Raw genomic sequence first — 67,722 nt, 5'->3', positions numbered from 1 at the left:
CTGTACCCATTGTTATGCAAATATCCCTTCTAAAATTATGGCCTCCCATGTTAGGTACACCATCATGACAACGAACATAACGGAGACGTTCAACAATATCCTAAAGGGTGTACATGGTCTCCTGTTGTGTGCTATCATTGAGCTCACATTCTATAGAACAACGGACTACTTTCGAGACCGTGGTATAGCTACTATGGAGTGCAGCACGCGGTTCGTACCTAAGGTGGAGGAAATTATATCTAGAAGGAGGAATAAGGCACACTTTCATCGGGATAGGATCTACGACCTGGCCACAATGAATTCGAGGTCATGTGCCGCCGTAGGTATGCTTTAGGATATAGCGCGGGGGACACCGTGCAGCAATGTCAAATTGGGCCTCACGAGGTGAAGTGCACACGTAATAAGCCAAAACTGCACCATATCCCGTGCTCTTATGTCTTCACCGCTTACAGAGACATGGGTGGCAACGATAGATCATAGTACGTATCACCGTACTTCACGATTGATGCATTAAGGAGCACATGGCTTTCAAAGATGCATTCCTTCAACATCGAAATCAACTACAAAGCAACCGGGAGGCCTAAGTGGGTACCTTATCCCCGACCACGACGCACGGATCTGGAAGGCCTAGAGCCACGAGGCTGCAAGGTGACATGGATACGGCAGATGCTATTGATGGCCTACGCAAATGCAAAATTTGCAAACAATCTAGCCATGACAGGAGAACTTGCCTGACCCGACAGGAAACTATCAGGCTACGATCGAACTGTATTGTATTAGAGTTGTTGCAATTTAGTTTGTTTTATGAAGTTGGTCGCAGACATGGTTTGTATTCTAAATTGTCATTCACCTATTAGTTATACCACATATTTTGTATTATATCGTAATGGTACTGGCATCACATACATGTTAATGTAATATACTGTATCATTGTTATTCACATAATAGCTGTTATCTTACGTTGTTTTTTTATTGAACCATGAAGCTTGAAATCGTTGTCATGGCTCACGATCATCTTCCCGAACTTCTTCAGCTATGGTACAACAAGAACCATAGGGGGAGGATGAAAAGGGCAGCAGGTACAACAATTATATATGCTTTTGAATTGCCACGATAATTAGTTAGTTACTCAGTACATGTATTGGATATCTTTGTAGCTGGTTCTGTTGCGTGCCAGGAGTGTGCACACGATTAAGGAGTTAGATACTCGATTCCACGAGCCACTCACACGGGTAGGACTACTACCGTTCACTCTCTTGATGGCTGGAGCTGCCATGGTGGGTGGTGGCAGGACACCTCTCTCGCCGATCAAGGTGTCACTGCTCACAGCTCTCGCGGACCGGTGGCGTCCTAAGACGCACACGTTCCACTTTTCTTTTGGCGAGATGGCCGTAACATTGAGGGACGTGGCCATGCTGACCGGGATGTCGACCAGGGGTGCCTCGTTAGTAGTTTTGCGACCAACAAAGGAGCAGTAGAAGAGTTACGGTCAGGGCAGGTAATTATTTGTTATGTAATTCACTTCATATGCTTTAGTGCTATTCATGCTTCACTAACCCTCTGCACTATGTAGATTTGGTGTATAATATGACATGAAGGATGTTGGACTCTCTATGTCTTGGATTTATGGCCTGCCACAGTTCGGTCCATGCCCACCGGATGCGGACAAAGCTACAATTATGTAGCATTATAAGGTGTACTTGTACATCTTGCTGGGAGGCATCATGTTCTGTAACACGGCTGGCGATTATGTCCTCCCTCATATTGTATGGTTTGCACGTCAGCTCGCATTACGTACTTATGATTCAACATCTTACAGTTGGGGATCGGCTGTACTGGCTGCTACGTATAGAGGATTGTGTGTCGCAACCCAGCGGTCAAAGAAGAAGGGATTTGTTATAGGTTGTCTACACTTGTTACAGCTATGGAGCCGGGGTACCTCCCGGTTTGTCGACCTTGGGTGAGCAAGAGCTAATATCCTGTCCCTATCTCCAATGGTGTTGCAGATGACATAAGGCCCATAATGGGGTATCGGTGGATTCATGCTAGGCTGAGATGGAGTCAGCAGCAAGACCATAGTAACTACTCCTGGGTAATTAGTGATCTAGACGTCCTCAGCGCTGATATCATGGAGTGGGATACATGGCGTATGGCACGAGTGACCAAAATTACAACTAGAGTCCTCATTGTATCCTCTTGTTTGTGTGACTCAAACTTATGGGTGACCAGATGCTTCTTGTTGTATATGAACAATGTGGAAGTTTATTCTCCTGAGCGTGTACAGAGGCAGTTCTGGTACCGACAGTTGGTTCTAGTACCTCCCCCATGAGACGCTGGATGGGTGCACGAGTAAGTGTGTTATTGTATGTACTATTATTACCTTAAGTGATCCATGTTAACAAATTATAACTATTTAGGTCACATATAGGAGGAGCGCATAGGGGACCGCAGGCATGAAGGACTGGTCATCCATTAATGCCGAGCACATAAACAGGTGGACGAAGTCAGCCACGGTGGATGTCATCGTTTATGCTGGACAATATGATGATGACACGTACTGGGAGTACCTTTCGTGGTACCGTTCTCGCACACGTGCCACCTTACTCAGCGGACTTGTAGAGCCGGCCCCCAGACCCTTCCCCTAGGATCGTGCCCGCCTTCTTTATGTTGTGGTAAGTGATGTGGTATTTCTAATAATTTTCATTAGTTAAACCTATGTATTACTGACATGACCCTCATCTTATACAGACCGTACGAAATGCATACGCAGGCGGAGCAAGCTTGTGGGGAAGCAAGCGGGTCATCAACGCGAAGGGATTGGAACCGTCTCCGGCACTACATGAGGACGAGAGGGTCTCACTTGCTATCCGCGTCACATGGTCTTGGTGGTTGTGCCCCGAGTTTGAGGGGGTACGGCCTACCAGCCATGGACTCGTCCTGTGCCTCCCATAGCAGGCGCTCGTCCAATGCCCATGAGGAACCCGTTCGGGCACAGTCTTAAGAGGCACCTTCGGCTGCAGAGCATCATGTGTCACGTTCTAGTGCTAAAGCTGAGGAGTGCACGGAGGAACCTGAGCCTGAGTAGTGTACACTGGGTTCGTAACCCCTGCAGTGGACACAGCCTCCTCAGACTACGATGACACCTACACCTATAGTATCGACTCATCACAAGGACGTCATTGACTCCACACAGCAGACGCCTAACTGGAGCAGCCCACATGATTTTGACTGGGCTGCTACAATGCAGGTCGGTAGCTTTACCGAGCTTCTAAGCGGCCAGCACCCCCAATATCCCGATGCATCTGGGGGTTCGCAGTGGTACCAGCATGGTGAGATTTCGGTACACCGGACTCCATCGGAGCACGTACTACAGGCATCCACACTTCCGCATGAGGATCCTTCATCATGGTACATGCAGGGCCGAGTTAGTGGTTCTGGATACACGTTTGGTGGGGTTCCAACAAGACAGGAGGATGACGATGACGAGCAAGGGCACACGTGGTAGGGGCCAACGCATGCCGCTAGGATGAGGGTCACACACCCGCCAGATGCTTACACTCCTGGGGATTGCGTGCGTCGTCATCGTCATTGAGTAGACAGTGCACTTGTACTTGTTCATGACACATGTATTATTCACTTTATTTTCGTAGTCATCTCTATTATGTCTTATCCACTGTATTATTAATGTAATTATTTTTAATTCATTTAATGTTTGTAAAATAATTTTGACACATAACTTTATTTATTACTTATTTATTAAGCATTGTTACATATTAATTATGACATTTAATGTTTCTTAAGTAATGAGGGATTAATGCTTTGGTGCAAAGCCAGAACGCTGTAGTCAAGGAGCAATAAATCTATGGCGGGATCTTCTAGTACGGACTTTTTGTGGACACCTATAAACGTTCGATATAGCATTAAATGCCTCATTGTAGGTTGTGCATGGAGGGAAGGATGATCCCTTTAAGGAGAACAACCTAATCCAAGCCGTGTCCAAATTGCATGTAAGACCCTTATGTTCTGCATTAACCACTCCGCTCCAATATGTAACCACTGACGACCTTAGGATCCTCTTGCATGAGCGACGTCAAATGTATCTCAGGGTGTGTGAACTAGCCAACCATCCTTCTATGCTAGGTTTCTCTATGAGGCAAAGAAGAATGGCAATGTTGCCCAAGCAGTATGCATCTGACATCCAGGTTTGTCATTTTCTATTTGGTCACCATGCTTATCTTTTTTCCATTGATTCAAATGATCCTCTTTTGCGTTAGGTGTTCCTGGAAGACGCTGAGTTGATCAACAAATAAATCCCAAACTTCTTGGTAATGTATATGCTATTCGGTGGGGGTGTGATGTCTGGTTCGCGTTGAAGACGACGAAGATTAGCGAACCTAAGGGGTACAAGGGCACCCTCTACTATTCAACCAGAAAATGATGAGGCCGATGAGACGATGATTTCATGCCACCAATGCCTCGACGTTCTAGTACCAATACGGGAGAAGGTTCAAGGAACACTTGAAGAGGATGTTCACGAACCACATCAACATGGCGTACGACCAACAAGGAAATAGGACGTGCTCCTACCGTGATAGATCAAGATGACGACAAAGACAATGATTTCATGTCACAATGACCCCTCCTTTCAAGGCCTCCATCTCCGGAGGACACTGAGGACCCTGAAGATTATGGTGCATTTGCTTCTACCCATCCTCACAACTTCCAATCACCACCTTGGCGATGACAACCATCTTACGCTGATAGCATGGACTGGTACAACTGACATTCTTTCACTAGTTTACGTTGCCACTTTCCACCGCCATCTTGAGATGATCTCGATAATCAACAGCTATGCACTATGCATCTTGAGATCAATGATACAAGAGGAAATATTGCACTACTACATTTTAAGGCTGCTCATAGCCTTTGAGACTACATGGTGAATTAATAATTTTGAAATGTACATTTACATTAGGAAATAATTTCTAATTTTATCGATACTTGGCAATTTCTAACATTAATGTGCTTAGGCTCAAACAATGACATATGTTCATATCAATGTTTTGACTCAGCCTTTAGACAAGAAGTGACCAGAGCTTTAAGTATAAAATGACAGCACCTCTATACTAACTCTATATCTTTAGACATGAAGTGACCACATAATAGAGCTTCAAACATGAAATAGCAACACGCCTCTTTCTCTCTCTTTTGGCGAACGTTATGAGACGCAGCCAATCCCGGCATAAAATAACAAACACTAAGTGTTATGTGATGCAAAGATCTCGAATACTATTTTATGAATAGTAACTATGAATAGTGTCTACAAAATTTTAATTAAGGTGAATTTAATCAAAGATTACACTTATTGAAAGCGATGTCTATCGAAGAAAATTAAATTGAAAGCGACGTGAGTGGGTGAATAGTGAGAAAATAGTGGTGAATAGTGCATAACACCATAAGTGCTCATACCACCATATTATAAGGATAGTGGGATTTCGCTGTAGGAATTCATATTTTGAATAGTAGCTTGCATTTTGAATAGTAAATAACCCTGAATATTTTGTTCCCAAATATGTTGCCCACCAGAGCGACCAAATAGGCTCGTAGGTGGGAAGAACAAAAATAGTCTTGTCGAGGGTTAATCACTGACAATGTTTCTGGGGTGTACCAGACGACGGGTGCGTGATCAACATTTTCGGTGGATATGTGTGTGTGTGTCAAAGGATACTCAAGAACACACAGAATTATCCAGGTTTTTCCCTCCCATGGTATAATAGCCCTACATCATGTGTAGTTTCTTACGACTTGGATGAACTTGTTTCCGGATCTCTTTTTCTCCTTACAAGCCCAGTCCTTCTCCCTTTATATAGTAGGATGAGAGGAGTACATACAAATAGACCATGCCAAACCTTAAGACCATCCTAACACTGATGGAGTCAACCACTCCTAGCCTATGATGATGATGGGTAGGCAGGTTCTCCATACTCCGGTCGATAGGTAGGCCTTGTCCCATTAGCGTGTGCCGCACGCTCGCATGTGAGGCTGTTCCGTCACTTCATGTCGCACGCTCGCCTGCAAGACCACCCCACTTGCCTGGCTGTCCTGCAGGCCCTGTCCCCTTCTCTAAATAGTGCCACGCTTGCCTGCAAGGCCATCCTGTAGCATTTAATGCTTTGGGACAAGGCACTGCACCTCTACGCTAGCCACGACTTTGCTCGCTGAGAGGAGATGCATGGGAAAGGAAAATACTTGAATGGATAACATTAAATGAGATTAGACTGGTTAGGTGAGTACCTACCCCACAACCAGTAAGGTCTGGTCACGGGGTTTCCTTCTGCAATCAGGGGACTGGTCGCGTGAGCCTCGCCTAGTCGTGAGGTGGGGCCACTGCCTTAATAATATCAACTGTGAGCTGGCATTTGCCGGTGTGGGTCCCCTGGTAGAGCACCACCTTATTCTTTACAACAATAGTAGCCCCCAAGCTTCTTCGTGGATGTGGGAGACTGAGTGGTTTGCCATGTGGACATGGTCGGGCTTGGTGGCACCACTTGGCCCCAAGGAGACATAAGTTCACCAAGGGAGTGGTCGTCGACACGGTCCACTTTCGTGGTCGGCTCAAGAAACCATATCCTGAGAGGAGGTTAAACGTCCAGAGAGAGAGAGAGAGAGAGAGAGAGAGAGAGAGAGAGAGAGAGAGAACGTGGGAGAGAAAAAAGGAGGAGGTGGGAGAGAGAAACATTGATTGCCACCGGACCTGAGGGAATTTCAGTTCCCCACGCGCGGCCTTTCGAATGTCGAATGGACTAGTCCCCACGGCGGTTGAGATAACACAACGATCCTATAAATCGAGCATCGATGGCTCCTCACAGATCCTTTCATCATCTCCCTTAGCCTCCAAGCCTTTGCCCTCCATTGCTGTTCATACTCCCGCTCCAAAGCCTTTGCCCTCCGTCATCGTCTGTACTCCCGCCACAACCTCTGCTGCATTCCAATGGCGCCGCGCACCGGCAATGAGCTAGACTTACCCAAACCCAAGTGTAATGCGGCAAAACTGAAGCAGACATGCGAGAAACACATGCTCTCTTGCCACCTGCCTTCGGGGTACCACCCTAGGGAGAGCATGCTAGCTCCCCATCAGGGGGAGATCGCGATGTTCATCTCCTTTTTCTTGGCTGGCCTCATGCTATTCTTCTGCAAATTTTTCACTCCTTCTACAACATCTACCACCTCCACCTCAACCCCAATTCTACCTCACGACAGAAGATTCCTTGGATAACCTCCATGTGTCGGGCACACTAGCGTATGTTAACGAGAACTGGGGGAGTGCCCCCACGACAAGACACGGGTCAAATTCCTAATGGCAGCAGCCCTGAGGAAAGATGGCCCACCACACAGTGTTCCTTCGCTATGTGATCTCCCTTTGTCGAAGAGGGCTCAGATCAAACTGGTATGTTTGGTATTTTCTCAGAATTTCCACATCCAAGCCTTCTCCAGGGTTAGAGTTTCATGGTTTTCATAGCTACAGGATCTTCCTAAGGTTGATGTCTTGCGCCCAATAGTTGACAAAGGTCATGGAGGTCATCTGGGAAATCAATCCTGCTGTCCACATGTCCTCTCTATCGCCCAGTACCGCCCTGGTTGGCCGCTAATCTAGTCGTGGTATTGACCCAACTGGTCGTTGTAGTGACCCAACTGCTTAGAGCTGGGTATTAACAATAGGTGGAGGTTCTGCGAGCAGCGCCAGTCAGCATATGGTCAACCAGCCTCGCTCCGACCAGCCTTGCTCTGACCCGCCTCGCCCCGACTAGACTCGCTCCGACCAGCCTCACCCTGATCAGACCAGGAGTGATCAGGCTACTGCTAGCCAACCGTCCACGCAAGGGGGGAAGAGACCGGTGGAGGTCTGCTTCCACGAAAATTTTGAAACGCACCCGTGAGACATCAACCACTGGAGGCGCAATGGCAGCCCTAACCTCTCCACCTAGACAACCCCGTTGCTTTACGAGGACAAGACTTGTGCTCACTCCTCCGCCAACGCGGTAAGTTCTCCGGCTAGATGTAGATACTTCAAGTTCTTTAGCTAGATGTAGATACTTCAAGTTCTTTCTTAACTCCTTAGTTTGTTGTTACTACATGTCCTTGATCCCACTGATGGCCCCAGTCATAACTCCCCCGGCACCTCAGCAAGGCGCTCCAGCCCCCCAGCCAACAGTAGCTATCACGCCGGGAGCACTAGTTGTGACTTCAGGGCCTGTAGAGCCGATCGTGAAGCCCGTTCAAGCCTTCGACCTGCTTTCCCTGGTCCCCAGCTTCCCCTCCTCTATCCACAAACTGATCATCGAGAAGGAGGTGGCATACAGTAGGTGCATCAAATTGGAGAGGTTGGTGGCTGAAGAAAATGAGACGAGGCTCTTGCTTCAGAAGGAGAATACCAAGCTTCAACAGGAGAAGGCCGCACTCACCGCTCAACATTCCAAGCTCCAGGAGAATGAGTGAAGGACCCACAACGTTCTTGAGGAAGCCTTTAAGGCAATTCGGAGGCCCCTAAGGAGCTTCGAGCTGGATGCCACCAACCCGAAGGATGAAAGAATTGCACTGGGATAGGCCTATGCCATCCACGCCTTGATAGAGAAGTTTTCCCAACTCCCGGGCATCCTGTCCACGAAGTCATCGGAGGACATGGTGAAGGCGGCGAAAACCGTAGTGGCATACATTCTCTAGTGCTACCACTGTCGTGACCCCAACTTCAACCTCGAACTCATTCGGGAGGGGGTCATGACCAATGGCCTAGTAGCCACGGAGACGCTGGAGGCGGAGTGCCAATGGTCGGTGGATTACGTAGAGTCTCACTTTCAGGTGGAGACCATCGAAGAAGAGTAAACCCTGAACTATAACTTAGGCTTGTATCATACCTTAATGAAGTTTTTCTTTTCTCTGATGAGCTTGAGTCATCGCTGTGGTCGTAGCGTCCCTGAAATGATCGCTCCCTCCTTCTCGCTCCGAGCCCTCGACCACGCCTGTCGACGACTCTGTTGACCAGCGCATTCAGGAAATGGTGGCTGAGTGTAAACTTAGGTTAGCGAGAGATCCTATAGAGCGATCTTCAAGGTGTGCTGGCCCTACCACCACTTAGTAGTGTGTGGTCTTAGGCTAGCCAAGTGAGATTTGACTAGCTCACCTTTACGTGGTTTGCAACTTGTTTCCTTGACCAGCTTGTCGGGAGGAGCTGGAGCAAATGATGAGGGAGGACAACTAGCGACGAGCAAATGATGAGGGAGGACAACCAGCGACGAGCATATTTCTATGACTACCTAAGTCAGACGTTTACCTCGTTCGATTCGGTACTCCGGGTAGTAGGCGTTTAGATCTGCCCTACTCCTGGAGACACCATGACTAGTCATGTTGAATGGCTTTTGGTGGCTTCCGAGGAGGCGGGTGTGCTCGAGCAGAAGTGTTGTGGTAACAACAGTGACCACCTGCATGCGGCCGTAGCCCACGACGCTTGTCTTGCCTTTGCTTGTGTCAGCGAGCACCTCCCCAACCTTGACCTCACTCCGGCAACCTCCGAAGGCTTCGTCGGCATTCGGAAGACCATAAAGGAGCTTCGCGACCTTGCGGTTTCATTGTGAGGCAGGTGTTAGGGTTTATCTGGGCTTGTTGCTAGGTTTTGGTGATTTTTGTTGCGTCAAGGATTATGTTTGGTGGGAGAAAGGGGAGAAGAGAGGAGGAGAGCCTTTGTGTTTGTTTTCTTGTGTTTCGATGTAATAATTTCTTTATGAGGGAAGCAAACTGGTAGAAGTTGACAGATTTGAGGTGTAGAGAAATTTTACAATCTGTTCCCGCTGATTCCTTTGACTAGTTGTGGAGACTGACATTTTGTCCTCAGACTTCAAATGGCATATTTTAATTTTTTATGCCATTATTCTACTCTTTTCTAGTGGTCAACAGTAAAGTTGTGATTGTTGGTTGCATCGAAGATTTTCCTTGCAATGTTTATTGCCTCTGGTGGATTCTTTCGTGGTGGACTCAGGTCTTGACGCTTGAGTAGTTTCTCTATTCAAATTTGTTCTTTGTGGTCTTATAAATTAACCTTTTAATCCTCAGTTATGTGATTCTTCATACGCCTGATTTTATTGCTTGTTTTACGCCATGATTTTTATCCCATCCTGAACAATACATTAAAATGACTGCACAAAGAATGAAATTTGATATTGGAATGAGAGATATTTGGTAGATGAACAGAGATCAATTAATTGCAAAGGAAAGAGATCAGAACAATATCAATTCCTATCTGGTGAACTAGGTTGGATTTATTGATTCTAAATATCACTTCATTTGAGGTTTTTAGCTACCCTATTTGTGCAAGTACTTTGAAGAAATTAGACTTTATTGGTTGTGTAACTGTTTGAATTTATGTACTTCTAGTGCCCAACGATTGTTTCTCACAATATGAAGGTAGAAGCTCTAGCGAAATGGACAATACCGAATGCTCTGAGACATCCTCCGAGCTGTCGCATTCGGAAAGAGCGAAACCTGAAGATAGCAAAAAAACATCTTCCATATAGGATAAGAAGATATCTATAAAAAAGAAGGGAAGTTAATTCTGTGCTTGTACTGTTTTTGAAAGGAAAATAGCTGGGAAACCCCACTGTGGTAAATATATATTATAAAGAACACAAACAGCAAACTGTACAGGAGAAGGGAACAATAGAGAAAAGGGAGGAGGAAACTATCCGAGAGAGGAGATCCGAAGGGACACCAAAGATTTCAAAGGCTCATGCTTTTGTGGTTCATTATTCATGCATGTATGACAAAATTGTACCCAAAATGTCTTTTCAAGGGAAAAAATTATACATCTCCACGGTTGCACCACTAATGTAGCAAATTATAATGTAGTATATTATACTGATATATGCATAGTAAAAATTACTTAGCAGTGGACAGCTGTAATCATTGCTGAATTTCTAGCAACTTGAACTAATTTCAAAACTAAGATGAGTACTAATGTGGTTTGTGAAGTTTCGATTCACTATTAGTTTGTAGTCAGCCTCCTTTTATAGCACTCGTTATGTTGTAATTTTTTTAATTAAATGACTTTCTACCTGTTGCAACTGGGTATGTCTTCATTGCAGCTAAAATTGTTTAGTCGAATGGCTACACTGAAAGATGATGGAACTGTAGCTGTCGATATCTCCACTAATCTTGAGGCTGCATCACTTGATCTTCCTTCAGAGGAACACCACGATGTGGCCTTCGGTGGGGAACCATTGGACTCTTCAGATCTGCAGCAAAGTCCACCTATGCAAATTGTTATGTTGATTGTTGGTACAAGAGGAGATGTGCAGGTGGGCATGCTATTGCTTTCTTTTGATATTCTATGATTCTTTTTTTAATACTTAGATTGATTCATGACGGTTACATAAAAAATTATGCAATGTTCCTGTAGAGATCAGTATCTGGCCTTATTTCTTATATATGATGAATAAGCTAACTAAGCATTCACAGCATGTCTTAATCAAGTAGGCTGTACAATGTTACTTCCATGTGAATGTTATGTCTGACCAGCAATGTTCAAGGCTCCAGCACAGCACAAGGGTGGAAGCATACTAATAGCTGATTTCCAGACTTCCAACAAACAGAACTGCAACATGCTAATTATTTATATGTTATGTTCAAGATGGAGTTATTACCTTACTGGAAGTGTGGGAAAGAGAAGATGACTCATCTATTAGCCTTGATGTCAATATATAGTGTCCTTATGGACCAATATGAGCCTAGATATATACTTAACACTCCCCTCAAACTCAAGGTGGTATAGGAGACTTAGAAATATTGAGTTTGAGCAAATGAAGCCAATGATGCGCTTGAGTTTGTGCTTTGATGAAGAAGTCTGCAACTAACAACTCTAATGGCATTTTAAGGAGCAATTGTTTTCTGATGACAATGAGACTGAGTAAAGGAAGAATCAACACTAATATATTTTGTGAGTTCAGGCTTCATAGGATCATTAGCAATTTGTGTGGCGCTAGTGTTATCACATAGAAGAGGTGTGAGTGTTTCACAAGAAACTCCAAAATCAGCCAACAACCAATGAAACCATACAATCTCTGAAGTAGTAGTGGCAAGAGCTCAAAGTTTTGTCTCTATACTGGAACGTGATAAACAACCTATTTCTTGGGCTTCCATGTAAGAGAAGTACTAAGAAGAATATAATAATCAGTGATAGAATGACGATTCATCAGATCACTCGCCCAAGTGGAGTCCGAGTAAGCATAAAACTGAAGCAGACTAGAACGAGCATAGAACAAGCACTGAGATGACGTCCCTCTCAAGTAACATAACACCCGAAGTAAATGACCAAAATGCACAGAAGTAGGAGCTCTCACAAAATGACTCAAAATATGAATTGCATGAGCAATGCCTGGTGACAGTGAGATAAACAAGACTACTCACAATACAACGATATCGAGAGGGGTCCTCAAGAGGTGGGCCATTAGTAGGATGAAATTGAAAATGAAGCTTCATAGGTGTAACAATTGTTTGAGTATCTAGCTATGAGATCCTGAATGTATTTAGATTGAGAAAGGTAGAAACCCTTTGCAAAAGTCATAACTTCAATCTCCAAAAAGTAGCTAATAGGACCTAAATCAGGCATCTAGAATTGCTCATTGAGTTGCTTCTTCACATGAGCAACATGCTAAACATCATCTCCTATAATCAACATATCATTAACATAGATGAGAAGCAAAGTACACCCTTCTGGAGAGATGAATAAATAAAGCAAGATCATGATCACTAGGTGAAAAATCAGCAGTCTGAATAACATAATCAAAACATTCAAATCAAGCACAAGAAGCTTGTTTATGACCATTTAAAGCACAACGAAGACGACAAACATATACTGAGGGAGAATCAACACCCGGGTGTGGTTGCATATAAACTTTGTCATGCAAATCACCATAAAGAAAAGCATTCTTAATATCCATATGAGAAGTAGTCCAAGAACGGGTAACAACCACTGCAATCAGAGTACGAATTGTGGTCATGTGAAATATCTCATCATAATATCGACCCTTAGTCTGCTGAAAACCCGTGGCAACAAGACGAGCTTTGTATCTCTTAATGGAACCATCTGACTTTGTCTTAATTTTGAACACCCACTTACATGTGATAGGAACATTATAAGATTGTAAGGGAACAAGATCTCAAGTGCCTGTACGATCAAGTGCAGCAAGCTCTTCAGACATAGTAGGCTGCCACTCAGGAATACCATATGCCTCTTGATAAATAGATAGCTCCTTAGCAACAATAGACTCACACGGGAAAAACTCCACTTGTTAGGAACCTCAATAGTAGCACGATCACGTAGATTATAACGGGGATCAGTAGGCAACTCATCAACAATATCAGAGTCATCAAAGACAAGAGCATCAAGATTTGCTGAAGAGGTAGGAGTGGACAGATGATCAGAAGGATCTGTGGTCCAACGAGTATAGACATGTGTGATAGGTAGAATATGTGGTGGAGGAGCTGAATCCGGAATAGGTGTGGGTGGGATGTAAGGAGTAGACATAGAAGGAGATGGAACAGGGGTATCATCACCGGATGGAGGAGGAGGAAGACATACAAATGAAGTCAACTCTATAGGAGAGGATGAGGGCTGAGTGGAGGGGTTATAGAAGAAAGGATGATCCTTAACAAAAGTAACATCGCGAGAAATACGCATGCGACGAGAGGAAGAATCATAGCAACGATAACCCATATGCTCAGGATTATATCCAAGAAAAACACACAACCGATTGGACAGTCAACTTAGTTCGCTCACGAGGTGCAAACAGGACATAGCACGTACATTCAAAAACCTGAAGATGATCATGTCTAAGAGGAGTATCAAAAAGAGCCTCACCAAGGTGTTTTCCAGCCAGCTTTGAAGACGGCTACCGATTAATAAGATAAATAGCTGTAGAAATAGCTTTAGTCCAAAATCAGAAGCAACAAAAGATGCAATGAGAAGTGTGCGAGCAGTCACTATAAGATGACGATGTTTGCATTTAGCAATGCCATTCTAAGCGTGAGCCCCAAGACATGAGATTTGAGCAAGAGTGCCATCGGAGGTGAAAAACTGATGAAAAGTAGAAGACAAGTATTCTCCCCCAAAGTCGAAGTGAAAAACTCTAATGGTAGTAGAAACTGAGTATGGGCCATACGAGCAAAAGATTGATAGATAGAACGCAACTGGAAATAAATGTTTCATGAACTAAATCCAAGTATATCAAGAATGATCACCAATAAAATGGCATAATGACTATGACCACATTTTGAAGCAAAAGGTGAAGGACCCCATACATTGGAATGAATAAGATCAAATGGTCTAGCAGAATGAGAAATACTACTGGAATATGGGAGTTGGAGCTGTTTACCAAGCTTGCAACCCTTACAATGAAAAGTGAACTCAATGGATATATGACCTAAACGACCCTAATGAATCGAAGTGTATAGACGAGATCCACATAAGTGACCAAGATGATGATGCCACTTGGCAAAAGATGAAGCGGATGACGATACAACATATGACACATGAGCGGTTGAGCTAGTCGAAGGAGGCATACTCGCAACATCACCCTAACCCTAAATCTTGCTCTGATACCATATTATCTTGAGTGGAATTGTGTGAAAGAGAAGATGATCCATCTATTAGCCTTGATGGTTAATATATAGTGTCCTCATAGGGCAATATGGGCCTAGATATATACTTAACAGGAGTAACATTTACTTTTATTGGCAGGACTATGGTCATCGTGTTAGATTAGCAACCCATGCCAACTTCATGGAATTTGTGATGACTACTAGGCTGGAGTTTTATCCCCTCGGTGGAGATCCAAAAATTATTGCTGGGTGTATGTGAACATAATGCTTAATTTTTTTTGTGCTTTCACCTTGGAGTTTGCTATAAATAGATCTTGCATAATAGTATAGGGTTGGTAATTTGAGCAGACATGGTTAAGAATAAAGGATTCGTGCCTGCAACTCCATCAGAAATTCCTATCCACCGCAAGAAGATTAGGGACATCATAGTCTCCTCGCTTTCTGCTTGCAAGGATCCGGACATTGATACTACTGTTTCTTTCAGCACGAATGCTATAATAGCTAATCCCACAGCATATGGTAATCCTCTTATTATTCCTATTTTATATTATTTTTCCTTTTAATTTCATGCACTTGTAATAATGGAGTGTCAATCCTAGGGCATGATTTTGGCTTTGAGTGAGTAGCCTTTCCACTTGGAGCATTTTGTTTGTTACCTTAGTTCAACTGCTGATGTAAACGAGTGCTCATCCAGGACATGTACATGTAGCACAGGCTCTCAATGTACTGATTCACATAATTTTCATGATGCCATGTACGTGGCTCTCTCTCTCCCCCTCTCTCTGTATCCATGCGTGTGGGCTCCACTTTCTTTTCCTTCTGGCTACTATGATGCTGTAGATTTTTTTTCTCGAACATGCAGTAGTGCTATATGTCATTATATTAAGAAAGAAGAGAAGAGACAAAACAACAACAACAACAACCCAACAAACACACACACACAAACCGAGCACACACAATACCAAACTCACACCCCCAACAACTAACAAACCTACAGCCAACACAACAAAAACAGGACACAAAAGGAAAGATCAAGCCAAAAGCATCCTAAGACCCTTGGCTCTAGCAGAACGCCATAAATTAGCCTCGTCATAGATCGAACATAGGACTGTGTGGATACATGTGCAATACCATTAAACACACAATCATTGCGGTGCTTCCAAATCCACCAAGCACCGAGAATCACCAAAGAGTTAAAGCCTAAACGCCTTTGCTTATCAACTCTCCGAGCCGCCTTCTGCCACCAGGAATTAAAGGTAACCTGATGGGAGGGCACGACCTGCTACAGATTGACCTTACTAAGGAGAGAAAACCATACTTGGTGGGAGAAAACACAGCCAGCGAGAAGCTGATTAATCGTCTCCTCCTCTTGGTCACAAAGAAGACACTTATCAGGATGTTGCAGTCCAAGGTGTGCCAATCTATCCGCAGTCCAATAGCGGTTATGGATTGCAAGCCAAACGAGAAACTTAGCCCTTGACGAACCCCACGACTTCCAAATGTGTTTCCAAGGATCAAACTCAGTGTTGCCGATGAAGAACCATTTGTAGGCCGATCTGCAAGTAAAAAACCTTGAGGCCTCGGCTGTCCAAATATGAACATTGTCAACATCTGATAGCAAGTGAACTTCAGCGACGATCTCCCAAATCTGAAGAAATTCGACAAGGGTGGTGACTGATAAAGCACCCTTGATATCACGGACCCAACAATTCTGAAACATTGCTTGATCAACTGTACCAAGGTTAGATGAGTGCCTTGAAACCAAGGCAACCACATTAGGAGCAAGATCAGCCAAAGACCTCCCTTGCAACCACTGATCCTGCCAGAAAAGAGTATTGGTGCCATTGCCAACCTTCGAAATGATGAGAGTTCTGAACAAAACTTTGGAATTAGCATGAATTTGGAGCTTAAAATCTACCCAAGGTTTGTCCGGTTGTGTCTTTTGTAACCATAACTAGCACATACGTAGCGACCAACTCAAGGTTTCAAGATCATGAATCCCGATACCTCCTAGCTCAAATGGTCGACATACACGGCACCAAGCTAGAAGGCAATGTCTCGCATTAACCTTATCTTGACCTTTTCAAAGGAAGGCTCTTTGCCGTTTGTCAATGCCACGAATCACCCACTTCGGGAGCTCCAAAGCCATGAGTTAATAAATTGGAATCGTAGTGAGAACCGCCCGGACCAAAACAGCCCTACCGGCTAGATGCAAAAGAGTAACCTTCCACCTCTGAAGCCTATTGGCGATCTTATCAATGATCGGCTGCAAGGCCGCCTTGGTAAGCTTCTTCACCGATAAAGGTAGACCAATATACTAACATGGAAAAGAAACAATTGCACAAGGCAAAGTTTGTTGAACCACATCAAGGTCCACCTGATCACAATGAATGGGAACAACCTAGCTTTTATGGATATTAGCCTTAAGCCCGGATGCCTCGCCGAACAGCTGAAGGAGCTTAGAAGAAGCCTCAATGTCAGCATCAGTTAGGCGAAGAAAGAGTACGACATCATCCGCATGAAGAGACATCCTATGATTCAGCGATTGGGTTGCAAGAGGTTGAAGCAACCCCAACTCACTAGAACTGCTGAACAAGGAATTCAGAACATCCATGACCAAAATAAAAAGCATTGAAGACAACGGGTCACCTTGTCGGAGGCCTCGCAGGTGGCGAAAAGGGGCACCAGGCTCACCATTCAAGAGCACATGAATCGAAGAAGAAGACAACATGCTGCAAATGAGAGAAATCCAGCACCTGCCAAAACCCAAATGAACCAAAACTTCCAACAAGAAACTCCAGGAAACTGAATCAAAAGCTTTAGTGATATCAAGCTTAAGGAGCAAGCGAGGAGCCATCTGTTGGTGCAAGAACCTTGCAGTTTGCTGTACTATGAAAAAATTATCAAGTACACACCTCCCTTTCACAAATGCACTTTGATTGGAAGAGACCAAGGAAGGTAACCGAGGAGCAAGACGGTTGGCCAGAATTTTACCAACCAATTTGGAGAAACTATGAATCAAGCTGATCGGTCGATAATCTTTAACCTCAATTGCATCCACTTTCTTCAGAAGGAGAGTGAGAAAAGCTGAATTCAAAATCCCAAACTTCCTTTCATCTCCAAGTTGCAATACCGTAATAGCCTCCTAATATCATGTTTAATGATGGGCCAACACGACTGATAGAAACGCCTGGTAAAGGCATCCGGACCGGGAGCCTCATAGAGAGGGAGAAGCTTAATAATATCCATACCTCATGCTCAGAAATAGGATCATCCAAAGATGAGAGATCATGCGAAGGGGTATGAAAGGCTTGCAAATTTAGAGTAGAAAGCCTACTGTCCACTGAACCGAACAGATGGGAGAAGAACTCCAGAATAGTAATTTGCTTGTCCTCCTGAGAGGTGACAATGTGATCAGCAACTTGGAGCTTAGCAATGAAGTTTTTCCTCTTCCGGTATCTAGCATGAAGGTGAAAGAAATGAGTATTCGCATCCCCCTCTTTAAGCCAATCAATCCGCGAACGAAGCCGAGCAATAGTACGCTCCAGCGAGGACAAACCGAGGTAGTGATGCTTCAACTTATGCCTTAACCAGGCCTCTTCAATCGAGAGGGCCCTAGAGTCTTGGGCGATCTCAAGATAGTGAATGATCTCTTTCGCCGCAAGGATGTGATCCCTGATATTACCAACCTTCTTATGGCTCCAAGACTGCAAGGCACAACACAAATTCTGAAAATTGGCCACCAAACGCTCTAGAGGTGCATTCCCCACCACCAAAGTTTCCCAAGTCTGTTGCACAGCTTCATGAAAGCCATCTAACTTGGGCCAAAAGCTCTCAAAATGAAACTGCCGCTTTCCCCTTATGTTGTTTTGAAGGCTTAAAAGCAATGGACAATGATCCAAGAGAGAAGTTGCAGAACTTTGGAGCAAGCAATCAGGAAACAAATGCTCCCAATTTGTTGTGCAAAATACCTGGTCAAGCTTAACAAGAGTTGGAGCTCGTCTCTCATTAGACCAAGTAAATTTCCTTCCAATCAAATGGATCTCTTGGAGCTCCAAATCATCCAGTAAACGCTGGAAGTGCCCCATCATAGCTCGATTAACATTCGCATTTCTTATCCTCCGACCTATAAATCAAGTTAAAATCCCCAACAACCGCCCAAGGGCCATGACAAAGAGCACGGATGATGCGCATCTTTTGAAGAAAGAGTATCTTCTTAGCATCGTGCTGAGAGCCATACACCCCTGTAAGCCACCAAATCAGCCCCGCAGTAGAAGCGAACTGAATGGAGACGGAGAAGGAATCCACCCGAGCAGAAATGCACTGGCAAACCGAACCTTTCCAAGCAATCAGCACACCTCCACACCTACCAGTGGCCGGGAGATAAGAGGAATCAAACCAAACTCTTAATCAACCAACTAGATTCTCAACAACTCAAAAGAGTTATTCTCCCTAATGCCTTCCTTACTAAGGACTCCAATTCACTTGAGCCGATGGTGTGCGCTTGGGATGGTGCACAATGCTAGTATTTCCAGAAAACAAAAGTATCCATTACAGTTTTTAATGGTAAACATTGTATGAGACTTCAATGGTAGCATGCACTTCCTTTGTCTGTGCAACATATTCCAAAAAATCTTGGCAAGTGCCATTTAACAATGTTTGTCTGTTGAGGAACTGAGAGTGTAGTTATGTAATGTTTCCACTCTCTACCTCAAACTTTAGTATTTTAGAGGTTTGTAGTTGCAGGATGTCATTTAATAAGGGTATCATCCAATGTCATATACTATTTCTTAGATTTGGTGCCATTTCTGGTCAGTGTGCATGATGTCCTTTAGCAAATATTTCAAAGTGGGGGATAACTGGCATAAAATGGAACCCCAATTTGGATTACTTCAACAGCATCAAGACAAGCAAGCAACACTTTCAAAGTCCTTTCTTCATGGAAGTCCTTATGATCTCAGCTTGGTGCATATGGAAAACAAGAAATGCCAAGACTGTTGGTTTTTGCATCCAGGATCAAAAAATTATAGGAACATAAGAACTCAAGAACACACGAGTTTCCGAGGCCGCGACAGTTTAGCACCTTATGGGGCGCCCCCTCTCTTCATTATATAGGGGTCAAATACTAGACTCTGAATCCTAATCCGATGAAATCCTATTCCTACTCGGACTCTAATCCTACTCCTATTAGGACACTATTTTAACTTTGACATGGACTCTCATGCATACCAAACCTAAACCTACTATAAAACAAGATTAATTTTCAACATTCCCCCTTAATCTTGTTTTCTTCACGTTAGAGTAGCGCCGGGTGATAATCCTCCTCTTCAGCCATAAACAACGTCTTCTCCTGTTTCTTTGACTTCTCGCATTCCCACTCGAATTTTTGATTCTTACTACCTCGTCCATCGCTATTGGAGGAGCTATCACCACCATCCTTCTGCTCCTTAGCCTCCATTGTTCTCGAGTGAGCAACATATGCTTATCTTCATCCTTCTCCTTAGCTCTCCATTGGGCTTTGGTGAGCAACACATGCTCAGCATTGATGTCGACGTCGTCGTTGTTGCCGCGCAATCTTTCTCTGTACGCTCGGAGCCTGCCGAAAACCTCCTCGACTATCATGGTCTCGAGGTCATTGAATTGCTCGATTGAAGTGGTGATCTACAAGAACTTGTTTGGTGTGGCTCTGAGGATCTTCCTTACCACATACGAGTCCTCCATCTTGTCGCTGAGCCCACAAATCGTGCTGACGATGGAATTCACCTTCATTGCGAAGTCGTCAACCGACTCCGTGCTCTTCTCTGAGGGTTTGAACACGAGCATCCTTGACGCGTTTGGCACCTTGGTACATCATCTTGATGCACTCCCATGCCTCCTTGGAAGTTTCCTTCTCGGATACTTCCCGTAGGGTCTCCTCCGGGATGCCTTGATAGATGGCGGCAAGCGCTATCTGATCCTTCTTCATGTCCACCTTTTCCTTCGGGTCATCGTGCTCGACAGCATCCAAAACGCCTTGTGCATACACGAACACCTTCATCTTGATCGCCCATGTTGTGTAGTTTCTCCTCGTGGGCATTGGATAATATAGTGACACTAGTGAACTCTCTTTCGCCAGCGCTTCTGATCCAGACATCGTCACCGATGTTGATTTGCTACCTCTGCTATCCTTCGACCGCACACAATAAATTTTCTAGCTTCTTCGAGTATGTATCTTCCCAGTACTTACAAACTTGCCGAGTAGTTCGCCGAGTAGATCCGAGCTCGCTGAGTAGTTAACCGACTACTTCCGAGCTTCTCGACGAATTCCAGCTCTAATCTTCACCTAGGCTCTGATACCAATTGTTGATTTTGACATCAAGAATCGAATAATTATAGGAACACAAAAACACAAGAATACACAAGTTTCTGAGGCCGCGATAGCTTAGCCTTTGCTTTCCTCTTAATCAGATCTCGCTGAGTACTTAACCGAGTACTTCTGAGCTTCTCGACCATACAACTTGATCGACTCTTTTCTCGTAGTCTTTCTCTTCTTCGGGGCACCTTATGGGGTGCCCCCTCCCTTCATTATATAGGGATCAAATACTAGACTCTGAATCCTACTCCGATGCAATCCTATTTCTACTCAGACTCTAATCCTACTCCTATTAGGATTCTCATGCATACCAAAACTAAACTTACTATAAAACAAGATTAATTTCCAACAAAGACTTTTGAGAATGAACAACTCTCTCTTCGAGTGTGGTTGACACTGTTCAAATAAGTAGCTCTGCACATGCATATATAGTCAATTCCAACACAATAACTCTTGTTTTTCTTTGGCTAGACTCTCTTAGCGTCCCACCCCCCTCATCCCTGTGTTTTTAGTTCTTTCTTTCCTTTCTGCTTTCTCAGCAGGCAGGTCTGTTTAGTTTTCTTTTCTTTTCCCCCTTTACAGCTGGTTCTTTTTTCTTTAATAAAATATCTGGGGAATTTTCCCCACAGTTTTGAGTAGAAAAAAAATCAAAATAGGGACTTACTAACATACCTTGCTGTGCACAGATGCGAAGCCCTAAGCCCTTCTAGTTTAGCTAACTGCATTCTCACTACAGTTAAGCAGTTCAACTACATTTTGACTCCCCACCATGTACAGATGAACTTATAAAAGTGATCCAATCATCAATATTTAGTTTTCTTTAGTCTTAAGCTTCTACATTGAACAGTTATAGGTTGCTTTTCTGCAGAATGTAACCTTATAATATGATACACCTGCTACCTCTAGACATTCTGTCTTTTTATGAACTTCCTCACTGTTTCTTGAGAAACAATTGTTATCTGGTACCTGTGTCATCCACTTGTTGACTATTACTTTGGGTTGCAGCTTCCATACCAGATTGTGACTCTTTTGTCTGGCTTGGCATAAGAGATATGATAAATGATGTTCGAAAAAGGAAGCTGAAATTAAGATTAGTTACGTACCTAAGTGGTACACATGCTTATTCAAATAATATTCCTCATGCATATATCTGGAGTCTTTACCTTGTACCCAAACCTAAAGGTCTGTATCTCGTGATACTGCTCTAACGATACGCTAACCAAAATGTAACAGGAATTTAAACATGACTTGGCACAATTTTTTTTACCTCATTAAGATTATTGTGCATAAAACTGGTCATACAACTTTGACAATCGTTCCAAGCATGATCACTATTTATTTTGTATTCAATTAGGTCCTGCATATATCTGTAGACACATCTGTCAATTTCAGGAACTCAATTTGTCAGGGACTTGCTAGTTGTTACTGTTGTTATTAACTGACTTTCTTTTTTGCTGAAAATTTGACCTGCACCTCTTTTACAGACTGGGGACGTAAAATTGATGTTGTTGGATTTTGCTTCCTCGATCTTGCTTCAAATTACGAGCCTCCTGAGCCACTTTTGAGGTGGCTTGGGAGTGATGACAAGCCTCTTTACATCGGTTTTGGTAGCCTTGTAAGTTTTTATTGAGTGTTCTTATAATGTATTTTTGCTGCTTTTACTCTTGTTTCTATCTGTAAATCACGATTTTCCTTTAAGTTCTGCTGCATTTTTCTATTGGCTAAATGACATCTTTGTTTATACTGCTGACTCTATGTTGGTCCATTCTTTGTTCGTCTATTGTGTGGAACAGATGGAAAGTAGAGTTGGCAGGTTTGTTATTAGATGGAGCTGACATCTAATAAAATTTTGTGGAAAAAAAAAAGATGTGCCTGCAATTGCTCCCATTAACCTCAAAAAAATGGATAACACAATTTTAACTTTTCAGGTTAGGAAATGCCACTGAATGCTCAATTTAGGATCAAGCACGGTGGGATCATATGTCAGCTTCACAGTTGGCATTTTTCACAACCGCATGATTTGCAGTGACATTTTACAATTTGAAAATTGATATGTCTAGTTGGTTAAAGCTACTTTGCCTCACAAAAGCATACACTACGTGAAAAATGGATATGAGTGATAACCTTAATGGGTGACAGGTACTGTACCCGTCACCCCGAACGCGTCACTGATGACTAGTCATTGGTGACGGTTCCGTATCCGTCACCAATGATGAACAAAAGTGACGGGTATTAACTGTCACCCATCACCTATGACCATCTCCCATGTGCTGAGGAGAAAATTATAGGTGATGGGTGAGCTCTTCACCCGTCACTTATATGTATAATAAGTGACGGGTAACAAGTTTACCCGTCACCTATGTATTAGTTATAGGTGACGGGTGAATTATACACTCGTCACTTATGGCTGACATAAGTTACCCGTCACTTATAAAGAACATAAGTGACAGATAGATATTTTACCCGTCACTTATATTTCTCTTGCTCGATAGGAAATGAGCTGTTACTTGGTTGCATCCTGGACCGTAGCTAGGATTTAGCAGCCGTCTTCTCCCTGCAAACAATAGCAACGCATCCAAATACATATCGACAAACACAATTGTAGGACTACTCGCTTCATCACAGAATTGCAAATATTACAAATTTCATATGTATTCATTATAGAATCATAAATGTTACAAAGTTTCGATCAACTCATAATTAGTTAAGACTTCTGTAGTGGAACTCGCCCTGTGGGCTGATAATGTCAGACAACATGAACTCAGCGATTCGTCGTGCACCGGCGTTGAGAAACATACACTTGTATTGCTACATAATTTAACGCATAACTAGTGTCATGTTACCATGGAATTAAACTAATTACTGAAATTAGTTATGAATAATCTTGTATTGAACTTACATTGGAGGATTTGATATTCTTTGCTCGGAGCGTGAGGAGCATGTTCCACGCAACATAGAATCCACAGGTGTTGCCCAGTGGTTGTTGGTGGCACTGCTGAAAAGAAACTTTACTGTTAGATGAAAAAAGAAAAAACAGCAACAAAGAATATTTGGTATTTTATTTGGTAGAATTTACCGCGTACCCAGTCTTGTGTGTTAGCCTACGATCGGCTTTCACGTCGTAGTCAGGTTGTGCTTGAAGGTACTTGTCGAAAGCCCTGTATAAAGAGGGATCAATTATGGAGCCTTTGAATGTTAGAAAAGTTTAATATGTGAACTAAGACAGGTAGAACTTACGTTTCAAGGAGTTGTTTTACAATGTTGTAATCACGCGATCTAAGTTTGCCTTTTGCAAATGTTGGTCTTGACGAGTCGACGTAGAACACCAAGTCTCACTCGATGCAAATGTTAAGTAAGATCCAATGGCCAGAGGTGTTGTGGACGCCCATCAGGTACTTCACTTTTGAGTATTGTTGCATTGCCCTCGCCGCATGATTCGCAACGTAGTCGGGGTGAAGTTGGATGACCGATATTGTAATGGCCTCAGGGTCAAGAAATGCGACAGGATCCTTGTTCTTCCTTGTTTCTTTCATCAAGTGTCTACAGATAAGGACACAATTAGATTCAAGTCTTAATGGTATTAATTGATGAATATCCAGTATCCGACTATGGACTGATCATTGCTGTCTCTACAAGCTTGTACGTAATAATTATGCAGGTCGATACATGCTTTTCCCACCCTTGCTAGCTCATCTACCGTCATCAAGGGCTTCCCATATTTGAATTTTGTGTTGGCCTGAGTCCACACTGGTGAAATGTCCGTGGACTTCTTCATCGGTACAATGGACTTCGACTTCGCCGGTACAATGGCCTTCGACATCTCCGGCAGGGGCTTCTTAGAGTCATTCTTCTTGACCTCCTTTTCCTTCTTCTTTTTTGGGCTCTCTGGGGGAGACAGTATTGGGTCTGGAAGCGAGGCTGTTGGATGCGGAGGAAAATGCAGTGAAGCTGGCTTCTCTGGGGGAGGAGAAGGCAGTGAAGCTGCCTTCTCAGGAGGTGACCGGTGCGACGGCGGTGCACTTGGAGCTCATCCAGACTAGGATGCACTGGAGACCACGATGTCACCTCTCTTCCACTAGATCCTTTGATGAAGAGCTTTACCAAGAGTTATGACTTCCTCATTGGGGGGGACCTCCAACACGTGATCAGTGGCATTGCTATGTACCATATCCACCATAACCACGGCATAGCCTACATGCATCAGGACCGTATGTAAGATACGGACGCCTGGAAGCACTTGGCCCCTTGCAACCTCGATGTGATATCCTCCAGGCCTGATTACAAGGCTATAGGACGTGGGCCCTTTTAGCAGGTCGATTGTATCTGGCTCAGTCTCGGTAGCAGCTACTTTTTGCTCGACCTCCCTGGAGGCACAGCTACTGTTCCCTGTAACTCCAGGGCTAAAATCCTGTGGCATGGAAATCTCTATTCCCTTTGTTGCAAGCTGTCCCATGATGCTTGAGTAAACTTTCTGGGTGATGTCCCGTGTCAATGCATCCACATCCACTACATCCGGCCTCTTCCTCTTCTTGTACATCCCGATGTCTTCGGGAAAGCCGTATTTCCAGCCTTGGGAACTTGATACACCTCGCACTCAACCTGGGTGCTCCAGGTTTCCCAGTGCCGCTGTGAGAATATCACTTTCCCTGACCCCGGTGAAAGAACCTTGGCTGGCTTCGGCTGCCTTTTCTTTGGCTTTTTCTGCGACTCCCTGGGTTTCGCTATTTCTGAATGTGATTTCCCCGTTATCGGACAGCTCACCCCTTGCACGCAAATATGACTGTGATCGTCCCGAGAATTGATTCCAAGGATTCTCGCGGCCTTCTCTAGCTAATTTCTCGTCCTCTACCTGCCATTTTCCCCTTTTCCCAGCGTAACCTGCTGTGCCGGTCGTGTGGTCATGCTTGTTCTTAGCCTGAAGCTGCTTCTTCTTCTCATTCTTCGTCTTGAACTGCTCTGAGCTCTTCATCTGCACAAAAGCATCACAATCTTCCGGTTTCAGGTGTTTGTAGCTCTCGTAGGGTGCCACCCCTTTTGCTAAGTAATGATTCACAAACTTGCTCTTAAAGCTTTGGTGAAGTTTCACGGTTGCTTTCATTGCTGCATTGATCGCGATGTTCTTTTGACGCTCCCTCAGGTTTCTAGGGTACTCCAGATACTCCATGATGACATTATTGAACAAGTCCCTCTTCGCTTCGTCACTGAGGTTATTGAACTTAGTCGTTATCAGCACCCTCTCCCGAGCAATGAGCCCTGCGACCCTCCAAAATCTTTTCAGGGCCTTTTCATCCGTAGGCAGCCCATCAGCATCGATTCCTGTGACGGTAACCTTGTCCGTCGGCCACTGTGTTTGTGTCCTTGGCTTTCGGGCGTGTGCAACACTACCAGCTGTCTGGCTTGGAGACTGCGTTGCCGCCATCTAGAGAGAAAAAACGGGAGTTGACATAAACAAAGAATATTCCTCCATTCAACAAGTATAAAATGTATTGACTCACTCGTATCAATACCTCTTCAGCGAGATTGTATTCTTCGTCACTTGCCTGACATCGGCTCTCCTGATTCGGTGACGGGTTAGGGCTCGGGCTATGCTACTGGCTTTCGCTGCTGCCGGAGGAGGACATCGGGTGCGGGCTTAGGCTCCTATCCGCCCCATCTTTTGCCGGGGCGGCCTCTAGTGCTAGCATCCTATGTGCTTTTCATTTTTTAGGGGTGACAGTCCTCTTCTTCCCCATAGTTTCTTAGAGACAAGAAAAGGAATCAAGGTTAACGATTATGATCCGAATTTCACCATTGGCTCCAACTAATACCTAACGAACCTTATCACGCAACTAACATATATAAGTAACCAAAAAGTAACACTAATAGCAGATATACCAATAGTCCACCAATATCCCATTTCTTAAGTCACAAAAGCATATATAGGCATTTTTTAGGCAAGGAACTTTGAGGATCAAATAACATACACTAAAATGCCATTGCTAATCCAATCTAGAATTGGAGAAGGCATTAAATTTTAATTTTGAAAAATATGTAAAATGTGGCTAACAGGTGCTTAACTGCTAGCTTGAGTACAAGGCTGCATCCATTTTGTTGCAAAGAGGCATGGGGCATCTGTTCTCAATTCAGCGCGTCCTGATGGAGGAAGTGTGATGTTGGGGTTTTATAATTGATAGTCAGTTAGGGGCATACAATATGAAGCATAAATTGTATAGGATAATTAAATTTGTTATCAATATACTGTCTAGGTGTGACTACTGTCTGTATGAGGGTAAGGCGGAACATCGATAACCCTAACCTTGCTAATACATACAACCTGAGAGCTAGGAGGATTACACATCTCAACAGCCAAAAGTTCCCAATTCTAAATCTCATACAGATGAGTGCTGTCAAAGTTAATCTATACCAGGTAAAATACACACAACAAATTTTTCTTGGTGAAAAGATAGCACATGTATTATTCTAATTGCTAACAATGTGTTCTTTCACAAAACTTTTCTATGGTAGGATGCTCTTCTTTCACCATTCTGGAACATCAATGCTCACAGCGTGGTGTACATTACTCAAGGTTGTGCACGGGTTCAAGTTGTTAACAACAGAGGGAAAATAGTTTTCAATGGAGAGCTTCATCGTGGACAGTTGCTAATTATACCACAATACCATGTAGTGCTGAAGAAGGCACAGAGAGAGGGATGTGCATATATTGCATTTAAGACCAACCCTAACTCCATGGTGAGCCACATTGTAGGAAAGAGTTCCATTTTCTGTGACCTCCCAAATGATGTTATAGCAACTGCATATCGCATCTCAAGAGAAGAGGCTAGGAGGCTCAAGAATAACAGAGGAAATGAGTTTGGTGCATTCACTCCAAGTCACTCATACAGGAGTTACCAAGATGTAGTGTGGCGGTGGCGATGGGGTCGGGAGGTGACGACGTGTGGTGACAGTGATGGGGTGACTGCGATGGGTCGATGGAGATGGGTGGACGGCGACGGCTCGTGGCTGCGGGTGGAGGACGATGGCGATGACGGACCCTAGCTTTGCGCAGGCAAAAAGACTAAGGCAAAACGAGACTACGCGCGTGGAGACTAGCTAGGGTTATATAAAAAAAGTCATAGGTGACGGGTGATAATTTTGCCTGTCACCTTTTACTTCGACTCAGCCTGTACATATCAGTCATAGGTGACGGGTGATAATATTATCCGTCACCTTTTACTTCAACTCGGTCTGGACATGTAAGTGATAGGTAACGGGTTATAAATGTCAACCGTCACTTATTGTGTGTAAAAGGTGACGGGTTATTAATATCACCCGTCACCTTTTACTTCGACTCAGCCTGTACATACAAGTGATAGGTGACGGTTTATAAATGTCACCCATCACTTATTTACTGTAAAAGGTGATGGGTTATTAATATAACTTGTCACCTATTGGAAGTAAAAAATTCAAATTTTACATTAATATTAAAAATTCAAATTTGACATTAATATTACAAATTCAAATAACTTTGAAACTTAAAATTCAATTTTGACATTAACATTAACAATTCAAATAACTTAAAAGTCAAATTTTCCATTAATATTACAAATTTGACACTAATATTACAAATATGTCATTAATATTACAAATTTCACACTGAAATTCAAATTCGTCGTTTTCGTGCTTTCTTGACATGGATCCCTTCATTATGGTTGGGGCGGATGTATGGAATTTCCTTGATCGGCGAAAGGCGTGGCATGACTGCAGTAGCAAAAGAGGGGATTTCATCGAATTGATTGAACTCCTCCTCATCAACGGCATTTGCAACTTCGACGATGTGTCTTTTCCCAGCGAGAACCACATGGTATTTCTTCTTTGTTGTGTCACTCACATAAAAGACTTAGTGAACATCTTTAGCGAGTACGAAGGGTTTAGACTTATATCCGACATGTGTGAGATCAACGCTAGTGAACCCATACTTGTCATAAGTGACGCCCTTTGTCCCACGTACCCAATGGCACCGAAACAGGGCTACCTTGAATCCCAAGTAGTTCAGCTCCCAGATCTCCTCTATTTGACCATAGTATCTACCCCTCTGTATGTCGTTGTCATAAGCTTCTATACGGACACCACTGTTCCGGTATATGCTCTTCTCATCTTGGGCGTGTAAAATGTGTATCCGTTTATATCGTACCCTTGATAAGTCATAATTGTGTATATAGAGCCCGATGCCAGTTTTTTTATCAGAGCACTTGTAGTAGTACTCGATTGTCTGATTTGATCTTAGAACCAAGTCGTAAACCTTCGCATATGTTGCCTCGCAACCCAAACTTCAGTTTGCCCTGGATTCTGTTCAAGCAGCATCTGCTTGTGCTCATCGACATATCGGCACACTTCGCTCATTTGTTGCAGCACGAGGAAATGAGCTTGGTCGTAAGCCTTCGGACCAGGAGTTATTGCCATCTTCCCCAGAACTCCCACACCTACGAGCCTCCCCTCATGGCGAGACTTAGGCACTCCAATTGGGTTATTTGGGTCAATGTAATTAACAGACCACTCCAATGCCTCCTTTGTCGCGTAACCCTGCACGATGCATCCCTCAGGAAAGGCTTGATTCCTTACATACGACTTGAGAATGCCCATATATCTCTAGTATGGAAATATGTGATGTAGAAACACGGGGCCAAGGTAGTGTATCTCCTTCACGAGGTGAGCAGTGAGATGTACCATGATATCGAAAAATAATGGTGGAAAATACACCTCAAGAATACATAGAGTCTCAAAGTGTCTTCTTTCTAGCTCCTCCAGCGAGTCTATATCGAGCACCTTTTGTTCAATTGCATTGAAGAAAAAGTATAGGCTCAGGATAGCCTCGCGAACCTTTATTGGGAGGATGTTCCTAATAGCTACCGCAAGCAGTGACATCATCATCACATGGCAATCATGGGACTTCATCATGGCGAAATTCTTTTTCAGCTCTTTCACCGAGACAAGTCTTGCGATGTTGCATAAGTAACCAAAGGGAACTTTCACACTGTGCAAGAACTCACATAATTCTTTTTTCTCCTTCCTGGAGAGTGATAGCTACTGAGGTAGGTGTTTTCCTTTGTCCATATCTTGTGCATGGAGCTCCAGCCTTAAGCCCATTTCTTCAAGGTCAGCTCGTGCGTTCTCATGATCCTTTTCTTTTCTCTTCATTTGGAGCAATGTACCGATCAGACTCTCGTAGATATTATTCTTTACATGCATGTTATCGATAGAGTGGCAAACATCTATTTTTTCCCAATACTCTAGCTCGAATAGTATTGATTTCTTGTTCCACATTCCTAACTGTTCATCATCCTTAGAGGATTGATTTTGCTTGCCAAGGACAACATTGATATTCTTAACCTGATTGTGGACATCTTCCCCGTTGAAATGTCTCGGAGGTAACGCTTTCTCCCTTGTGGCATCGAACTGCTTATCCATGTTTCGGTACGGGTGTTTCCTGGGAAGAAAACGTCGATGACTATTTTCTTTGAATTCTTCAATCTCAAACTGCATGTGTCATCTAAGCAATGGGGGCAGGCTTCACCTTTTCTTTTACTTTGACATGACAAGTTACGAAGTGCTAGCAGATCATTGATGGTGACGAACAACATGGCATGCAAGGTAAAGTACTCTTGCTTGTACTAATCCCAAACCTCGATGCCTTCCGACCAGAGTTTCTTACGATCATCGACTAAAGGCCTAAGGTACACATCTATATCGTTGCCAGGTTGTTTCGGTCCTGATACCAAGATCGACAACATAATGTATTTCCACTTGTTACAAATCTAGGGTGGAAGGTTGTAGATTGACAATACAATAGGCCAGGTGCTATGTGAGGTACTCATTTTACCGAATGGATTCATGCAATCCGTGCTCATAGCAAACCTAATATTTCTCAATTCTTCGGTGAACCAACCAAATGTGGAATCAACAATTCACCACTGAGCGGAATCTACCGGGTACCATATCATTGTGTCGTTCTTAGGACCCTCCTTATGCCAACACACCAATTGGGCCTCCTTTCTGTTAGCAAACAGGCGCTTCAAATGGGGAATTACAGGAAAATATCACACCACCTTCCTAAGACCACTGTTACTTTTTTTGCGTTCGTCCCTGTCACCACCGTCATTTCTACGCTTATATCGATATGTTCCACACACGAGTCATTGATCCAGCTCTGCATACTCTCCACGAAACAAGATACAATCCTGCTTACATGCATGTATTTTTTCTATTTCCAGTCCTAAAGGACAAATTATTTTCTTCGCATCGTAGACGCCCTCAGGCACCAAGTTTCCCTCCGGTAGCATGTCCCTTAGCAGATCCAGCAATGCTTAGAAACTCTTGTCAGTCCAACCATGGGTTGCCTTCAGCTGTAGAAGCTTTACGTTCGCAAAGATCCGCATGTACTTCTCCTTACAGTTGGGATAAAGGGGTTTGGAATCCCGCACAAATTCCTAAAATTTAGCAAACTCACCATTGTTATACTCGTCGTGCCACTCAACATCCCGCACCATCTGGTCCACATTCTCCACAAAATCCTCGAGATCATTATCATTCAAAACTAATATGTCATCATCCTTGAGATCATGATCGATTTCATCGTGTGTAAGTTCTTGATCCACACTGTCAGCATGGAGGGCCCGATCCATCTCTCCCTCGTTAAGGCCTTCTTCTCCATGTTTGTTCTAACATGTATAATTCTCTTTAAATCCACCCATGACCAAGTGTGCATGGATATTGTCTGGTTTTGGGAACTTCTTTTCATTCCTGCAGTCGGTACATGGACAATACATTGCTGTTATACCATGATCTTTCATATCCGCCAAGGCAGCACTCATGAAATGCTTCACCCCACCCAGATACTCTGTACAAGTCCGGGTCTCGAGGTACATCCAACTTCTGTCTGTCATCTATAACTAATGTAAAAACATTCATTCTTCATTAATAATGACCTTAATTTTGTGGTTAAGTACGCGATTAAAATCTCCAACAAATACACTAGATCTGTGGCATCTCGCGGTAGATCGGCCAAACCTAGTACAAAATCTAACATAAATACAACTTACTTGTACTAAGATTTTGGATAAAGATGTAAAATGACTGATTACAACTCAAAGCACAACAAATCTACCAAATAGGGATTAGAGGAGAAGGAAAGGGGGAGATACAAACTTTCAAAGACCTAGCACCAATTCAAACTTCAAATTGACAAAATATTAGAGAGTCTCTAGTGGAACCGAAGAAAATCGCCAGAACTATCGCGCGGTACTGTTGACTACTATTCGGCCCGCACAGTGGCTGCCAGCTAGTTTTATATAACAGATGTAAGTAATAAGTGGCGGGTGATATTACGACCCGTCACTTATTACTGGACCAGGGAGACCCGTCACCTATACCACGTCATAAGTGATGGGTTTTACCATGACCCGTCACTTATGATTGGTGCTGGGAGAACCGTCACTTATGATCAGGTTATAGGTGACGGTTTTAATCGTCACCCGTCACTTATGACTAGTACCGAGAGAACCATCACTTATGACCAAGTTATACACCTATTACATGTTATAAGTGACGGGTACTGTGATAACCGGTCACTAAATTGTGTCTCCTTTGTCCGTTTTTCACCTAGTGATAGCTTCATAATGGAAATCTTTATTTTATGTGCACGGAAATTCACTTAAAACCTACTATATTATTCTTACAAGCTGAGTTTCTTTGAATAGTTGAAATGAAGTTTGACCTTTATTACCTTATTATATTACTCTTATAAGCTGAGTTTCTTTGAATTGTTGAGATGAAGTCTAACCTTAGAAAACATTGCAATACTTTCTGAGAGGCTTTCTTTTCTTAAAAAAAAGTATCCCAAAGATACCTAAGTTTCGACTTGACCGATAACAAATCAAACCTAATCTACGAAGTTGAACTTGAGCCTAAATGTTGCCTTATCCATTCTATTTAGATTATTGTAAAAATTGTGATAAGATGTTCCCTATGTGATAAAATAAGTTATCTAATGTTGCTATTCATGGATACGTGTTGTATGATGCTTATCATGAATCATTATTCACTTTGTGTTGGGGAAACTCGTTATAGTTGAGTTTCAATTATTTTGATACCTTTTAGCCTTCCTGAGTTTTTGCTTATCACTGATGACTCGGTATTTCCAGCCAATTCCAGAACCAGATAAGTTGACAAAAATCATTGTGGAAGCACTAGAAAATACTGGACAGAGAGGTATCGATAACAAGGGTTGGGGTGGTCTTGGAAATTGTAAGTTCTAGTAGTTCTTTAGCTTTTGATATATTAGCATGTTCTACACTTTCATAACCTTTGCATGTCCACTTTGTTATTTTGCAGTGGAAGAATCGAAGGAATTTGTGTATGTACTTGACAACGTTCCACATGATTTGCTCTTTCCGCAGTGCAAGGCTGTGGTAAGGCTTGTTGTTCTTTCCCAGATTCTTGTATGCCAAAATCAAGTATGATAGTTGAACATGGAGCAAAGCTTACGCAGACAAAGATGGGAAGAAAAAGATTAGTGATGAGCCTTGCTGAGTGCAAATCATGTGTATAGTCTGCATTTTTCGTTACATGTTAGGTTATGTTGTATTTGAATTTATACTTGGGATTTCGAAGACAAATTTAATAAGTTGGACCTAGATGAGTTTGAATAGGGGATTACATTAAAGATTTGGAATATGAACAGAATCCTTGGGATTCTGGTCCTTTTATTCAACAGAGGTAGTAGAATACAAGCAGAGTTGCTTATATTTTTGTGCACTTGGGACTGAAAGAAGTCATGCCCTGGGACAGGGAAAGGGCTTGACATTTCTTCTATTTGTTTTTACCTCTGACAATACTTCTGGATGTCTAATGTCCTGTGAATGTGATATGAACATTATTGCAATAATGCAGTAATCTTGATTGTTGAGTATGGTTTCGTTCTTTTCCTTTCTTTTTTCTTTCCGATAGTGATATTTCTTTGCTGAGTAATTTTTTTCATATAAATTATCTTTTTTTTCTCTAACACGCAGGAGAGCTGCGCGTCATTGCATTAAGAAGAAGAGTGACATAGTTTATAAGGGAAACCGGATCCGAAAACCTTATAAGCATTGCATTACAACCCGCGGAGCCTAGCTCACGCACAAGACATATAGATAAAGAAAGAACCCTAAACCCTCTAAACAACCAGTCGACATAGGCTAGGCAACAAACAACCCAGCTAACAACCCGGCACAGAGACACCATCCGACACACTAGGTCAACCAACGACACCCACACCAAACTAAGCAACCCAGTAAGAACTGTGCCCAGCTAGCACCTCGACCAAAACACCTGGACAACCTAACAGGCAGAACCCCGCTCACACGCCTGACAACCCAAACGGTTGGTGGCTCTCATGTTGAACCACAAGCAAGACAGGGTCCTAGGATGACGGAGCACAACCACTGATGAGATGCGCCGAGGTCAAGGGGACACCAGCCAAACAGGAGAACGAACGGGTTGAGCAGCAAAGGAGGGAGGTGCGTCCTGCAAATAGCACCACCAACCATAATATCAAGACACAGAGGGATTCTCCAAAGTGACGCCTTCAGGAAGGAAGCAGTAAATGAACCGTCGTCGCTAGTCTAGATTCCGAAAAGGGTTTTCACTCGGAGAGATCCCAGTGGGGCAACTACGAGACGATGCCTCCAGAGAGGTAATGACACCCGACAACGCCATCGTTGTCGGCAATGTCATAAAGCCAGACCAGGCTTTCGCTCATAAGTCCCCAAACCATGGCACAACCCAACGAACACAGAGGTTCGAAGGGTCGACCAGAGTACACGCTAGAAGTACCAAGGCATGACGCCCCGGCAAGAGACGACAATTACAATGTGCAGCGTTAGGCACAAGGGCAGCACAGGAGCACATGGACACCTCCAACAGCAAGGGACGGCCGGGGCGAAGCCCGGCCAGTAGCGATGCACGGGTTAAACCACAAGTCGACGGCAGCAGACAGCGACCGCAGGCGCACTGGAGTGGCTCACCCGGAGAGCGGTGGCCCCGTAGCCACAGGAGAGTAGCCGGCCGCCCCAAAACCACACTGCAGCGGCGAGAAGCCCGTAGAGCCCGGTGATGGCAGAGCCCGGTGATGGCAGAGCCCAGAGCCCCCGGCCTAAGAGGAGAGGCGGAGCCCAGATCCGGACCCCGGAAAGCGGATCCACCTCCGCCGAGGACCGATCAGGCCTCGGGACACCTGGATCTATCTAGCCAAAGGTGAGGACAACCGGGAGTCGACGTGACCGACGATGAAAAGCTAGAGTGGCGGCGGGGGGAGAGGAGAGGAGGAGCTCAAGGATGGAGAGGAGCAAGGCTGTGGCGGCTTGGTTTCTGAGCCGCTACTGGCCACTACCATCGGTGCCTGCCCGTCCGTGGCAGTGGCCAGAGCAAGCTCGCTTTGAGTGGGTGTTGGGCTTAGGGCTAGGTCACCCCTCGAGTCGCCAGAGCAGGCGATGCGGGGGCCAATCTCTTCATTACTCAGACTTCAGTTATCTTGAAGTTTAACTTGTAATATGGTTTTGGTACTTCCCTTTGTCCTTTTAGGTACACCATAGTGGTCTTAAGGCCACTGTACTCTCTCTCTCTCTGTGCGCACTTGATTGGTTTTATTACCCACTCACAGTATTTACCCCTAAATTTGTAGTGCTCCACAACCATCATACCATTCTTTGGTGATCAATTCTTTTGGGGCAGCATGGTGCATGCCAGAGGATTGGGAGCACCACCTGTACCTGTGGAGCAATTACAATTGCATTCACTGGTTGATGCAATCAAATTTATGATTGATCCAAAGGTAAACTTTGTAAAATTTATGTGCTAGTTGCTGATTAGCTGTTGTTGTTATTACAAATTATGCATCACTATTATCGAGAGGCAATTGTGGAACATTTACTTTCCTCGTTTAGGTTTACATTCTCTTTACAAAATGAAGTGATTGCCTTTATGTTTCTTGCTTTTGTCACAAGGTTACTTATCTGCCTTGACCTAATTGCTGAATCTTAGGACCTCACACTAGTTTGAAGAAACAAAATGCAAAATTTGATGTGTCGTGATCACTAACTGTTTTTTGGGATTTGTTTGCATATACCACCCTACAACAAGTTCTACTCTAGTTGAGCCCCTGCAAGTTTTATGTGGTTCCAAAAACCTTCCTAAGGCTAGTTTTGTGACTTGACCGCTTTATATGGTGATGATGTGGTACTGTAGTAATGCGAGGGACTTCAGGCACATCACACTATAAAAAACGATTTTTCGAGACACCCATGGTGTCTTTTCACAGGCGGATAATATGGCAAACCACCTGGACGATTTTTAGAGGCGGTTGACAGAAGAAGCCGCCCGTGTAAAGGTTATTTCCACATATGATTCCTTAAATGAACCGTATATGAAAATCTTACCATTTTCACAGGTGATTCACATAAGAAACTGTCTGAGAAAATGCTTATTTTCACAAGCGATTCTTTGTGTAAACCACCTCTAAAAATAGGTTGATTACTACAGGTGGTTCCTTATATGAACCACCTGTGGTAATGATTATTTTCACAGGCGGTTATTTATGTGAACCGCATGTGAAAATAGAGAACCATTTTCAGAGGCGGTTTATATAAGGAACCGTATTTGAAAATGGATGACAGCAAATTTTAAAAAAATTATAAATTTTTTCATACAAACTCTTATATGAAAATTATAACTTTTATATGAAAATTGAGCTCTCAACGAGATCTACAACTTTATAGTTGAAAACTTTTTTATTTGAAGTCATTTAGATGTCCAAATAATCAGTCTAATGATTATTTGGATATCTAAATGACTTTAAATGAAAACTATTTCAACTACAAAGTTGGAGATCTCGTCGATGGCTATAATTTTCATATAAAATTTATCTCAATCTGATTTTATATAAAAAACTTATGATTTTTTAAGATAATCTAAAAATGATCTACTATTTCTACAGGCGGTTCACACATGGAACCGTCTGTGATAATGGATGATAGTTTATCTTAAAAAATTCATAATATTTTCATACAAACTCGGACGAGAACAAAATTTATATAAAAATTATAGTTCTCGATGAGATCTACAACTTTGTAGTTGAAAACTTTTTCATTTAAATTATTTAGATACCCAAATAATTAGTTGAAGTTTCACACATAAGTTTCGATCACACGTATACTATTGTTATGACAAGTCCTATTAATACAAATAAACTTAGAGAAGAAAAAGAATACTACTAGCTTCAATATCTCTAACAAGATCAACAAGAAGGATATCAAAAACCTCCACTATCAACAACAAGATTTAGCTTACAGAAGTACAAATAATAATATCAATAGCAGATCAAGTGTCATCAAGTGCCAGCACGGTCAAAAATATTTTTATTTTTATTTTATTTTTTGCTTATTTTTTCTCACCTTAGCAATACTATAATAGGAACCAGTCTAAATGTTTGCTCAAATTTGATGTAAGGAGTGGCAACTATGGACACAAATGTGTGTTTCGAGAATGTTACAGAAACTTCTGGGGGCAAAAATCAATCTTCTAAGTCGTTTTTGGCCTCGAAAAATTCACCAAACCTGAAAAAGTGGGGGAGAAACAAATGAAACTTTTCTATAGATATCCGTAGAGCCAAAAAAATATTCAAATCGGAGTCCGCATGCAAAAGTTATGCCGATTTTACCGAAGGCGGACCAATTATCACAAATGGTTCACTTAAGGAACTGCCTGTGAAAACTTTCGGCATAAAAGGTTAAAAGGGTAAAACTTCTTGTTTTAATCATAGCTACTTGATAGGTGAGGTGTTAAGGGAGTTCGCGCGCGAGGGTAGAGGGGATGGAGGTCGCGGGTTTAATTCCCATGGAACGAAAAGACTGAAAACAGTGTGAAAATATAGTATGACTTGTGACCAGCAACGACATGACCGTGGAGTTACTGTGAAAACGGGTTACGATCCGTCTTAAAAAATAGTTTCTATAGTAATATCATACAAACCACAAATTAAACTTGCGATGAACACACAAAAATATCATCGGTTACAGGTTTCTTGCATCATGACGGCTTTCTACCCCACACCCCTAAGGCCAGACACACTCATTGGAGTGCACCATCGCCACATAAAATAGTCAACTAATAAACATTACCTAGGAATGTTTTTTCTCACGCCTTAGAACTTTGGGGTGACAGTTTGCTTAGAAACTTTTTTTTGGTGAGTTTTTTTTTATGAACACCCAACTTGTAGGGAGTTTATGCAAATATTTCGTTTTTCTTAATCCTCATCAAGCATTAAATTGTTTTTCTGTTCAGTCAATGGTCACTATTGTTCATTCTTAGTTCTCCATGAAAACCTACTTTGAAGAGTGGTTTTGTGATTCATTACAACCTAGTGGACTGTTATTGAATATGTATGGGCGTCTATAAGGTGTCGTAATGACTCCTATCAATGCTACTATATTTTAGCATTAGCTAGATGTAGGATGGTAAGTCAGAGGATTGTTTGAACGAGCACGAGCTTGAAAATAGTGCGTAGGCTACCCGCAATCTGGAGTGTCTGTTTCATCATCTAACTAAATAAACTAAATGGAGAAAATGCATTATCCGATATATATGTATGCTTTTTATAAAAAGGTGAAAGCACTAGAAAGTTGCAATTCACATAGTGTTGTTTTACTCTGTTTAATGTCAGGTAAAGGAACGAGCTGTTGAGCTAGCAAAGGCAATCGAATCGGAAGACGGTGTTGATGGGGCTGTCAATCCTTTTTGAAGCATCTTCCACAACAAAGGAATTCCGAGATGACGCCAACTGCACCACCATCAACCTTCATGCAACCCTTGCTCCACCCTGTAAAGAGATGTTTTGGCATTGCTTCCTAACCCTTCATTCCCAAACAACTGTTTTGATCTTGTGGCGTCACGGGAACATCTCTTGCGCCACATGCTGAAGCTGGGAACTACCAACTTTGGCTGCCCTTTTATAATCTTTGCAATTGTTGCAGCCTAGAGCATTTTGTTCGTCATATACTGTCATTATTTGGAGTTCTCTTCTGATGCATGTATAGCTTGTGGTCAGTGTGGAGAGAGTGTTCTTGCATTAACTTAAGACCTGCAATAGTTTGGAACAGGTCCTCACCGATCAGCTGCACTCACCGCACTACTCCACTGTAATCTAGAGGAGATCAGCGTGTTCAGAGAACTGAATAATCAGAGAGTGATAACGCTGGGAGTTTTGGGGAGTCAAGTATGATTCCCTCTTTTTGTCTTTTGTTTTTATTAAGCACTTTGGCTTGCCCACTACACACACGATTACATGAACGTGATCCGATTTCTCCGGCCACAACGCACTCCATCCTCCTCTCTCGGACTGCTTAACTGAACTCAGTTTTCTCTGCTGCTAAAGCTCAACTACCTAACCGAGAGACTTGGACTCCCGCACACATACGCCAGATCACTAAGACACGTTCATGGACACACACAAACACACACGAGGACATGTCTACTCAACAAATCACCCCCTTAGACATGGCCTGACCGAAACTCTGAAATTTCCCTGACGTTCAGTTGTTGCCTCATTTCAACATACTTCACACGCCCAAGGGGCTTTGTCAGTATGTCAGCTAACTGACCATCAGTGCTCACATGTTCCATTTCCATTCTTCCTTCTGTGATACAGTCCCTGATGAAATGGAACTTAGTATCTATGTGTTTTGTTCTGCTGTGATGCACAGATTTCGACTCAATTCAATTGCAGACATATTATCCACCTTCAGTTTGAACTTGTCATGATCAGCTCCAAGCAAATCTGAAATCAGTCTTGAGAGCCATATCCCTTGACAGGTTGCCATTGCAGCTGCCATATATTCAGCCTCACATGATGATAAAGCAACAATTTTCTGTTTTTGTGAGCTCCAGGTGATCAGATTTCCTCCAAGCAAAAACACAAAACCACTAGTGCTCTTTCTATCATCTAGATCACCAGCCAAATCACTGTCACTATACCCCAAAAGATTTAGCACTTCTCGGCTATTCTTCCTGAAAGTACAACCATATCTGACAGTGCCTTGAATATATCTCAGAATCTGCTTAACTGCTGCTTTGTGCTGATCAGTGGGCTTCTCCATATACCGGCTCACAATTCCAACAGCATAAGCTATATCCGGCCTTGTATTCACTAGATATCTCAAGCTTCCAACAATACTCCTAAATTCTGTTGGGTCCACTAGTGAGCCACAACCTTCTTTTGTCAATTTCAGCTTGGCCTCCATGGGAATTGCAGAAGGATTACACTTTGCCATTCCAGCAGCTTGCAGTATCTTCTTGGCATAGTTACTCTGGCACAAGGTGATCTCATTTGCTTCCTGTCTGACTTCAATTCCCAGATAAAAACTCAATAATCCCAAGTCACTCATCTTGAAGATTGAGCACATCTCTTGCTTGAACTCTGAAATTCTTTCAGTGTCTGATCCTGTAATAATCAGATCATCTACATACACTCCAACTAGCAAGATCTTACCATCCTTCTCCCTCCTATAGATGGCATGTTCAGTTGGACTGCGCTCAAAACCAAGTGAGCTCAGAGATGCATCCAATCTTGAGTTCCATGCACGAGGTGCCTGACAAAGACCATACAATGCCTTTCTCAGTTTCAGTACTAAACCTTGGTGACTTGGATTGATAAAACCGGGTGGTTGCTGCACATATACCTCCTCAGCCAAATCTCCATTTAGGAATGCTGATTTCACATCCATATGATGAATCTCCCAGCATCCATGTGCTGCCAAGGCTATCAATAATCTTACTGACTCCATTCTTGCTACTGGTGCAAACACATCCTCAAAGTCCACACCATATCACTGAGCATAGCTTTAGCCACTAACCTGGCCTTGTGTCTGATTACTCTACCATCTGGGTCTTTCTTCAGTTTGAAAACCCACTTTAGACCAATTGCTCTACATCCCTGTGGAAGTGCAGCTAACTCCCAAGTTTTATTTTCTTTGATGGACTCCAATTCTTCCTCCATGGCCTTCTTCCAGACCTCTTCATTGAGTGCTTGATCCACTGTCCATGGCTCTTCAGTAGCCACAAGACACATATATGCCTGTTCTTCAGTTTCTGAGCTCAACTCATCCGACAATTGGACAGGTTCAGTGTAATCATAGATGTTGCCAAGCCTACGATACTTCAGTAGATTACCTTCTGTATCTCGAGACTCTCCAGTAGGTGGAGTGACAGAAGATGCTGCTGAAAGACTTGATGCTGGTGGAGATACTGTTGGTAGACCAGCAGGTTGCTGTAGCTCGCCTGGCACACCAGCAGAACAAGCCACCTTCTGTTGTCCCTTGCTGCTGCTATCTGGGTTCAGAGGTGCAGCATCTTCATACATATAATGAACAGTGAAAATGTTTGGATCAGCAAGGAGTGAATCTTTAAGAGTTGTTTCCCACCAACCCTTTTCTTCTTCAAATACAACATCTCTGGTTACATGTACTTTCTTTGCAATCGGATCAAACACACGATAAGCTTTGGATCCATCTTCATAGCCCAGTAATACAGTTGTGACTAACCTGTCCGACAACTTTGATTGTCCAGGTCCAAGCTTCTTCATGTGCACCAGACATCCAAAAATTCTGAAGTAATGCACATTTGGTTTCCTCCTCAGTAGAGCCTCATATGGAGTCCTTCCTTCAAGAGAACGAGTGGGTGCTCTATTGAGAACATATACTGCAGTTTTCACTGCTTCACCCCAAAACTCTCCAGGTACACCTCTGCATTTCAGCATACACCTGGCCATTTCAACCACCGTGCGGTTTCTTCTCTCAACAACTCCATTTTGTTGAGGTGAATACGGTGCTGTGGTATACCTCCTAACTCCTTGCTCATCACAGAAATTAGTAAAATCAATTGAATTGAATTCACCACCTCTGTCTGTGCGCAGTGCTCTAAGTCTAACACTTGCAATCCTTTCTGCTGAAGCTTTCACTTTCTTGAAAAATTTCAGAGCTTCACTCTTAGTTTTCATCACCTCAATCCACATGTATCTACTGTAATCATCAACTATCAGCAGAAAGAACTTATTACCACTTGGAGTTTCAGGAGTAATTGGACCACATAGATCCCCATGCACCAATTCTAACTCTTGCTTAGCTCTGAATGCAGAAGACTGAGGAAAAGGGGTTCTAGTCTGTTTGCTCAGCACACAATTTTGACAGAACTGCTCAGCATGTTTAATCCTAGGCATACCATGGACCATTTGCAGCTTTACTAGCTTTTCAAGTGCACGAAAGTTTAAATGTCCATACCTTTCATGCCATGTCCAGGCTTGACCACCTCCTCTTGTCAGCAAACAAACTGGTGATGTCAGGTTCAAACTCATCTTGTACATCCTGTTGCCGGTCCTAGCCACCCGAGCCAGCAACTTTCTTTCTTGATCATAGATTTCCATGAACCCATCTTCAATCACCACCTTGCAGCCACCTTCCTCCAATTGTCCCACACTAATGATGTTGTTCTTCAGACGAGGTATGTAATAAACCTCTGTCAATGCTCGATGATCCTCATTCCTACACTGAAGTGTTACAATGCCTCTACCACAGATCTTCACTGAGGTATCATCACCGAGCCTCACGGTGCCATCAACTGATTGGTCCAGGGACGTGAAAGCTGCGCGATCACCAGTCATGTGATTGCTTGCTCCTGTGTCCAAGTACCACAGGCCGGTTTGCACGTCATTTCCGGCTTTCACCTCTTCATTCATCAACACCTGGGAACAAGGAGGTGCGTTCACTGGCCCATCAACGCACACCTCAGCCAGAAGCAATGTATGCTGCTCTTCGTCTACCTTCGCAATGTTCACCTCCTCTCGCCGTTCCCGACGAGGCTTGCGGCAATCCTTCGCATGATGCCCAAACTTGTTGCAGTTGTAGCATTTGTCCTTGGATCGGTCACGCACGCCACCGTGTGCACCACCATCCTGGACGCCATGCCCACGGCCGCCTCTGCGCCCTCGCCCACGCGACCTGCCATAGCCGCGTCTGGCGCCGTTCCGGTCACCACCGTGTGACCCTTCGCCTTGTTCCTTTTTCTTCGCGCGTGCCATCCACTCCTCCTCAGTGAGAAGTAACTTGCTGCCCGAGGATGTTTCAGTCAGCGTGCACCGCTCCTCGACGATGCGTAGGTGCCCTGTCAACTCTTCAACCGATAGTGTGGCGACGTCAAGCAGCATCTCAACAGAGATCACCACCTGCGCATACTTGTCTGGCACCACGCGTAAGAATTTGCGAACAACCTTCTCATCCGGTAGCTCGTCACCGAGCTCCCGAAGTCGATTTGCCACCCCAGAGATCCGCATCACGAAATCATCAATTGTTTCTCCCTCCTTGAACTGAATTGATTCGAATTCGAGTCGGAGCTTCTGGGCATTTGCCTCACGCACCCGTTGCACCCCCTGGCGCATCACCTTGATTGCTTCCCAGGCTTCTTTCACTGAGTTCTTCGTCGCCAGCGCTTGTAACATCTCCGATGGCACCGCTCACAAGATCGCCGCCAACGCCAGCCGATCTGCGTGATACTCCGTCGTGCCAGGGTCGACTGCTTCCCACGTGCCTTGCGCCTGCAGATTGACTCTCATGAGGAGAGCCCAATCCGCATAGTTTGTGCGCGTTAGCACGGGCAGCGTCAGTACTCCGCTTGACTCTCTCACCACTCGCTGGATCACCTCCCGTTGGCTCCCTTCGGCGCTGTGTGCGCCTGAGCCTTCATTGCCGCCTGACATGCGGCTGCCAGAACCACCATCGCCTTCGGTGCGTATCCTGGCCGGAGGGGATCGCGGAGAGAGCGAACCATCGCCGGACATCGTCAACGGTTACACCGGCTCTGATGCCAAGTGTTGGAACAGGTCCTCACCGATCAGCTGCACTCACCGCACTACTCCACTGTAATCTAGAGGAGATCAGCGTGTTCAGAGAACTGAATAATCAGAGAGTGATAACACTGGGAGTTTTGGGGAGTCAAGTATGATTCCCTCTTTTTGTCTTTTGTTTTTATTAAGCACTTTGGCTTGCCCACTACACACACGATTACATGAACGTGATCCGATTTCTCCGGCCACAACGCACTCCATCCTCCTCTCTCGGACTGCTTAACTGAACTCAGTTTTCTCTGCTGCTAAAGCTCAACTACCTAACCGAGAGACTTGGACTCCCGCACACATACGCCAGATCACTAAGACACGTTCATGGACACACACAAACACACACGAGGACATGTCTACTCAACATGTTTTCCCTCTTTTTTCTTGTGGCAAAGCACAGTTAAAGGAGGTACCGCCCAAAGTACTTATACCCCTGACTCAGCCTTTTAAGGTACTCAATCTTATTGCATCTTCCTCAGCTAGTAACAAACTGGAGGAATCTATCATCCTGCCACGCTCGCACCGCAACACAACATGTGAGCAACCCTTTAGCACCATGGTTGACCTAATCCACCACCACCCTCCTTCCTCTTCTTTGGTGGCACCACTGCTAGATCTATGTGACCACCCAAGGTCCCTCGTCATAGTGTTAGTCCTCCATCACAGTTCACTACCGTCGCCGACTCCGCCACTCCTCCCTCTAAGCTCGTGGAGACATGGGTGAATCCTAGACAAATTAGTGAACCTAGGTCCTAACCTCACCGAAGGGTCACAGAAGAAGATTACACAAGGATCCCAGGGCGACCAAAATTGATTTATTTTGCTTTAAAGAGCTTTGCACCTCGTTTTAGGTGGAATACTGCCCTTGTCCCTTGGTCATATTGGCTCCATTTGATGTGTTCATCTGAATGAAACCTGGTAATGCGTTACTAGCGACTGCATCACTACCCACTATTTGCGCTAGATCTGTGGATTGCGTTAGTGCGAATTCCTTGCACCTGTACATTTCTGTTTTAGCTCCTAACTTTGCAATTCCCTCTGATCCTACATGTCTTGACGGCAAACACAAATACTTGCACTATTAGAAAAATTATTCAGGGTTTAGCTGAGCAATTACTATAACAAACTAAAAATAACCATTCAAAATATCATAAGAAAATGGTACACTTTTTACCGTATCAACCCCCTAAAATGGTTGTCAATATCGCTATCCTAAATCTAGTCGGATGTTGTGGGGGAACCGTCCAAACAGTATTCAAATTAATCATTAAGTTGATCATTTACTTAATCACTACTTTAGTGATTAACCCGAATACCGCTTTGGTAGTCCCGGCACATGTTTTGTGTCCAAGATCAAAACACATACCTTCCAATATTTAGCATCACAACATAGCTTAAGAAAGAGCAAGTAATTAAAATTATATTACAAGTTTTGAAACATCAAGATTTACAACAGTTTACAACAAAAGATAGACTACGCAGCGGAACAAAACCTAACAACACAAAAACTAGGCGGAGACATATACCCTTAGGCTCCACCCAAAAGCTACAAGAGAGTAGGGTGCACTACTTTTTCCCGCCACTGACATCGACGAACATGAAGTAGCCAAACACGATTCTTCCTCACCTGCAAAACCTGTAGAGCAGCTGAGTACGAAGGTACTCGCAAGTGGTCTACGGTGCCTGGGTTCCTCTCCCGGCCTGCCCCTAGGACTTTCCTCCGAAGCAGATAACACCCCTAACACCGCCCACATCTCGTTTCATACTGACCACTCATCCAACCAACACTGTCGATATTGTCATTGTCATTGTGAACAATAAATAAACCTAAAGCTCGCGAGCGATGGAACATACCACCACTCAACTTCTACCAGTGACCTATACATTACTAAGCATGTCCCAGCACTTTTAAGTTAGGCATCATCTCGTTAAAACCTGGCTACAAGGGATACGGATCATCAATGATACAAGGTAGAGGTAATGCATCAACATAGGTTCTATATGTATCTCCCGACTTATAACTCACTAATATGCAAACATACATAAAACGTAATTTATCAATTTAGAGACATATGATCCAAACTAATAGGTAAAATATGCGCAGATGTTTGCCTTACTGCTCTTCTTCAAAACGAGATCAAACACAAAGCCTCCTCGTGATAACCCGTTACTCTCCCGTTCGACGATCGCTAAAGAAAATAATGCATCGCAATAAGCATGATGAAATGCTACAAAATATGCTTCATAATGCATGAAAATATTTTTCCTAGTTAGAACAAGTAATAATAAAACTAGCTAAATTGGTTTCACTAATTTTGGACTTGTAAAGAATTAACGGTGAATTAATGAAGTCTTAACCAAATTAATTTATCTCAGAACTTTAATTAACTATTTTATGGTTGGGGACATTTTTAATAGATAGATTAGGATATTATGAAACAACAAAATTGGTTTCATGATTTTTGGAAATACAAAAAATTCATTATAAATTTTACAAGTTTCAGCAAACAGTGAATTGCGCTGAAACGGTTTTGCCTGAGTTGACCATGGTCAGACCATCAATAGGGGCAGTCAGATCGCCAGAAATCATGATCAGACCGCCGGCGTTCAGAGAGGTTTGGGTTCTGGCGGTTAGACCGGCCCGAGGGGCGGTCGGACCCCTAGAACGGCGGTCAGACGCGAAAAATAGCGGTCAAACTGCTGGGAGTGACCGGAGGCACTTGGTGAGCTCGCTGATGATAATTCCGACGACCTTTTGGGGTGGAAATTTGGACCTAGAGTATCATCTTGACCTCCTCTACCACATAGAACAACACACATAAGCTGAAACCCGCCCAAATCCTCATTTTAACTCTAAAGCATCAAAACTCAAGAACTTCAAACCCTAGCACCAAATTTGGGATTTATCCATCCAAAAAAATGCGAATTCTTGCTATGGATGCCTAAGGGACTTACACACGGTGCTAGTGGAGGTTAGTGATCACCGGGTGATGAAGGAAATGGAGAAAATCGCTCGGAAGACAAAGAAATCTGGTGTTCCTCACGTTTCAACCCTAAACACCAAAAGACATCAAAATCGGCTCGAATCATCCGAAAAAACGAAAATGAATTGGATGGATGTGTAGCTTAGGAGCTCGTGATCGCGTGAGTACCACATGCGTATCTCAAATCCTTCTCTTAAGTTCGGATTTAGAGAGAAAAGGAGAGAGAGCTTGAGAGGGGAGTGAGAGGGAGCTGCTGCCCTTGCTAGCTGGGAGAGAGGGAGTGGGAGCAGGTGGGTATGGTGGGGCTGCTGGTGGGGGCAGCCAAGTGAGAGGGAGAGAGGTAAGGTGTGGGACTGGCCAGTGGGTCCCACGTGTTAAAGAAAAAATCTGTTTCAACTGCGAATTCAATTCTTTTTTCTCCCGAATGTCTTTCTGTCATCCAATTGACTCAGAATGAAATATTCTACTGTGCCAAAATATTTTATCTCGAATTCACTTATGACGCTAATGACATATGATTAAGTTTAATCACGTGATTATAGACTTTGGGATGTGACGGATGTATACATTTTTTTTCCACTTTTCTATATGTTCCAACGGTGGTATGATTGTTTATTTGGCCGTTTGGGATCAATTTGATCAGCAAATATCTATCTTAGTCATGAATAGAATCATAATTTTTATTCCCTATCATTTGGACAATTCTATGAGTAGAATAACTGTTTTAACAACCATGTCATTATAGGTTATTTAATACTACAAAATCAAAACAATTTAAAATTAATAAATAATCAAAATGCTTGTTATTATTTCAAATATCACGATATTAATATCTAAGAAGTTACTACCTTGTATCCACCATAGAACTTGAATAGAGGGACAGGGCACAATAAAACACCTGTCTTTCATAATATGAGAAGTTTCATGATTGTACCATGATCTTACCACGATTCTACTATAATCCTACACGTTTTTGCATCTAGGATTGCTATCCTACCATGATCGTATTACAAACTACACAATTCTACAACAAGGATCACTATCCTACAATGATTCTTCAACTAGGATCGTACCACGATCCTATCAGATAGGAATAGGATTCATGATACAATCTGAGTCGCATTGGTGTTGGTGGGAACGTAGGATTGTGCGATTTATGACTAGATTCATGATTTTAATAGCTTTGCTCCCTACCTTATAATATTTCTGATCTCAGAGCAAAAGCTAGGTCAGAAAAGAAAGAAATAGTGAATCAATCCATTGAGGAACCTTCAACTCTTCTAATTTTTTACCCACCCACAAGGTCACAGTAGATCAGAAGTTCAACCATAGAGGCACGTCTTTTTAATAATCAAGATATTCATTCTTCTGTACCACTGAAGCTTTCCGTTAAAATATAAAATTAACATGCGAGCAATGCCAATTTTTTTCATTAATAATAGCAAAGGAGAAATAGAAGTAATGAAGATGAGATTTTTTTTATTTCACGGTGCCTTTTACCCTAACTTAGTAACCTTCCAGTTGTGAGTGAAAAATGATGGCATCTTTCATCTTTTTAGTAGAGAAAGGATTTCTGGTCATTTTTGTATTCGAAATACTTGAACACCCCCTTTGTTTACTACTCTATATACAACAAACACGATCCCACGTGTGAGGTCCATATGCTTACCAGTTACCACAATCCATGTTCTGTGAGTTGTCCAATACTTCAGCCTTGGGACAGCGCTAACCCACAACCCGTCACGCGGTCTCAAAGCGCGCAACCCCCCGCGAACCATCATTTGTGCATGCAACTCACAGTAGTCGCGGCTTGTTTTGCGCTTAACAGCAAAAAAGTCAAATATATAGTCAACACACATCGCTTTCAGTGATGACGTCAGCTTTCGTAGTGTTATACTAGTTCGTTTTAGTATCTTTGAGTGACCATATTCTCACTACTAAAAACTATTTTTTTAAACATCTAGAATGCATTTTTACATGCGACTCATACAATAAACCGACTAAACAGTTGATGGAAACCCCTATGGATTCAGACCGCCTATAGAAACAATTTTTTACAGATGACTACTTATGACAGTCGCATATGGTAATGATATAATTTTCAGAGGTGGTTCCTTACGTGAACCATCTGTGTAAAAGTTATTTTTAGAAGTGGTTCCTTATGTGAACCGTCTCTGAAAATAGGATGATTACCACATATGGTTCACATAAGAAACTGTTTAAATAAAAGGTCATTTCTAGAGGCGGTTTGTTATACGAACCGTCTCTGAAAATAAGATGATTACCACATACGATTTCTTATATGAACCGTCTCTGGTAATGGATGACAGCTTTTCTTCAACAATACATTATTTTTTATACAAAGTCAGATGAGGATAAACTTTATATAAAAATTGTAGCCCTCGGCAAGATCTACAACTTTGTAGTTGAAAACTTTTCACTTGAAGTTATTAAATGTCTAAATAATCGTTTGAAGTTTCCAACATAAGAGATCAAAAGGATTGCATATACTATTAGTTCCACTAGTACTTCTGTGATGCGATGATAAGGACGTATCGCGCGAGCTGAGAGGTACTAGGTTCGAGTGCCACGAATCGCATGAGCGCGTATTTCGCGCAAAAAATGGAACCAACTACCAGAGGCGGTCCGCTTAAGGAACCGCATGTCAAATTGGGAATTATCATATGTGGTTACTTAAGTAAACCGCCTCTAGTAATCGGTTTTCACAGGTAGCTTCTTTTGCGCTTGTGAAAATCGTCCATTTTCACATGCCTTTGACCAGAGGTAGATGGCTAAATGTCTCTGTAAATGGGTTACCACTCATATCTAAAAACTATTTTTGTAGCAGTATCTTAAAACGGTTGTTTTGAGTTACGTTTGCACCATTTTATCTATACAACTAGGTCAACAAAACGAGATCCATATTGCATATGTTTTGTCAATATATATGTTTGGCAGCTGGTTACGTGAAAAAGGTGATAGCAGCTTTAGTGAAAACTATATAGCAACTTCTGTAAAATATAGTGTAGCAACTTCAATGAATATTAAGGTAACAATCTTTGCAAAATAGGATAGTAACTTCAGCTAAAAGTTAGGCAACAACTTCTATGAAATATAGTGTAGTAACTTAAGTAAAAGTGTGAGAACAACTCCAGTGAATGTTATGTAGCAACTTGCTACTTTGAGGTAGCAAATGTAGTTAAAGTCAGTAACAACTCGCATATGTTGTATGGTTAAAAGTAGCAATTCAAAACACAGAGATAGATGGAACAACTTCTAGTTTTATTTAAATAGCTTAAATGTATGTAGACTTATGTTTATTAGTAGCAACTTACGTGGAGAAAATGTGGAAATTTAAGTGAGAATTTAGTAACAGTCTTGGATGAGGTAATAATTTAGCGAATATTTGTTAGAAACTTCATGTGCGGTAGAAATTCAGCGGACATTTAGTCGCAGTTTTTGATGAAGTAGCAACTTCAATGAACATATGGAGACTATATGTTTAGCCCTTCAAAAGATATAGAAACTTCAATGAATATTTGGTAGTAACTTGTGTAAAAGTTTATTAACAAAATTACACATAACTTGTTAGTACCATAAATGTCTTCAAAACCTATACTACTAATATACATAAAGAACATAACTGTGCAAGCAAATTAGAAAATAGACAACAGAGAGAGTTATGACCATACAAAGTTATTAAATGAATTAGTACGACTAAGGTTGAAAATAGTTCGGAAACAATCGGTAAAGGCCTCAACCACTTTCACTTTCACATTTCTCTCGGAAGCGAATACGATAACGATCGTGTTGGGATATTACGGGAAAATCGGAAACGATATTATAGGATGGAAACATGTCGGTATCGGTCGGGAATCGATAATTCAGAATGAAAAAACAAGAAACACAACAGTACAACACCATGTATATGATTGACATTTCACAAGTTATAAACATCATAATAGATAAACGAAAATACACATGTTGCACAAGAGAGAATAGATAAGTACTTATGTTTAACACAAAACAAGTTTTAACAAAGCATCACAAAAGAATAACAAAGCATCATCACCACATGATTCACAAGTTCTGAATTAAAGTTCATCACCACATATTCAAAAGTTATAACAAAGCATCACAAAAGCATAACAAAACATCATCAGTTCATCACCACTGGATTCAGGACCTCTTTTTTTTTTTCACTGCGACCAGCTGACCTCCTTTTCTCTTTCTTTCACTACCACTTGTTGGTCTACAGTTGAACCTCAGGCCCATCATCATGATCACTTGCCAAGTCTTCCTCCTGCAGTTTTGTAATAGGCAATATTACAATAAAAAACACTAGTTTGTCCAAAATAAAGGAACAATCAGGTAGCAGCCACTGTAATACCTCAAGCATCAGATTATTCTGAATGGCCTCGAGGACCTCAAGATCACTGAGCATTGAAGAAATATTCCTAGAATCTGAAAATAAAAAATGTAGCTAAATTGGTAAAAATGTAATAACTTCTTGGACATCTAAATCTGACAAAATATTTAATGTTTCACCTTTTCTTGCTGCATCTATCCAATCTCTGGTGCAGATCGGTGCTTGTACCATCTCAGGATCAAGGCGACTGCGAAATGGATCAGTGACACGGCCACCAGCACTAAAAGCCAATTCTGAAGCAGCCATTGACACTTGCATGGCCAACACATCATGAGCAAGTTATGAGAGGATAGGATATTCATCCTTCTGGCCTTTCCACCATGATAAAATATCAAATGTATACTAATTGGCTTAGAAACCATTAATGGTGGATCTGACAAGTATTTCTCCAAGTCACTTGATCTTCACTTTCAAGGCCATTTGTTTCATATAGGAAGCTATCAGGTTCATCATTTATGCTGTCCATAAATGCATCTGTAACTACTGTAGGTGCAGGTTCTTTACTCTTTGAAGATGGAGTAGAAGATGCATAGCATTGATACATCTTCTTTAGAACACCATTAAATTTGTCAAGTTCAGCTTGATAGGAATCTCTATATAACTTCCTCAAGTAAAATTCAACAATTTTTCTCTTGAATCTAGGATCAAGGACATTTGCAACCGCTAGTGCAATGTTGGATTTCTTCCAATACTTGTCAAACTTAGAAATCATATACTTTGCCATGGCACTAATAGTGGTATCAATATGATGGCGTGAATCAGTAAGAAAAATTTCAATCTCACAAAAGCCTCTGAAAAACAAGTTTGTTGTTGGATATGAAGTACCAAAAAATAGCTCAGTAAGATCGTAGAACCTTTTCAAGAACAGAATCAAAATTTGTGCCTTGTCCCATTCAGCAGAGGAAGGAGCATTGTTCTCATACCTGCAGTGTTCTTAGGACTTGAGCATCTCAAAAGTAGGCCTATAATATAGTGCATCCCTTAACATCATATATCTCGAATTCCACCTTGTACAAAATCAAGTGACAGCCCCATCTTTGTGTCCAACCCGCACTCAATGGCACACTTTAGGAACTCCTCCCACTACAATGGTGAGCCCTTTACAACTAATACAAAAGCTCTAATATTGTTAGTTGTAGATGCAATCACATGCATACCATCCCTAGCAACCAAATTAAGGATGTGGTTGACACATCTCACATGAAAAAAGAGACCATCGTAGATTAAAAGACTATGCTTCTTGAGTTCTAAAATGATATCCTTGATGGTAACTTCATTTGCAGCTGCATTGTCCAAAGTCAAAGAAAACATTTTCCTCTCTATGTACCATTTCAAGATACATGAGGTGAGGCTATCAGACAGCTTCTCACAGGTATGTCATCCGACCATGGAAGAAATTGACTATTATCTTCTAAATTTTCCAATCATCATCAATCCAGTGAAGAGTGGCAAACATGTAACCCTTGTTTTAGCTGGAAGTCCACATATCCATAGTTGCACTAAAGCGGCACTGAATAGATTTAAAATATGCATACAACTTATCCTTTTCTTTCAAATAGAGGCTCATTATATCTTCCCTAATAGTGATAGGGAACTTGAGAGGATAGTTAGGGTGTATGGATTTGACCCACTCAATAAAATACTCATGCTCAACTATGTTAAAAGGATACTCATGCATGACTATGTCTTTGTATAACATATTTAAGCTTGCTTCTTGGTCATAGTTGAAAGGTTCAACAACAGAAACCCCTTCCTCGAGATCAGTCCTTGCTTTCAGTTGTTGTTGGCCTTTAACAACACCGTGATAATGCTTTAGATGTGTCAAAACCCCTATTGTTCCAAATTTTCTCTCAACTCTACCTTTGCTAGTCTTGTTATTGCACCGTTTGAAGTTGCATAGTGCCCACAACTACTTAACCTCTTTGCCACTCTCCTCCACTATCACTTCAAACTTGGTGAAGTACTACTAAACTTTTTATGTGCATGTCTTTTGCCTCTTTTCAGTTGGTTGGTCATCAGTTTCCACATCAATTGCATCATCAATGCTACCATTTGGAGCTTCAGCTGCTACAGATGTTGTAGATGACACGGACATACCATTTACAGTAACACTTGCAGCTTCACTTATACTTGCAGCAGGCATCACTTTTTTCTGACCAGTTCCTATCAAACAAAAATAACTATGAATCACATGTGTACTATGAAATCAAATGTGAATGATCAGCTACATAATGACTAAAAGTTCACCATTACTGAATACCTGTGAGACATTACTTTGTTGGATAGATGGATTTGTAGTTTGCCCAGGAAGCAAGTAGACTCTATGTCTTCATTGAAAAGCAAAAGCAAATTACCAAGTACCTAACATGTTAGTTGTACTGCATCTATTTTATGAAATCCAAAGCAAATTACTCTAGTTAATCCTAATGTTTTGGTTGTATTGCCATATTGCCTACACATATCATCCTCACATAGTTCTTTCCTAATTCATACACCCTCACATGGATCTTTCCTAATTCACATAAATCTGAAGCAAAATAGATGCTCTATGCATCAATTACTCTGCATACATCAACCAATGCTTCTGAAGCTAAACCCATCAATCCAAGTACAAGAGATGCTCGGGCTTGGCTTACCTGCATTCCTCATGACCGAGGCATTTAGAATGATGGGTGAGTCGCAAGACGCGGGTGGTTCCATGAGTCCTCAAGATGGGGCTTCTCCACCCGATGCCATCCTCGCGGGCTGGCGTCCGCATCGAAAGGTAGCGGCGTGTCGGGAGGCACTGGCGAGTTAGAGCGGCCATGGAGGAATGATGGCACATGTGTTGGGAGGCGCTAGTGAGTTTGAGCGGCTGTGGGGGAATGATGGCACACGTGTCGAGAGGCGGTGTGTCGGAATGATGGAGCACGAGGCTAAGGAGGCAGGCAGCCATGGGCGCCTGGGCAGAGCCACGGAAGCACTGAGGCTGAGGAGAGACGACGTGCTAGCACGGGCACGCGCTAGCTGGAACCCTAGTCAACGGCTGGAGTGTGAAGAGTGTCATTGAACTGGGGTCTAGGAAGACTAAGGAGCGTTTGGGCAAACCGACATCACTCAAAAATGTCTGGGTGCTGAAGAGTGTTGGGTCAACCACTTCACTAGTATTGGGCTGACTTCAATGGGCCAACCATGACAAGAGTGACAAAACGGATAAATATCAACGAAAATTTTCGGCTGTAGCATCTAGGCCCCTTGGTAAGTGGTAAGTATTTCGGTGATTAATGACAACCATATCATTGTGACTAACAAGTGTGTTTTTAAGGGTATAAAAAAATTTAGTTTAGCATGATGATTGGGTATTTTTGTTTCTAAGTTGATTATATGGACGATCAAAGGACTTGTGCATCAAGATTGAGGATCTTCTGATTCTAAGTGTCGCAAAGGAGATGAAGGATACTTAAAGTAGTATAGGTCTTCTTTCTTAGTCTTTTTGACCATACTATAAAGAGGGAGTAAAAGTAGTAGATGATGAGAGGATTAGGCCTGATCTTTCTTTAGGTAATGGTAAGTCGATTGGTGGAGACTCGATGTTGACGATCCAAGGCTTCCGATCAGGACAGAACGCAACCCTTGCAATCGCTACACCACTGCTCCATTGGTTATCAACCGCGCGTGGCACAATTGACCTCTCCTAGAAGGCTAATTCCAGCAAGCAAACCGAGAACACAAGCAAGAACACGGAAGAACACAATCTGAAATTGCAAATAAGATTAAGCTCACAAGTTGGGGTTTCACAAACCGAATGACGACGAAACTGTTCAATGAAAGATTAATCTAAGAAAAACCTAAAAAGTCTATGATGACGGCTGCTAGATATATGAATAGGGGCGTGCTAGGGTTTTGGGCAACCAGGGGGGCATCCACAACTTGGTCTTAGACCCGAACACGTTTACAAGGCCCGATATGGCCCAAAATTGTGACACAGCATATTGTTTTGATGACACAAAATAATTCACCATGAATCTGGAGCTGGGACCAGTACCAAAACAAAGCTATCGTCCTTAGCTTTCCAACGCATCAAAGAACACCTTATTTGGACTCTATATGAAGTAGTTATGGCTGTTTTAGTGCGGCACTATGTGCTGAATCCGAACTGAGTTCCGACTCCGACTTCAAGTTGGCTTGAGCCCCGTCCGACTTGCTGTTCCATAGGTGCTTCTCCCATATTCCTAAGCACAAAAAATTCACAAAAATTGAGTAGCATCCCATCCTTATAATTAGTGGTATGGATAGCGAGTAACGAATTCACCTCATGAGTTAAACGAGGTACACGAGCCCGTGTAATCGGTCATTGTAATGGATCAATCACCGGAGGATTACTTGTAGTGCGTGTATCTAAATGAGTGATGTCCTCATCATCCTCCCCCTCTTAAATTGGAGTCGTCCTTGATGCAACCTCATCTTTCTCTCCAACATATGATTTTAAATCTGAAATGTTAAATGTGGGACTAACCCCAAAATCTGCAGGCAACTCAAGCTTATATGCATTATGATTAATCTTCTCAAGAACTTTAAAAGGACCATCGGCTCAAGGCATCAATTTAGATTTTCTCAACTCAGGAAATCGATCTTTACGCAAGTGTAACCAAACAAGATCACCAGATTCAAAAGTTAAATATTTTCTACCCTAGCTACCATAAGCTCTATATTTCTCATTCATTTTTTTAATATTTTATTTAGTTGTTTCATGCTTCTTTAGAATAAATTCAGCATGTTGTGTAGCATCCAAATTCAGAGTTTCAGAAGGATATAAAGGTAGTAAATCAATAGGAGCACGGGGATTAAAACCATACACTACCTAAAACGGACTTACCTTAGTGGTAGAGTGGATAGATCTGTTGTAAGCGAACTCAATATGAGGCAAACACTCTTCCCACATCTTCAAATTCTTCTTTAAAATAGGCCACAACATAGTAGATAATGTGCGATTAACAACCTCCGTTTGTCCATCAGTTTGGGGATAACATATAGTAGAGAACAGCAGCTTCGTCCCCAATTTATTCCATAATGTCCTCCAAAAATGACTCAAAAACTTCGCATCACGATCAAAGACAATGGTATTTGGCACTCCATGTAAGCATATAATCTCCCTGAAAAATAAATCAACTATGTGTGTAGCATCATCACTCTTGTGACAAGGTATAAAATGTGCAATTTTAGAAAAACGATCCACCACTACAAATATACTATCCCTCCCCCTCTTTGTCCTAGGAAATCCTAAAATAAAATCCATAAAAATATCCTCCCAAGGTACACTAGGAACAGGAAGAGTCATATGAAGACCATGTGGATTCAAACAAAACTTAACTTTATTGCAAGTAGTGCAGCGTGACACGTAGCGCTCGACATCGCGTCTCATCTTTGGCTAAAAGAAATGAGTGGCCAGCACATCTTCAGTTTTCTTCACTCTAAAATGTTCCATCAAACCTCCTCCATACGCCTCCTGTAAAAACAAAAGACGAACGGAGCTAGCTAGAACGCATAGCTTATTAGCGCGATAAAGAAGTCCATCATTCAGCACATACTTATTCCATGTTCTCCCTTCTTTACAATTTTGAAAAGCATCTTTAAAGTCCGAATCAATTGCATACAACCCTTTTATTGTTTCTAAACCAAAGATTTTGTGATCTAGTTAGGACAATATGGTGTAACGTCTAGATAATGCATCCACAATAACATTGTCTTTACCTTTCTTATATTTAATTATGTATGGAAAAGATTCCATGAACTCAACCCATTTAGCATGTCGTTTATTCAGTTTAGCTTGACTTCTAATGTGCTTCAAAGATTCATGATCAGAATGAATAATAAACTCCTTAGGCCAAAGATAGTGTTGCCATGTTTCTAAAACTCGAACTAAAGCATACAACTCCTTATCATAAGTCGAATAATTCAGAGATGGCCCATTTAATTTCTCACTAAAGTAAGCAACGGGTTTACCTTCTTGAAGTAACACTCCTCCAATTTTAATTCCGCTAGCATCACATTCTAACTCAAAAGTCTTACCAAAGTCCGGAAGTTGGAGTAGAGGTGCATGTGTATGCTTCTCTTTCAGCGTGTTAAAAGCTTCTTCTTGTGCTGGACCCCAATGAAATGGAACACCCTTTTCTATCAACTCATTAAGGGGTGCAGCAATAGTGCTGAAATTTCTCATAAAATGCCGATAAAACCCTGCAAGACCATGAAAACTTCACCTGTGTAATAGTCTCTGGGGTCGGCTAGCTCTTGATGGCTTCAATTTTCGATTCGTCCACTTCAATTCCCTGTGGAGTAACAACATAGCCAAGAAAACTAACTCGATCGGTGCAAAAAGTTCACTTCTCAAGATTAGCAAACAAACGTGCCTCTCGCAAAGCATCAAAAACAGCATGTAGATGATCAATATGTTGTGTATGTGACTTGCTATAGATCAAGATGTCATCGAAATAAACCACCACAAATTTACCAATGAAAGCACGTAGAACCTCATTCATCAATCTCATAAACGTGCTAGGTGCATTAGTTAAACCAAAAGGCATCACTAACCACTCATATAAACCAAACTTTGTTTTAAAAGTAGTTTTCCATTCATCTCCCAATTTCATTCTTATTTGGTGGTAACCACTACGCAAGTCAATCTTTGTGAACACAATAGAACCACTTAACTCATCAAGCACGTCATCTATACTAGGGATAGGATGACGATATCTTATGGTAATATTATTAATGGCTCTACAATCAACACACATACGCCAACTACCGTCTTTTTTTAAACCAAAAGAACAGGAACAACACAAGGACTAAGGCTTTCTCGTACATACCCACAGTCCAAAAGGTCTAGGACTTGCCGCTGAATTTCCTTAGTCTCCTCTGGATTGGTCCTATATGCTGCACGGTTTGGCAAAGTCACTCCCGGGATCAAATCAATTTAGTGCTCAATTCCTCTCAAAGGTGGCAGCCCCTGGGGCATCTCGGTTGGAAACACATCCTTATACTCTGCAAAAGGTTAGTGACAGCAGAAGGCAAAGAGGAAGGTATATCATCAAGTGAAAATAAAGCCTCTTTGCATACCAAAGCGTAGCAAGGAACATCATTGTTAACAATTTCAGTGAGGTTTGATTTTGTAACAAGCATAACACCACCTTTTAATTTAACGCATGTGGAACTAGAAGAAGGTGTTGGTTGCTCTTTCTTTGGTGGAAAAACATATTTAGCTACTTGCTGATTTTCAGATTGTAATCTTGCTCTCTCTTCGCATTTTCAGCTATCGCTTTATCACATTGCACAATCTCACTCGGTGTTAAAGGAAGCAAGGTTATTTTCTTTCCTTTGTGCATAAGTGTGTATTTATTACTTCTACCATGGTGTGTAGCATTAGTATCAAACTCCCAAAGACGGCCTAACAAAAGGGAACATGCTTGCATAGGCACGACATCACAATCTGCATAATCATTGTAGGAACCAATGGAAAAATGAACATGAACAGTGTGTGTTACTTTCACCTTACCACTGTTGTTGAGCCATTGAATGTGATATGGACAAGGGTGTGTGCGAGTGGCCAAGCTAAGCTTCTTGAAAAAATCTGAACTTACCAAGTTATTGCAACTCCCATCATCAATTATAACTCAAACATGGCAATCCTTGACAATGAGAAACATCTGAAACAAATTATGGCGTTGAAGCTGCTCTGCTTGCTCCATTTGAGCACTCAAAATCCATTGTACAACAAATGTTCTATTTTTGTAGTCCTCAGTGGCAGCGGCACCTAAAATCTCATCACCATCGCTATCGGTCTCATGATCACCTGCAAGGTTAGCTTGAAGCACAAATTCATCCTCAACATCACTAGTACTGATGTACCCACCGTCATCGGTTGCAACGTAAGCGCGTTGACTGGCACAATCCTTCATGATATGGCCCATGCCCTTGCAACGGCGGCACACAATACTCGCTGAACTACTCGTGGAGCCAATTGAAGGAGTGGTCTTCGTCGCTAGTTGCTACATAGAAACAGATTTGCTCACCTTGGTTGTATGTGGTGCTGGTGGTGACGGTGCTGCTATACGCGCCCTATTATCGGAGGGGGTAGCAGACCATGCCGGAGCGAACGAGGCTGATTTGGCTTTGCCCGATTATGATCTGGAGGAAAACGAACCCCCAATGTTTCGTGACTTTGGCTCACGTCCCTGCAATTCTTTCTCTGCCAACATAGCAAGATGGAACAACCTATCCATAGTATTATAATCTCTATAATCAACCAAGTCCTGAATTTCACGTTGTAACCCCGAATAAAAATGAATCGTTGTATCCTCATCATTTTCTTGTATACCACAGCGAAGGATAGCAATGTGTAGTTCATTATAGTATTCATTAACATATCGCCTACCTTGATTGATGCACTGCAATTTCTTTTTCAAATCTCGTTTGTACTCAAGGGGTATAAATCTACTACGCATGGCATGCTTTAATCTCTCCCAGGTAGTAGGTTCTAATCCAGCATTTACCAACCCATTTCACCAAATAATTGCATAATTAGTTAACTCACTAGTGGCTTGTCTAACTCTATGTATGTCAAGAACCATGTGAGAATTAAACTTCTGCTCAACTGTCGTTTCCCAATCTAAATAAGCATCAGCATCATATGAACCATCAAAAGAGGGTATCTTAAACTTGACCTTAGTATAGTGATCATCATTACCTCGAACATTACCTCCCATGCGGTGGTTACGGTTGTTGTTATTGTTGTTCAGCCGGTGCTGAAGTTGTGCCCTCCAATCTTGTCCCACAAAAACACCAACATCATCATCTTCATGTCCAGCATTGGGATCATCATTGTCAGAAGCATCTTCTTCTTGTGGATCCCCCTCCAATCTTGTCCCACAAAAACACCAACATCATCATCTTCATGTCCAGCATTGGGATCATCATTGTCAGAAGCATCTTCTTCTTGTGGATCCCGCAGCTCAATGTCGTTCACCCGTGTGACTATATTAGCAATGCTTGCTCTCATGTCATTCATCGTTGTGACAATGTCGTTCAATGTTTGATTCTGTCTTGCCATCATGTCGTTCAACGCTTGATTCTATTGCTGAATGAGGGTGTTAAGTTCTCCCTTGGAGACACAGTCCTTGAAATCCGTCGGATCATCTACCATGGTTAGTAGAAAGCAAGGGACAAAACAAAATTATCCCTATCACTATTAGGCAGTGGAATCACACACACTCAAGCGTCTTACCACGCTCTTACAGGTGTTCTTACCAACGCAGCAGGTGGAACAATCGGCGGCTGCTTCTTGATAACTTGTTGAGCGAGGGTATGATTGCAAGAGAGGACATGTTCTGATCAAGAGAAAGTGTAGCTTGGCACGGAACAATATGGTAGCAAGGAGTAGCAAAAATCATAATCAAATTAGCAAAGCTGAATAAATATCCAAAGTAGTTATCGTTGCTGGTCCCTAGCGTGTCCCTAGACCTAGCACAACAAGCTGAAAGAAAGGACCAAGCACAAAGAACATAGTGTGCTACCACAATCTGATTGCCTTTAATATTTCTGATTTTTACCACAATATTTTTTTTCTCTATTTTTGTTTGCACACTTTCTTTTCCAGATGTTGTAGCACACACTTATAAAGGATCTAAAAAGGATAGGCACAAAATTTGAAAGCAAGAAAAGCCAAAACAGATCACAAAGCGGTAGACAGCAGGATGTGAAAAACGGGTGCTGAAACTTCTGGGCCCCGAAAGAGGGTCTAAACAGTCGAATTTGGGGTCAAACAAGGCAATAGGTCAAAGATGAGTTGCTTTTTTTCACATCGGCTTGAAATTAGCTTTCCAACGGTGTATAGAACGTCCAAATCCGAGTTCGTAGGCAAAAGTTATGCTCAATTTAGTGAACACCACTCAAACTAGAATTTCTGCGCACTTATTTTCTTCTGTCGGTTTAGGGAAAGCTTCCCTATCAACCGAATACAAGACACAGCTAAGTAACTCTGCTTAGCGATGTAAACACACCTAGGGCAAAGCTTCCCTGGGCTATGGATGATAACATCAACGGAAAATTAGGGCAAAGCTTCCCTACTCAATCGGTAAGCCCACGAAATTAGGGTAAGCAAGCAATCGGATCGCCAGATGAAAAGGAGGGTTGCGGTGGTAGGGCGAGTGATACAAGATGGCTTGCAACCTATCTAGGGCTAGCGTGGCGAGAATTAACACAAGGCGGTTCGCGAGGGCAAATCGAGTGATGTAGTGGCTCGACTTGTTGGTGGGGGTGGGGGTGGTGGGAGAGTGGCATGACAAATAGCACGGGCGTTGAACTAAGACCAAGAACACTACTCTAGACCAGCAACAAGAATCGACCACGATGGACACAAACTCAACAACGCGACACCAAAAACGAAACTGCAAGGCCCAAAGGGTTGTAGGACAGCAGGCAAGGGAAATATTTTTGACTTTTTGTAGACTCTAGGTGATGAAAACAGAACTAATCTAAAGGAAAAACGAAATTACCTAGTGGGTAACCTAAAAATCTGATACCAGTTGATGAGAGGATTAGGCCTGATCTTCCATTAGGTAATGGTAAGTCGATTGGTGGAGACTCGACGTTGACAATCCAAGGCTTCCGATCAGGACAGAACGCAACCCTTGCAATCGCTACACCACTGCTCCGTTGGTTATCAACCGCGCGCGGCACGATTGACCTCGCCAAGAAGACTAATTCCTGCAAGCAAACTGAGAACACAAGCAAGAACACGGAAGAACACAATCTGAAATTGCAAATAAGATTAAGCTCATGAGTTGGGGTTTCACAAACCGAACGACGGTGAAACTGTTCAATGACAGATTAATCTAAGTAAAACTCAAAAAGTCTATGATGACAGCTGCTAGATATATGAAGAGGGGCGTGCTAGAGTTTTGGGCGACCAGGGGGGCGTCCACAACTTGGTCTTAGACCCGAAGAGGTTACAAGGCCTGATATGGCCCAAAATTGTGACATAGCATATTGTTTTGATGACACAAAATAATCCACAGTGAACCTAGAGCTGGGACCAGTACCAAAGCAAAGCTATCATCCTTAGCTTTCCAACGCATCAGAGAACACCTTATTTGGACTCCATATGAAGCAGTTATGGCCGTTTTAGTGCGGTGCTGTCTGCTGAATCCGAACCAAGTTCCGACTCCGACTTGAAGTTGGCTTGAGCCCCGTCCGACTTGGCTGTTCCATAGGTGCTTCTCCCATATTCCTAAGCATAAAAAATTCACAAAAATTGAGTAGCATCCCATCCTTATAATTAGTAGTATGGACAGCGAGTAACTAATTCACCTCATGAGTTAAACGACGTGCACGAGCCCGTGTAATCGGTCCTTGTAATAGATCAATCACCGGAGGATCACTTGTAGCGCATGTATCTAAATGAGTGATGTCCTCATCAGTAGCTTGATCTAGTGAGTCTAGACTTGGTTTAATGCACACTTGTGAATTTCTAACACTAGGTAGCTCATAGAAGCCCTTGGTTGAGTCGTCAAGAAGTTAGAGCTCAACGAGGGTTGAATTGGACGAGCTCAACAACAAATATACCTCACCAGATAGTCCAGTGACTTTAAAAGAATTCTCACCAGAGTTTTTGTTTCGATTAAGATCAGAAGAGAACTTAGTGCACAGGATGATCCGATGTCTAACTAGTAAAATCACCGGAAGCTTTTTTCGGTGACACATGTTCAAAAATTTTCGAAGTGTTTCACCGGATGGTCCATTGTTAGAGTGGTGAGTGAACCGGACTATTTTCAGCAGAAGAAAAAATTCCAATGGTAAATGAATTTGAGCTCACTGGATTATCGAGTGATGGAAAGAGGGGATCACCAGTTGCAGACGCAAATTCCAAGTGTAGAAAAATAAAACTCTACTCACCAGATAGTCCGGTGTTTACGTTGTGCTCATCGGACAGATATACTGGAGCAATGTTGTAGAGAGGTTCAGAAGAGGCTTCACTCACCGGATGTTTTGGTGTAGGAAAATATGACATCACCGTACTAATTCTTGCAGAGAGGTTTGCAACAAGTGTTTTGGCTTGGTTCTTCTGATCGGATTGTCCGGTGTTACTTCAGTGGTCACCAGATGAGTACACTGGAGGATCAATTGCTAATGACAGCTAGCACAATTATCTCTAAAGTTTATACTCACTGGATTGTCCGGTGTGTGTGAGATGGTACTTACCGGATCATCTGGTGCTAAAAGAAAAAGTGGGTGGTTAGGCAATGACTTAATTTGGATCTCTAGCCTATAAATACTCCCTTATTTCGTTTCATTTGTCTCTCTGGCAATCCAGAGGAGTTCATGCACTGTGTGTCATCAAGAAGTAAGGGAAAGCACTTGAGTTTATTTCTAAGTCCCTAATTGAAGGTTAAGGACTTCATTAGTGCTTCAATAGTAACGAGTGTGCATCTAGCTGTAGTCTAGGCTTGATCTTGGTCCAGTGAAGCTATTGACCTATTACTCTTGGTGGTCGACAACACCAAGATGGTCTTCGGTGATTGGAGGTGTCTCAATGAGGTCTTGGAGTTCTTGTGGGAACCCCGGGAAGAGCTATGTGCTTAGTTTGATGCCTATAATCTGGAGATGGAGAAGTGACAATCATGAGTGAGAACATGAGATTTTGTGACTCAAGGGGGAGTGATATCCTTTGTAGATGCTCCAACAAGGACTAGGGGGAGTGCCAACTTCTCGATACCTTGGGAAAAAAATCAGTGTTCTCTTCATCTCGTTACTGTCCCGTATTTACATTTGAGTATTTTAATTCTTGCAACCTTTTTTTCTGCATTTACTTTATGTTCTAGCTTGCTTGTTTTTCGTGCTTCCGTCTAGTTTGATCGTGTAGTCGTATTTTAATTCATCTAGGCTAAGGTTGCTACTTATTTTAGATTTTGGCAGGAGTAAAATTTTTTTAATAGCCCAATTCACCCCCCCCCCCTCTCTCGGGTCATTCGATCCTTTCAATTGGTATCAAAGCCTTGTGCTTTTAATATGCTTAAAATCCTAGAGCAATGACCCCCGAAAATAGAAGTAGCGTGCCAAGGTTCGAGGAAAAGAACTTCTATTGGAAAGTTCGCATGGCAAGCTATCTTGAGGCTATTTCCCCCGAAGTTCGGCTAGCCGCTTTCATTAGGTTTGATCAACTATTTATCGAACAACAAATTAGATGAAATGCTAAGATTAAAAATGCTATTTTTGAGGGAATTAGTGAAGAAGTGTTTTCTAGAGTAAGGAGCAAGGAATTAACTCATGTTATTTGGACTGGTCTTTATGAAATTCATGAGGGCTCTATAAAAATCAGGGAGGAAAGGTATCATGTGCTAATAAACAACCTTAATTAATTTAAGATGCTTCCCAATGAACTATGCAATGATATGCATTCTCACATAAATATGCTTGTTGAAGAAATCAATTCTTTTGAACTTATTCAATTGTCTCAAGGAGACATTATTTGTAAGATCTTGATGGTGTTTCCTAAGCCGCAATACAACATTGTCATCTCTCTTCTTCATGAGAAAGACATCAATGATATGACTGTCACTGATATCGTGGGTAAGTTCTCTCATGTGATGTTCTTGTTTGGAGATTAAGAAGAATTCTCCTCCAAGAAGAATCATGCTCTCAATACCATAATGATTAACAATAAGAAGAAGAAGGTGAAGATTCCATCAACAAGTGAAAGCGATAAAGATGATGATGATGACTCCGACACCAAGCTTGCCTCCCTCATGAAATGAACCACAAGGATGATATCCAAGTTGGATAAGAAGGGCTACAACTATGATCCCAAGAAGAATAAATTTCGCTCTAAAAAAAATTTGACAAGCTCGGTGACGGAGACAAGAAGAAGTGCTACAATTATGGTAAATATGACCATATATGATTTGCCCTTATCCGGACAAAAGAAGAAAAAACAAGAGTAAGAGAATAGATGCAAATGAGGATGAGGATGAGCACAAGAGAAAGGGTCAAAACAACAACAAGAAGAAGCTCTTTAACAAGAAGGGTGGAGGCTGCAAGACTTATATTGTTGGTGAATGCGTCTCCGGTAACAGCTCAAGTGAAGATTCAAGTGATGATGAAGGACTTTGTGGGCCTCGCCATCACCCATGATGATCCACCGCTACCTCGACCACCTATGTGCCTCATGGCAAAAGGTAACAAGGTGAGTAATGAGGATGATGATAGTAGTGATGATGATGATCTTTCTCCTAATGATCTATGTAAGCTCATGAATGATTATGCTATCATCATCAAGAAGCAAAAAGCTAAAATCAAGTCTTGAGAAAATGATAGCTTAGCTCTAGCAAGACTCTTGAGAAAGCAACAAGAAGCTAAAACTTGAGCATGTTTACTTGAAACACAAATATCAAGAACTTGAGTTAGGTAATAATTATATTGATCCTAGCAAGAATTAATCGCCTACTATTGATGTTGTTAAGGTCAATGTATCTACTTCTTGTGATGATATTCTTGATATCTCATGCTTTTCTTTAGGTATTTTTGTCTCTGAGACACTGATAAAGCATGGTTTTGTCCCTGGGACACTCCACTCGTCAATTTTGCTTGATGGACACTACGATTTTGTGGTTTGGTCTGCAGGACACCGCAGCGTATAAAATAATCATTTAGGAGAGAGAGGGTGAGTGAAATGACTTTGTTACCCTTTTCTTTCTTCTTCCTCTCAACTAGAGAACGACAGCAGCTCGCATGGGCCGTTCCCGCGCGCAGCTACCGCTGCTCCGCCTGCGTTGCCGCTCGTGTGCATGCTGCCGACGAGCTTGCCGCATGCGCCGCACCGCCACCGTACTCATCGCGCCATTTGCCCACACAGCCACGCCCTCCACCGCCCGCACGGGCATCGTCCCGGCCTCACGTCCATTCGACACCATGCTCATAGCTCCACCACGTCGCCCGCAGCTCGTGCCTTAAGCCACTGCCAGAGATCCCTCTGCTCCGGTCGGCTTTACCCGCCCTCTCACGCTTCTAGTGAGCCCCATCTCCGCTAACCACCTTCCCAGCTCACTCCCTCTGGCTTCGCCCCTCTCTGGCACCCCTCTCCCCTCTGTAGATGCTAATGAGAGAGGGGAAATGGGTGAGGCGGGAGGCCAAGGGAAGAAGCGTCCTTTCCCCACCCCTCTCTCTCATCTCAAGCCAGAAAAGATTATTTTAATCTGGGTGTTGTGTTGTGGACCAAGCCACATTTTCGCGGTGCGAGTGGGACAAAAACATGGAGTGCGGTGTGGTGTGAACCAAACCACACTTTATTAGTGTCCCAGGGACAAAAAATCCCCTTTTAAATAGGGTCAATCTAAAGCTGTAGAGAAGACACAATATGAGATATGGACTAGAAAGCGTCTTGAGTTGTCTTCCCTTAAGATCTAGGGTTGTGAGGCCTATGTGAAACGTTTGACATCAGATAAGCTCACTCCTAAATCAAATAAATGCTTCTTTGTGGGGGTATCCTAGGCAAACCAAAGGATATTACTTTTATAATCAGAAAGAAGGCAAAATATTTGTCGCCTGAAATGGTGTTTTTTTTGGAGAAAGAGTTTCTCTCAAGGAACATCAGTAGGAGCACGGTGCAACTCGAAGAGATTCGGGAGTCATCAGAAAGTGTTTTAGCTCCTATTGAACTATAATTGGATGTTACAAAACATGTCGTGGAGACACCAGCTCCACGACGGTCAGAAAGGATCAGTCGTGCACCTGAGAGGTTTATGTTCATAACCATGGAGCAGCACGGTATTTTATTATTGGACAATAATGAACCTAAGACCTACTCGGAAGCAGTGATGGGATCGGACTCTGAGAGATGACTAGGAGCCATGAGATCCTAGATAGAATCCATGCACGATAATCAAGTTTGGAACTTGGTTGGTCCACCCGATGGTGTTAAAGCAGTTGAGTGCAAATAGGTTTTTAAGAAAAAGATAGACGTTGATGGGAATGTTCACATCTATAAGGCACGATTGGTGGTAAAAGGTTTTAGATAAATTCAAGGTGTTTATTATGATGAAACATTTTCGCATGTCACAATCCTAAAATCTATCCAGATCATCTTAGCAATTACCGCATATTATGACTATGAGATATGGCAGATGGATGTCAAATCGGCTTCCCTTAATGGAAACCTAAGTGAGGATATGTACGTGACACAGCCTGAAGGTTTTGTCGATCCAAAAAATGCTAGGAAGATATGCAAGCTATAAACTCCATCTATGGGCTGAAGCAAGCTTCTCGGAGTTGGAATCTTCGTTTTGATGAAGTGGCCAAAGGGTTTAATTTCATCAAGAATAAAGAAGAGTCTTGT

At 42.5% G+C, this 67,722-nt stretch overlaps 2 protein-coding genes and 1 pseudogene across 2 annotated transcripts; 2 read left to right on the top strand and 1 right to left on the bottom strand.

Annotated features, from left to right (window-relative positions):
- Positions 1-10,472: 10,472 nt before the first annotated feature.
- On the top strand, positions 10,473-38,917 carry LOC133890242 (sterol 3-beta-glucosyltransferase UGT80A2-like; annotated as a pseudogene).
- LOC133891142 (glutelin type-A 3-like) lies at positions 27,261-28,033 on the top strand. The gene is made up of 2 exons (XM_062331866.1): positions 27,261-27,404; positions 27,503-28,033. Exons 1-2 carry the CDS (start codon positions 27,261-27,263, stop codon positions 28,031-28,033), a joined length of 675 nt encoding a protein of 224 aa, XP_062187850.1.
- An 821-nt stretch (positions 38,918-39,738) lies between the features above and the next one.
- On the bottom strand, positions 39,739-40,848 carry LOC133890241 (uncharacterized mitochondrial protein AtMg00810-like). The gene has a single exon (XM_062330679.1). It carries the CDS (start codon positions 40,846-40,848, stop codon positions 39,739-39,741), a length of 1,110 nt encoding a protein of 369 aa, XP_062186663.1.
- Between the last annotated feature and the right edge of the window lie 26,874 nt (positions 40,849-67,722).

The sequence above is a fragment of the Phragmites australis genome, chromosome 14 (genome assembly GCF_958298935.1).
Source record: "Phragmites australis chromosome 14, lpPhrAust1.1, whole genome shotgun sequence".
Lineage (NCBI taxonomy): Eukaryota > Viridiplantae > Streptophyta > Magnoliopsida > Poales > Poaceae > Phragmites > Phragmites australis.
Note: the sequence above shows the minus strand (reverse complement) of the source record. Positions and strands in the feature narration are given on the sequence as shown.

Excerpts from the sequence above, each read along its gene's own strand:
- LOC133890241 (XM_062330679.1), bottom strand. The coding sequence starts at position 40,848 with ATGGAGTCAGTAAGATTATTGATAGCCTTGGCAGCACATGGATGCTGG.
- LOC133891142 (XM_062331866.1), top strand. The coding sequence starts at position 27,261 with ATGAGGGTAAGGCGGAACATCGATAACCCTAACCTTGCTAATACATAC. Across the intron at positions 27,405-27,502 it reads TCAAAGTTAATCTATACCAG|GATGCTCTTCTTTCACCATT; the intron begins GTAAAATACACA and ends TTTCTATGGTAG.